General features: G+C 41.0%; 3 protein-coding genes across 4 annotated transcripts; 1 reads left to right on the forward strand and 2 right to left on the reverse strand.

Annotated features, from left to right (window-relative positions):
- Window positions 1-29818: 29818 nt before the first annotated feature.
- On the reverse strand, window positions 29819-40260 carry CUNH7orf25 (chromosome unknown C7orf25 homolog). 2 transcript variants are annotated; one of them, XM_045864935.3, is made up of 2 exons: window positions 40033-40260; window positions 29819-39091 (listed from the first exon to the last, which is right to left on the reverse strand). In XM_045864935.3, exon 2 carries the CDS (start codon window positions 39068-39070, stop codon window positions 37805-37807), a length of 1266 nt encoding a protein of 421 aa, XP_045720891.1. In that variant the 5' UTR covers window positions 39071-39091; window positions 40033-40260; the 3' UTR covers window positions 29819-37804. The 2 variants fall into 2 exon arrangements, with proteins under 2 accessions (XP_045720891.1, XP_045720890.1); XM_045864934.3 differs by lacking the exon at window positions 40033-40260 and adding an exon at window positions 39574-39888.
- Window positions 40261-45222: 4962 nt separating this feature from the next.
- PSMA2 (proteasome 20S subunit alpha 2) lies at window positions 45223-55383 on the reverse strand. The gene is made up of 8 exons (XM_045864937.2): window positions 55239-55383; window positions 51536-51612; window positions 50707-50839; window positions 49110-49232; window positions 48300-48381; window positions 46724-46797; window positions 45593-45650; window positions 45223-45504 (listed from the first exon to the last, which is right to left on the reverse strand). The coding sequence occupies exons 1-8, from the start codon at window positions 55277-55279 to the stop codon at window positions 45388-45390; spliced, it is 705 nt and encodes a 234-aa protein (XP_045720893.1). The 5' UTR covers window positions 55280-55383; the 3' UTR covers window positions 45223-45387.
- A 99-nt stretch (window positions 55384-55482) lies between these two features.
- On the forward strand, window positions 55483-60013 carry MRPL32 (mitochondrial ribosomal protein L32). Its single transcript, XM_045864938.2, has 3 exons — window positions 55483-55649; window positions 57034-57215; window positions 59459-60013. The coding sequence occupies exons 1-3, from the start codon at window positions 55520-55522 to the stop codon at window positions 59711-59713; spliced, it is 567 nt and encodes a 188-aa protein (XP_045720894.1). The 5' UTR covers window positions 55483-55519; the 3' UTR covers window positions 59714-60013.
- Window positions 60014-71812: the final 11799 nt, after the last annotated feature.

Consider the following 71812-nt stretch of genomic DNA (forward strand, 5'->3'; position numbering starts at 1 on the left):
TTTCCTAAATTCATCTGCTTTCCTGTTGGTTACCCTGCGAAACTTTGCTGGTTCTTCAATGACTTTGCATCTGAGGTTTTGCAGGGGGTTGCAGGGGGCGGAGGTATAATGTCTTCAAGGAGAGTGCCTGAGACAGAGAGGATTAATCAGAGGTTTATTTTGGTATTTAAAAATCAGTATTCAAGTTGTTAAAGTCACCAATTCAAAACATTTAGGTCTTCCTTAAAATACCAAGTTCAGGGGCGCCTGGGTCCTCAGTCGGTTAAGCATCTGCCTTCGGCTCAGGTCATGATCCCAGGGTCCTGGGATCGAGTCCTGCATGGGGCTTCCTGCTCAGCAGGGAGTCTGCCTCTCCCTCTGCCTCTCTCTCTCTCTCTCCCCCAAATAAATAAACAAAATCTTTAAAAAAAATTTTCAAGTTCAACCTATACATCTTATTCATTATGTAGGCCTAAAAAGTTTTAACAATCATCTGTTTTTTAAATTTTTGAAGTATAATTGACATAGAATGCTGTTAGTTTCAGGTGTACAACAATTGTTGAATTGATTCAACCATTCTATACGTTACTTAGTGCTCACCACCATAAGTATAATCACCATCTGTCACCACATGACACTATTACATTATTATTGACTTTATTCCAGATACTGTGCTCTTCATCTCTGTGACTTATTTTCTAAGAAGTTTGTAATCTTAAACCCTTTATCTGTTTCACCCATCCCCACCCACACACCTGCCTTGTGGCAACTCCCAGTATGTTCTCTGTATTTAAGAGTCTCTTTGGTTTTTTGTTTGTTTGTTCATTTGTTTTGTTTTTTAGATTCCAACCATATGGTATTTATCTTTCTCAGTCTCACTTATTTCACTTAACATAATACCCTCTATGTCCATCCACGTTTTACAAGATGGCAAGATCTCATTATTTTTTATGGCTGAGTAATATTCCACTGTGTGTGTGTGTGTGTGTGTGTGTTATCACATTTTCTTTACTCATTCATCTCCTGATGGACAGTTGGGTTGCTTCCATAGCTTGGTGATTATAAATGATGCTGCAATAAACATAGGAGTATATATACATTTTTAATTAATGTTCTCATTTTCTTTGGGTAAGTACCCAGTAGTGGAATTATTGGGTCATATGTTATTTATATTTTTAATTTTTTGAGGAGTCTCCACACTGTTTTCCATAGTGGTTGAACCACTTTACATTCCCACAAACAGCACATGAGTGTTCCCTTTTCTCCACATCCTTGCCAACACTTTAACAATCACTTTTAAGGGGTCTTTGATTCATATTTGGTTTTATTTACAAACTTAATTTTTTTAAACTTCATATATGTATATGGGCATTTGTGAATTTCAGACAAGTGATTCTCTTTTAAATCAATCATTTGATTGAACAACATTGTCCCTTTATATATATATATATGTACATATATATATATTATGTTCAATTAGCCAACATATAGTACATCATTAGTTTTTGATGTAGTGTTCAACGATTCATTAGTTGCATATAACACCTAGTGCTCATCACCACATGTGCCCTACCCATCACCCGGTTACCCCATCCCCCACTCCCCTCCCTTCTGTAACCCTGAGTTTGTTTCCTGGAGAGGAATATAGACCAGAAATTAACAGAGACAATCTATAGAAACAGGGACTTTATAGGCAATACTGTGGCACTAAATTCATATCTTTCAGTAGTCACTCTCAATGTGAATGGGCTGAATGCTCCCATCAAGACACACAGGGTTTCAGATTGGATACAAAGACAGGACCCATCCATATGCTGTCTACAAGAGACACATTTTGAACCCAAAGATACCTCCAGGGGTGCCTGGATGGCTCAGTCGTTAAGTGTCGGCCTTCGGCTCAGGTCATGATCCCAGGGTCCTAGGATCGAGCCCTGCATCGGGCTTTCTGCTCAGTGGGAAGCCTGCTTCTCCCTCTCCCACTCCCCCTGCTGTGTTCCCTCTCTCACTGTGTCTCTCTCTGTCAAATAAATAAATAAAATCTTTAAAATAAAATTAAATTAAATTAAAAAATAAAGACACCTCCAGATTGAAAGTGAGGGGATAGAGAACCATTTACCACGTCAATGGACCTCAAAAGAAAGCTGGAGTAGCAATCCTCATATCAGACAAACTAGATTTTAAACCAAAGACTATAGTAAGAGATCTAGAGGGATACTATGTCATACTTAAAGGATCTATCCAACAAGAAAATCGAACAATTGTAAATATCTATGCCCCCAACCTTTTCCTTAATATATAAATATTGGAATGTGTATTTAATAAATTAAACTTATAAACAGAAGCTTCAGGTTTTCTTAAATGATTTAATATCATTTACAACCTTAGAACATTTCAACCTAGAAATTAAGAGCCTAAATCAGTTAGTCAATCACACATTTTTAATTTATTAACAAGGCTGGCTACTATTCTAATAGACCAACTCTTATAAACATATTCAGATCCCTTAATATAAAAATATTAACTCAATCATCTTGATTCTGTTAATATTTTTAAGTTTAATCTCAATCTTTTTGAAGTTAAAATATGCTAACCAACTAAAATGTAATTACATCATTCTCCAAAATTTAGGGGATAACTAGCAGTTCTTAACAGCTAGAATTATCAGGCAAGAAGCTGACTAAATTTTAGTTAAGGACCCCAAAAGTCTCTCTTCCACCATACATACAGATTACAACAGGGGCTCCATAGCATGGTGAATGGGTTGGCATCACAGAGAGCCCACGTCTCTTAAGTTCAAGTTCGATCTAACTGAATTCTGTATGAAAATCTGCTACCCCCATTCATGCTGCCATATCACTTCACTGGATTTCCCGTTGATTTCCTTCATACAAATATTTAAATGTCTTTTCACAAGAGTAAAGACCTTGAACTTGACAGATTTACTTTTTTTTTTTTTTTTCATATTCTTCCTGTTAGGACCATATAACCTTTATAAATAATGAGATGATGTCCAACTGTATCCTACTTACTAAAAACAGACTTTGCAACCAGATTTCCATGATTTGGAGTTCCAGCCCTGCCATTGCATGGTTGGGTGACCTTGCGTAAGACAGTTCAGTTCTCAGGGCCTCAGTTTTCTTATCTGTAAAAGCTGTAATTTGGGGATTGTTTTAAGGTTTAGTTACGTTAATCTAGAAAAAGCTCTTAAAAGCTCCTGGCACATAAGAAGCATTCTATAAGCATTAGCAATGACCGTTAATCTTTCATGAGGAAGGTTATTTTATTGATGGAAAGTCTGCCCATTTTGTATTCATAAAGAATCAGCCATAAGATGGACCTGGTGAGAGATGCCTAATATAGGCCTTCTATATTTCTCTACTAATTCTAATCTTACTGAGCTGTAATTATTTTTGTAGAGAAGAAGAAAATAATCATGTTAAAGCTTTTCAGGAGAATTGCCCTACTGTTTATTTTTTACAATTTTTTTAAAGTATTTTATTTATTTATTTGAGAGAGAGAGACAGGGATAGCAACAGAGAGCACGTGTGGGGAGGAGAGGGAGAAGCAGACTCCCCATTGAGCAGGGACCCCGATATGGGACTCCATCCCAGGACCCTGGGATCATAACCTGAGCTAAAGGCAGACACTTAACCAAATGAGCCACACAGGCGCCCTAGCCCTGCTGTTTATGAAAAGCTTTAATGTGGCTTTTTGCTTAGCCAAAGTTCAGTTTCTCCAGGCTTAGTCACTGTTGGGAAGTCTGAGGCTCAGGAGATGGGTGGACCTGTGGACTGGCACACCCTACATCCATTCCAGATGCGTCTAGCAAGACTTCCTTCACTGCAGAGGGGAAATCTAACCCCCACATTACCCGAACACCCTTGTAACGAGGGTTCAGCAAGTGATTTGGGTTCCACCACCGAGATGCACATATGCGAAGTTTGGAACGATCCTGGATGCAGTAGCCCTTTCTCTGCAGTGGCTGAAGCAGAGCTCCCAGTGCCCAGTCCCTGACTTTGTTGGTGTTGAGAATTAGCAACCAAAAAACATTGCTTTCTTCCTTGCTCTACTCAAAAGTTTCTTCTGTTTGTTTCCCAAGCCATGCACAGCCTAGAGCAGTGGTTCTCAACCAGGGGTGATTCTCCATCCCCCAGGGGACAATTTTTATTACCTGGAGACATTTTTGATTGTCAGGAGCCAGTGTGTTGCTGGGAAGGTGGGGGTGCAGCTGGAATATTACTGCCATCTGCTGAGTAGAGGCCAGAGAGGCTCTTAACATCCTACAAGATGTTCTTCCACAGCAAAGATTATCCAGTCCAAAATGCCAGTGGGGCCAAGGTTGAGAAACCCCGGAACCACATAAGGTGCTCAATATCTGCTCATTATGTGGCTCTTTAACTCTGTGAGTTACTTGTATTCAACCTTGAGGTGAAGAGATAACAAGTACGAAGGGGATTGGGAGAAGAGCACGAGAGCATTATAAGGCGCACAAAGACTTCCTGGGATGTCGATATTTGGTTGGTTTATTGATTAGATTAATAAAAATAAAATAAAATAAATATAAATATTTATTTTATAAATATTTATTATATATATAATATATATATAAAATAAAAATAAAATAAAAATTAGATTCTAATTTTTGGATGCTATTCTCTGTATGCGGGAAAAAAAAAAGTGGTCCTCATTTGTTCTAAAAGAGGAAAGATGGAAGAAATTTTGACTCTCTTACTAATTTGTTGAAATGTTCCCTAGACCCTCACTACTTGAAGTGTAGTCCAGAAACCAACACCAATGGCAATACTGGGAGTTTGTTAGAAGTGAAAATGCCCTACTCCCACCCCAAAGACTTTGAATCAGAATATGCATTTTTAACAAGATCCCCAGGAGACCCGTGTGCCCAACGAAGATGCACTGCAGAGGCAAAACCAGCACATGTGTGCGGGTTGGAGAGACAACTTTTAATTGGTAACTCCTAGATATTGAATTGCCTGGTTTCGTTCCTTATCTTCCTGGCCAGTAAAAGGCAAAATTTCCAAATCAGATGCATAAATCAGTGTAACTTCAGATCTCTTTGTTTTTATATCTGATTGCTACTTAAACACCAGCGGCCCAGAACACATCAATTATTTCTTTCTCCCTCTATTAAGTATTTAATGATCTGCAAATAAGCTCCTGAGAAGATGCCACATAAAGAGACTCTATGGTCCTTTTATAATGTGAATCATTATACCCTTTATTCTGTCACTTGTGAGATAGATGCTTAGCTACCAGTGTTAGGTATACTGTTCAGTCGTGTAAAAGGCTATCCTATTAGAGAAAGTCATACCTTCTCAGCAGAAATATTCCCAGCACATGCCCCTGCACACACATCCACAGGTATTTTGTGGATGGTCCTTGGCCATCCACATAGCACTTTGCTCCCTCCCAGATCACATACAGGATGTGGCTCCACACATCACTATGATTACCTCTGCGGGGATTCAGCAGGGATATCTGCCAAGGGGATAAGACCACATTAGAGGCAAATACGTGGTTTGCAGACTGTTTCACAGAGGACTAGGGTTTTGTAGAGCAGTCCCATGGATTGAGGGAAAGTTGAGTCATAGGGCTCAAGGGACCCTCCATTTCTGCTCCAACCAGAGCACTTGTATTTGTGTCTGTTCTAGAAATTAGAGTGTGTAAAATTTCATTTGAAAATGCATACTACTGTTTATTCAAAAAATTGAAGAACACTGGAGCAGATGATTGCTAAGATCTAGCCAAGATCCATCATTCTACACATAATCTAAAGAAACACAAATAGTAACAAAACATGGAAAAATGCTTAACCTCAACAACAATCAAACACAATTTCATTTTTCTCATGATATTATTATAAAAAGCATTTTTTTAAAAAATACCCACATCTCACTAAGGTGTGATGAAAAAGATATTCACATATATGTGTGATAGGGTTATAAGATGATATAATGTTTTTTGGAGTAAGTGGATAATAGGTGTCACAATCCATAAAAATATTCATATCCTTTAATATAGATATGCCACATCTTTAACTTTCTCATAGAGAAATAATTTGAAATTCATTTAACAATTCTATGTACCAACATAATTATTACAGTGCTATTTATTGTATCAGAAAAATGGAAACAATCTGAATGTTCAAGATAGTGCAATTATTTAAATAAGATTATAATATTATATAATAACATAATGCTTATGACATCATGTTAGGTTAAGAAAAATATAATATAGAAAATGTGCAAACTAGGGGTGCCTGGGTGGCTCAGTTGGTTGGGCGTCTGACTCGATTTCGGTTCAGGTCATGATCTCAGGGTCATGAGATAGAGCCCCATATCAGGCTCTGCACTGGGCGTGGAGCCTGCTTGGGATTCTCTCTCTCCCTCTCCTCCTGCCCCTTCCCCCCTCTAAAAAATGTGCAAACTATACTTTCTAAAATGTCATTATGTAGAGAAAGACAGTGAAATGCTCACAATAGTTACATAGGTGATGAGATTATCATTTATCTTTTCTTGTCACTGTTTTCTAAATTTTGTACAATTTGAATGGTATTTTAAAATGAAAACAAGTCTTTTTGAAGGAATCTTAACAGACTTTAGTGGTCACCATTAAATAAGTATGTCTAAGCTTCTATGTAATAGCCACTACCCTAGGCACTTGACAGTAAAAGAAAAATTGTCTTTACCCTCAGTCAACTAGACAAAGAATACAGTGAGGTGAGTGATGTGTGCAGAATGTGTGTACATATACGGGGCACCCACAATTGAGGGGAGTATTCTGACAATTGTACCGGAATTGTAACATATAATAATGAGTCTTGGAATAGATGATCTGCATGTTGATGATGCAACACACAAGAATACCTCTACTTGCATTCATTTCTCTGATTTTTTTTTTACCCAAAAGGCATAAGAGAGCTGGTCACAGGCTTGATTTCACATAAACATATTGACTTGGGCAATGGTCTCAGACCAATTTCTGGGGATTTTTCTGAATGTGAGAAATAGGGTCAAAGAATAAGACTTTGGAAAGTAAGGAATTGCTGTCACTGGGCAGAGGTAAAGCAGGAGTGGAAGAAGGTGACTTCCCAGATCACCAAACAGGAACAAAGATGGTGCCATGTCAGAGACTAGGAGACCCGGTAGTCTCTGGTGCCCTTCCCTCCGGACATGACCTTCTTATTTATTTTTTTAAAAGATTTTTTATTTTATTTATTTGACAGAGAGAGAGAGACAACGAGAGAGGGAACACAAGCAGGGGGAGTCAGAGAGGGAGAAGCAGGCTTCCCGCAGAGCAGGGAGCCCAATGCGGGGCTCAATCCCAGGACCCTGGGATCATGACCTGAGCCAAAGGCAGACGCTTAACGACTGAGCCACCCAGGCACCCCCGGACATGGCCTTTTTAGCTTAATATTTATGCAATGGACTCCTGCCTGATTTCATAAATTGAAGGTGTATTATACATTTGCCACTCATTTGGGGGAAATGAGAAATGGGAAGGTACTTACCCTTAACAAATTTCTCTAAAGACAGAAAATGTTTTAGACCTTACTCTAATGGTTAACACCAGACCAGCCCATAGCTTTCCTGCTTCCTTGTTCCATATTTCTTCCTCATTATTTGTTTGCTTTCACAACCGCACTATGCTTGATTTAATTTGGAGTAGGGTACCTAATTACTATTTAGGGTTAAAAAATCATTCCCAAGTTACTATTTGGGGTGTGAGGTAATAGCCTATATTAATGTGTATCCAGTTTTCTGCTAGGCTCTTTACAGGTTAAATTCATTAAGCTAGAAAATATCATCTATTTTAATTCCCATAAAAAATGTATTAGGTAGATGCTATCAATTCCATTTTATCGATTAAGAGACTGAGGCCCAGAGAGCTTACATGATTTGGCCACAGCACAGAGCTAACGAGTGGCTGGCCATGATCTGGATTTACGTGTTAGTGAGCCCAGTGCTCCTCCCTCTTCCCACCATGTCAAGCTACCGTCTACAGTTGACTTGGTTTCCCCTTAGCTTCCAGGAAGAAACAAGTGCACCCAATGTCTTGGGCAGAGCTGACCAGCAGCAGCCCTCAGTCCCTTGCTGACTGCACCATCTTAGTGGCATTGGCTGGCTACACAAAGAAAGAAATGGAAGGACAGCACAAGGCACACTGCCGCTTGACCTTACCAGGAAGTCTGCGAGTGGTTGATGATGCCTGGTCCCCTTCTCCTTATGATGGTCAGGAGATGAAAAATAGCTTCTCTTCAAAAAATATGTGGCACACCCAGCTTGTGGTCTACAAATACCATCTCACCAAAGGAACCAGGAGTCTAAGATGAGCCCAGACATCTGGCCTCACCAAACAGCAACAAAGCTCTTGGTGACCACTAGGATCGTGACAAAGGGGCTCAGAAGTCAACACGAATAAACCCCCACCTGGCAAAGATCACACAATAACTGCAATGGATTGAAACACATCAAATGTGTTCGAATCTGTGAATTCATAATGATACAATAACAAAAACCTTACTGGTCACCTTTAGTGGATGTTAGGGAATCAACACACTGTTGAGAAAATTGGTAAATAAAAAGAGAGCCTCAACCATTCATCTTGTCTTTTTTATATAATTGGAACCTAAGCTCTCCATGTAGTTGATGAGGGGGAAAGTCTTGTTATTCCAACTAATAAACAGAAAAAGAAAGAGAGCATCTCTATTTCGCAACTTCTCAGTATTAATGAATCCAAGCAGCGATCGATTGGACAATCTGCTTCTAACCAAGCCTGTAACTCTAAACTTCCAATTTATAGGAATTATAGGGGATAGGAAAATATGTGAAACACCACCACCGAAAGTCAATAGCAAAATCAAAACTGTGGGAAATCCTCCAGGACGAAAGACCCAGTTTATTCAACAGCAAAAAGAACATAATGGATCATAAGAGACACAAAGGAAATATCGATATATCACAATGTATGGACTAGATTTTGGTTGTGATTAAACAAACTATTAAAAAATTAACAAGACAACCAGGAAACTGTGAACACAAACTGGATATTTGGCGATATTAAGGAATGAATGTTAATTACTTAGGTGGGATAATAGTATTTTGATTATTTTATTTTTAGAGGTGCATAATGAAATATTCAGACAAAAATAGAAGATTTGGTCTGGGTTTTAGTTCAAAATAATACTGAAGAGAGTGTAGTTCCAACAAGCTTACCCAGGCATTAATAATTATATTTGTGTATGATATGTATAAATATGTATAAATAAGCAATGATATATCAGGTTCACTATACTATTTTTATATATGTATATAAAAATATTTATACTTATGAATATTATATATTTTGAAATGAATATATTTTGAAATATATATTTCAAATATATGTATTAGAAATTTTCAATAAGAAAAAAGCCTTACAAGAGCTCAACAGACCCCTACAAATCTTTTCCCTCACCCAAACTTGGGGACAAATTATAGGTATTGATCTTGCAAAATAGAACATATGCAGTCTGGGGCTTATTTGCAAATTTCAATCTGTCCTTGGCTTCAAAGATGACGTGTTACACACAAGCCAAAATTTCCACAAGGGAATCTTGCAATGTCTGCATTGTCTTCCTACATAACTTTAAATTGACACTAATTTTTGGTGACAAGGCCACCTTGGACGAGCAGATTTGGTGGTCCTGCCAGAAGAGGGATTGATTATCCATTTGGTCTAAACGTGGTCATGGCTACGGTGCCCACCGATTAACATTAGGACGGCAGTGCTGTGCAGAGAAGGCCGAGAGCGCCCCTGTGTGGCCAGTTTGGGTTAAAACAAGCCAGAGCTGTCCTAAGAGGCTTCGCTTTGCCAGGCCTGATAACACTCCTGAATGTCAATCCAGCTCTCCCATCCTAATAGTAATAAAACAAATTTTCTAAAGAAATAAGTTTCCTTTGTCAGAGGACAACAATCAAAAACTCTTATATAACAGTCCTAAAAGGGTTAGATATTTTATGTGTTTATGGTCTTCTGTGTCAGTTTGTGCAAATGTTTTAGGAGATTTCCACTGAAGTCTGGCACGTAAGAGGGTGAGACACTTTGTTCTCCTTCCTAGCAGATTATTAATGTGTTCAAATGGAGAAAGAACAATCCTAAAAAGTGAGCCATGTGAAAAATCTGGCTTTCTCAAAAAAAAAAAAAAAAAAATCTGGCTTTCTCTGAGAGTGCTAACTTCCTATAATTCCCTGGGAATTAGAACAGGAAAGAGGGAGTGACCGCTCTGGACTCCGTCCTCAGGGCAGCTCTAGAGGGACCATGTTTCTGACTCCGTTATGCAGAGGGCCTGCCCCGCCCAGGAACACACAGCAGAGCAGACCCCCAAGGCCAGGCCTTCCTCACCCCAGGCGTGCTCTTCCCACAGCACGATCCCCTCGGGATGTTCCCTTTCTCCATGAGGCCTCAGGGAGGTCATGGCTGCCTTCAGCATCCACGTCCTTTCCTGCAAATTGAGGGCACTGGGCTAGACGGTCATCCTGTTCAAAAGCTAAGCCCTTATCATTTCTCTAATGCTTGTAGAGTCCAAGATTCTTTGCTTGACCAAACTTTAGTCAGGCTCCTGAGCTTTCTCGTAGGCCCACCTATGTACTTTAGCAAGAACCCCCCCACCCTTAACATCTGATCAGTCCTCACCCTCCACCATTCCCCATACATGGATCACCCCAGCCTACCCTCAGCGAAAACCCTGCTACGATCATTTAGCCAGAACCTCCCCCTACCTCTGATGTTTCCTCTTAGGAGTTTTCTATCCACTGACCCCCACCCATGTAATATTCAGAATCGAGCATGGTTTCGAACTGAGTTCTCCTTTCCTCTGTTGCTATAGTCCTGAATAAAATTTGTTTTTACTACTTTAACTACTGTCCAGCTCTGGCTTTTCTTTGATATGAGCCCCTTCCTCAAAATGCTCTGGGCCAGGGGAGCCTCCTTGCCCAGAGGGATACCCCTTACTTGGGAGCAACTCACACCCAATGATTCAAGGAGGGGTAGAGAGACCAGGGCCTGCTGCCCCAAATACGGGGCTGCCCCTGCTCCTGGGCTCCCTGTGCCTCTTTTGTGGCTTAATTTTTAACTAGTCCCTTTGCCCAATCTTAACTCCTTTACTCCTCACAGTGGGGAAGTCATAACCTGGGGTCAAGGATATACCCCAATCTCAGAAGGAGCTCATTAAAGACAGCACCAAGGGAATAAGAGTCAGGTCCTGGGGTCCCAGGAGCCTGGTGTATTAGTTGTATGCTTGAGACCTTGATCTCCTTGGGCAGGGGTCTGCATCTCCAGTGTGGGGGGATCCTCGGGGATAAGCCTATCATAAGAATTAAATAGGACTATATAGTACAGACAGTACAGACAGCTTGATAACATTTTTGTTCTAATACTATTATCATGGTGTTGGTGTTGACAGTGATGATGATGGGATGATGATGATGATGAATGAAAGTTAATGGCTTAATGTCCCACCCATTAGGGTAACTATTTCTGTTCTTTCAAACCTTGACCCAGCTTAGTGGTTCCCAAGCTCTGATGCAGAGCAGGTGAAGGTGGGTGGGTGTAGAGTGTCTTTTAGTGGCTCTAGGACAGCCCTGGGTGATACAGTGGTCCCTGGACAGCACTTAGAAAACTGACCCAAGTACATGGCTTCCTTCAGCTGAGGCCCCACCTACAGACTCAGCTGACTCCAGGGTCTAGTCTTGACCCTGATCTGAAGGGATTAAACTGGCATTTCCACACTGCCAGCCAAAAGACAACTTGAGCTCCATTCTAGAAAGGGGGTTTCCACATTATTCCAGAAGATCGCAAGATACGGTGAAGAGAAAATACGTTCGTTGAGAACATAGGTAGGTGTAACTAGGGAGTGTAAAGGGGAACAGTCACTCTGGAGTTTAAGTACGCTCCTTTCCCAGGACCCAGAAATCCCACTCCCTGGGATGTACCCCAAGGAACTCACACACACCAGGATTCTCATCCCAGAGTTCTCTGTAGTCATGAGAAGTTGGAGGCTGCGGAGAAGTCCACTGTAGGAGAACTGATAAATAAATATGACATATGACAGATGCGATTAGAAGCAATAACCTAAATGTGAATAAAGCAACATGAATAGTTGATCAAAAGAGTACTGAGTAGAAACATTAGGAACCAAAATGAGAGCTTTATAGCACAGTTTTATTCATATTTCCTAGAAATTCATACCCACACCAGAGCACAATAAAGTTCACAAGGACACATGAGACCATTAGAGTAGTTACACAGGAAGGACGTATTTTTATCAATAAGGAGCTGCAACATTAATATTTTCAAACATTTGCATTAAAAAAAAAAACAAAGCTTATGATTCTAGTCTGTTTCTCTCTTTCACATCCTGTAACATTGGTTCTCAAATTATCTAGTACATCAAAATTACCCAGAGAGCTGATGGGGAAAATGCAGGATGGGGAAAAATAAAGATATTAATTAATTAATTGAAATAAAACCAGAAAAGGGCCCCACATGGACCAAGGATGGGATTGAATTGAGGAGTATGGTTAACACAAGACTCTGTATGTGCAGTTGGAAGGAAGGGAAGAGAGGGAGGAGGGAAGCAAGGATAGGGGGATTAGACTCCAAAATGCTTGAATCCCACCTCTATGTGATGGCATTTCACTCAAGCTCTCTGATCTTGTCTCTCCAGCAAGAGTGGAGATATGTCCCTGAGCATCACTGTTGTGGATGTTCAGGGACTCAGCCTCTGAAAAACGTCTGGCACATGGTAGGGGTCTAGGGCTAGTTCCTTTGTCTCCTCTTCTGAGACCAAGTCCCCACCTCATGCTCCTCGCTCTGGTTCCAGCCTGGCTAACCTACCCAGGAAGACTAGGGATGAGCCCCAGCAAGTATGGTCTAGGGCCCAGAAGCGAGTGGGATTCAGTATGTATGGATGACGTCTACTGTCACTGAAATGGAGTGATCTCTGCAGCATGGCCCTTTGCTCCAGGCTTCCAGATTGCACCTCAAAGCAACAAATGGAAGAGATGCCTCTTTGACAGGGTCCAATTCAACCTGCCTCAGTGTCATCTGACGTATTTTTTAAATGCAGATTCCTGGGTGTGGAGCCAAGGAAAAAACACACTTAGCCAACTCTTGAGATAACTTTCATGTACTAGGTACTTTGGGAACCAATGCTATAGGATGAGAAAAAGAGAAACACATTGGAATTAAACACTTTGGGATTTTGTTCAGGTAACTGTTTGAAGATATTAATTTTGTAGCTCATTATTGATAAGAAATATGTCCAGGATTCAAATGGTACATAAACAGTAACTCTGGTCCACAGGCCCTTATCTGAAATTCTGAGACCCACAAAGCCCTTAAAGCTGCATAAAAACAATCTCAAGTGGCCACAAAACCTGGACTGGACTGAGGAGAAATGATTTATATTCTTTACATATCCCATTTAATGTGACTATATATATATGTGTATATATTTCACTGCTAAAATAGTAATGTGGTTTTTTAACAGAGTGCTGTCCCAGATGCTACCGGGGGGGGGTACATAATACATGTTATAATGCCTTTTCCTAAAACCCAAAATATTCTGAAAACCAAAATACATCTGACTGCACAGATTTGAGGTTTGGGATTGTGTGGACTATTCTAGCAAGATAATAGAGTATATTACTATATGATTTCTTTTCAACCATCAACTCTTCTTTTTTACAGCTCTACTAATCTCTGGGGCCCCCATCTATGGAAACATCCACCTGCAGCTGTGCCTTGAGGAGACCCCACAGCCCAGCTACCTTGGGTATGTGGATCCCCCGAATGTGGTTTGCAAGCCGGTCAGTGATCCCTGCTTGTTCACTTTTTCCTTCTGAGTCTCCAACAAAAAACTAGCATACTAGAGCTTGCCCTACATTTTCCCAGAGCTTCTCAACTTTCCTCAGCAGAAAGTTCTTTCTCCATAGCCAACAAAGAGCAGAGGATACGTTCTCTGTGATTGTGCTCCCTATTGTCAGTACCCAGTGTTTGTGACTCGGCAGGCCAAACCCCTTGATCACTAGTAAAATAATCCCAATCTGTTCAAAAGTGTCATCTGCACTTTTTAAAAAGTACAACACCTCCCAAGCAGAATCTGAAGAAGCCAGGCTAAGACACAAAAGAAATGACCAAACAGAAGAGAAAACAGATTCTTGCTACTCTGATGAAAGGCAGTATGAACTAAAGGGATGAAAGGTAGAAAAGCAAGTCAGGGCACCAGCACTGCCTCCTGCCTCCCTTGGGTTAACCAGGGTACCCTTGCTCCTGGGTCACTTGTAGGGGAGCGTGGGCCTCGTGGGCGTCGCCACCTCCCTGATACCATGTGACCAGCTGACAAGAGCATTCTGGCAGCTCGAGAGTCAGTCTTCCATAAAGACTGACTAACACATGAGCATGTCTGCCTGTCATCATTTTCCTGTGAGTTTTGTTTGGGCAATTCTGCCCTTGCTCTGGCCCCTGACACGGATGAGACCAAATTTCCAGACGTAAGAAGTTGAGACCCAAACCCAGTGGTTTGCTGTGGCCACTGTTCCCTGGGGCCGGGCTGTCCCTCCACTCCCATCAGGGACAGCCCATCTTTTCGGGCAGTTGCCAGGGCTTTCTCAAGGTCTCACTGTTTTAGACTTGACTTACTCACTCCCGTTTTCCAGCCAAGAACAAAATGGGCTTGCCTCAGAATTGAGAGTCGGTATAGACGCCAGGCCTTTTTTTCTTCCTAACACTGTGAAACCAACCAAATCATTTTAGAAAGATTTAGTTAGGACAATTTCTTCAGATTTTATATCATATCTTTGGAACCATATTAAACATCCTGTGGACACTTAATAAGGAGTTATTGACTGTTTATGCCTGATTTTGATTATTTTCACATTTTCTGTGTCTGTCCCAATTCAACTTTGCAAGTGAAACTCTTCCCCAAAAGTTCTGTAATTCTCCCTGCTCAGCCACATCATCACTTGTTCCCTGCCTTCCTTCTGCCCTCAGGATAATCTGGAAATAATATAACGTCTCATATAACTTTTCTTCCCCCAATTATACCACTATAATTTGTTTTCTAATGCTTGGTGACACAACTGAAGGGTTGACCACCTAAGCCCTCAGTGGTGTTGGAGAGTTAATCTGGATACATTTAATGACCTGGCGTCACCTGGCCAAACATGATAGGAAGCACCAATGAATAAGGAGATGACACACACCAGAATCTCTTAAAAGAAAATGGCATTCAGGTTGGAAGTCTACGAACCATTGAGAAAGAACCAATGTTAAAATTTCCCAAGTCAATGTGTATGGTCTGAGTCACTTTCTTCTAAATTGGTGAACATTCCAATTTGCTCTTGACTGTTTGAATATCTCAGTTCCCCCAACAGCATTTTTCACAGAAATAGAATAACACTAAAGTTTATATGGAACCACAATAGACCCCAAATAGCCAAAGCAATCTTGAAAAAAAAAAAAAAAGGAATAAAGCTGGAGGTCTCACAATCCCAGATTTCAAGATATTAGTACAAAAATATAATAATCAAAACAGTATGGTATTGGCACAAAAATAAACACATAGACCAATAGAACAGAACAGAGAGACCAGGAATTAATCCATACCTATATGGTCAACTAATCTATGACAAAGGAGGCAAGAATAGACAATGGGGGAAAGACAGTCTCCTCAGCAAATCATGCTGATAAAACTGGACAGCTACATGCAAAAGAATGGAACTAGGGGTGCCTGGGTGGCTCACTCAGTTAAGCATCCAACTCTTGGTTTCAGCTCAGGTCAAGACCTCAGGGTCATGAAATGGAGCCCAGTGTTGGGCTCCCTAATCAATGGGGAGTCTGCTTGAGATTCTCTCTCTCTCTCTCTCCCTCTGCCCCCCCACCCCCGCTCTCACTTTCTGTCTCTCTTTCAAATAAATAAATAAATAAATCTTAAAAAAAAAAAGAATGGAACTAGACCACTTTCTTACACCATACACAAAATAAACTAAAAAGTGGATTAAAGACCTAAATGTGAGACATGAAACCATAAAACTCCTAGAAGAAAACAAGCAAAAATTTCTTTGCATCAGCTGTTACAACATTTTTCTAGATCTGTCTCCTTAGGTAAGGGAAAGCAAAATAAAAATAAAGTGTTGGGACTACAGCAAAATAAAAAGCTTTTGCACAGTAAAGGAAACCATCAATGAAACAAAAATGCAACCTACTGAATGGGAGAAGATGTTTGCAAATATCATATTGGTAAGGAGTTAGTATCCAAAATATACAAAAAAACTTTAAAACTCAGCACCAAAAAAACAAATAATCCTATTAAAATGGGCAGAGGACCTAAATAGCCATTTCTCCAAAGAAGACATAGAGATGACCAATAGACACATGAAAAGATTCTCAACATCACTCATCATCAGGGAAATACAAATTAAAACCACAACGAGGTATCACCTTACACCTGTCAGAAAGGCTAGACTCAAAAAGACAAAAAAATAATAGGTGCTGGTGAGGATATGGAGAAAGGGGAACCCTCTTACACTGTTGGTGGGAATGCAAACTGGTGCGGCCTCTCTGGAAAACACTATGGAGTTTCCTCAAAAAGTTAAAAATAGAACTACCCTATGATCAAGTAATTCCACTACTGGGTATTTACCCAAAGAAAATGAAAACACTAATTTGAAAAGATATATGCACCCCTATATTTACTGAAGCATTATTTACAATAGCCAAGATATGGAAGCAACTCAGTGTTCAATAATAGATGAATGGATAAAGAAGCTACGGTACATATACACAATGGAATATTACTCAGCCATAAAAAAGAATGAGAGTGGCCCTTTTGTAACATCATGGATGGATCTAGAGGGTATAATGCTCAGTGAAATAAGTCAGTCATAAAAGGACAAATACCACATGATTTCACTCGTATGTGGAAGTTAAGAAACTAAACACATGAGCAAAGAAAAAAAGAAAAGAAATGCAAAAACAGACTCTTAGATACAGAGAACAAACTGGTGGTTACCAGAAGGGAGGTGGCTGGGGGGATGGGTGAAATAGGTGAAGGAGATTGAGAGTACACTTATCATGATGAGCACTGAGTAATGTGTAGAATTGCTGAATCATTATATTGTACACCTGAAACTAATCTAACACTGTATGTTAACTTTTCAATTTAACAAAAGAAAGAACATCTCATTTCCCTGCACTTCATAGAATTTAGCTTTTTTTTCTTTTCACCACCGAGACCTGGGTATATTTCTACTGACTGATGTGACCAGAATTTTAATCAAAGTGACCCAGTTGGATTGTCAGCCACAAATCACATATGCCCCTTACACATCAGTGGCTGTTTGCTGACCTGCATATATCTCTTCTCTCTCAGAAGCTAAGAGGGTCTCCTCTGTGTGCCCCACCCTGCTATCCCTGTACAAACTCAAGCCCACCTTCACCGTGCTTACTCCTCTTTGACCATTATCCTGGGTCTTGAGGCCCAGCCCTCCTAGTCTCCTGGAGGCAGATCTGGTAGAAGAAGAGAGAAGACAATGAAAGAAAGGGAAGGGAACCCCCCTCTATCTCCCTTCCCTGACCCCCTTTCACTTCAGGGCTGCCCTCTGTAGTGGCCTGGAGGAGATGGGGGAAGGGAGGAGGAAGGCAAAAGGAAAGAGAGAAGCAGCCACAGAGAAAACCCTCCGTGGAGCCCCATTCTATTCTTCCCCTCTGCCTGCTCCTTGCCTCCACCTGAGAGCCTGCCGAGCCCAGCCCAGTACCCTCAGCCAGAGGGTGGACATGGGAGGACCTGCCCTTCTGCAGGGCTGGTGTTCTCTGCCTCCCAGTTCCCATCCCCTAGCGCAATCTACAAATGACCTTTTGGAACACAGCGTTTTGTAAACAGATACTATAAATTTCACCATAAGTTCTGGTATGCACATATTGATACTTCATACTAAGAAAACTGTTTTCTACCATATATTCAATATAGCTGTTTTAGTCTTTCAGTGTAACTATTGAATCTGAAGACAAGCTCCATCATTTTAACCATATTCCTTATTTTAAAAACAAACTGTCTTTACTATCTATATTTTTATAATACCATTTGAATAATCTTTATTAGTGTTGCTACTACAAATGTACAAATTACCATATATATTTATATATACAGTGATGCTCATATGTATGAAATTTACATATAAGAAATTGCATATAATATATTACATACAGCACAGATTTTACACATGTATGATATTAAGCATCACCAAAAAAGACAAAAAGACTGGAAGAAAGTATTAAAATGCTAACTATGGGACTAGAATTATGGGATATTTTAAAATCCTTTCTACTTTCTATGGCTCCCAGATTTCTTCTTATAACACTTATTACTTTTATAATTGGAAAAATAAAAATAAGTGTAATTCTATACTAAAATATATGTTAATGCCTGTTATCTGTGAAAGCTGGCTAAAACAAGTAAAACAAGGGCACTTTTAGAGCCAAAGCTCCAAATTTGGATTTTCAAAAACAGGAATATCTATTATAATGCTTTAAAATATGACGGGGAATTTAGAAATTGTCAGAGTGGTAGAAGCCTATAATTAAGAGACTATAGAGAAGTTATCTTCCCAGGGATTATCTATGGTAGAAACAAACTCTAGCTCATTCTTAGAAAAACAAACCCTTGCATTCTATGTCAAGTCATAGAAAGTCACCTCAGTTGGTGAAGTGTTACATTCTTGGTGGATTTCCTGATCTAAAGACACATGTATATTTTCATCATTTCTGAAGCATAAATGTGTTTTTAACTCAAAATTCTCTGTACCACTCGTGTTCCCATCCTGCCTGGTTGTATCTGTTTCCAGCAGAGCTGTCTTTGTAGAAGGTGGGAACGGAAGTGGGCAGGAATTAGGAGAGCTGGTCCCCCGTCCCAGCAGCGTGATAAGGACCCCGTCGCTGTGGGTTTGTCACTCATCAGCCCAGAGACTCCACTTCCTCACCAAGACTGAGTTCCACAGCACTGAGCACCTCGGCACATGGACATGTGGCCCCCACGCCTGCTAACAGCACCATCCCTAACGTCTGGTGTGGCTGTCCTTCTCTGTCCCACTCGCTCAGAAGTGAACCAAGTCCAGGGGAAGGCACACAGCCCCCCGGGGAGCAGACACTACTCTCAAGGAGCTTTGGGAAGATGCTTCAGAGCCCCTAAAAGGAAGAGCCCTAAAGGGTAACAATGTCATGTGACAGAAGAGACCTGATGGATGCAGACAAGAGAACAGAGAAAGGAAAGATGCATCGGAGGAATATTTGTTCGTCTCCTTTCCCAAAGCAGTCCCCGTTAAGACCAGTGACGTGCTAGAGCAGGGCTATGGAGTTTGGGACAACGAGGACAGACAGTGGCCAGCAGGCTCCCTGGTGAAGTTCTTACCGAGGCCGCTCAGACATCTGGCCTGGCTCCTGTCCGTGACTCAGACGGGAGGGAGCCTGAGGGGCCAGGGGACACGGTGAGCATCTCGGGTTCACTAGTAGGTGAGCATCTGGGGCTGCTGTGTCTGATTCCTCAGACACCTTACTAAAATATTGTGATAAGAAAGCTGTTGGTAGGACGCTCCAGGATGTAGGTTGTGTGTATTTTCCCAGGTGCAAGATGGGCCTAGAAGAAAGAGAAATGTGAAACCTTTCGATGGAGCCAGCAGGCTGGTCAGAGCAGGGACATCTCCAATCAAAGGATTAAGAGGTTACTATTATGTCTACGGAGCAACAGAAACCCCCCAACAGTTGAGACCTTGTAGAGGGATCAGATGCACATTAGGGCTTGTTGAAGTCAACAATAATCTTTCAAAGGAAAAATAAAGTGCTCATAAACCAAATCCCCTCACTCACATTTCCTGAACATCTAACCCAGATGGCTAATTGGTGAGCCATTTCACATCCCCTGTCTTCAGGCCCTTTTGACTTCCCTTTTGTTTATTTAAAAACATCCTGAATAATCTCCATGAGGAGGAGGTTTCTCTGACAGAAAGTACATGATCAGTAACAATCTCACGGGCTGTGACAGAAACACTGAACGGAACAGATAACAAAAGTTTCAGCAAAGAGACCAGAAATTATTTTGGTAGGACAATGATTCTTTTCTCAATTTAGAATTCTCGTGATTTCTTTCATGTTCGTGACAAAGCAGAGAGTCTAGGATTTCAGCTCCTTGTCTAATGCCTATTTATTAATATTGTATATTTTATGGAAATGTATTGCTACTTAAAGACTGGGCCAGACTGTTTCTAAATCCTTAATGGCATCCTGAAATTTCAAGGAACGAAAACTAAAAAAACTTTCAGAAATGTGCAGCGCTGGTTCTAGGGGAGGTGGTAGGCTCTCTGTCCTTAGAAAGCCTCTTGCTTTATCCTTGCTCAGGCCTCTTTATCTTGGAGATAAAGGAGAGATACACAGGGCCTTCAGTTAGCACCACACAATGGTGAATTCCTCCAAAACTATTCTATTTACATAATGCAAAAACCTGATCTAGAAAGAGAAAAGGTACATTTCTACAGAAACAAAACAAAGCAAAACATTTTGTGTGTGTGTGTGTGAACAAATTGACCCTTTGCCCTGGGATGGCTGAAGACAGGTTTTTGGAACTGACATAATTAATGCCCAAGATACATGCACTTTAATTGGAGGTTGGGTTGAGATTCCTCAGCGATATCTGTAGTATTCCCTTCATTTATAACGATGACATAGCACATGACATGAACATATTGGGGTGGGTGTATAACCAAATGGTTGACAAAGACCTTTCAAGGTCTTATGTTACATATTTCTGTGAAGCTTTCATTTTTAAGCTTTTGTAATCAGAACAAAAAGTTGGCTTTACTTTGAGGTGCTCTATCCTATGGGTATGGGAAGTAGGTTATTTTGATAACCTCATTTCAAAGTCCAGATTTGCCCACACAAACGAAACTAGCAGAGAAAAGCTGCCCAATGACCATTTATGCTAGAAAAGGCTTGGCCCTGTGTGGGGTACAGAGGGGGCAAGATGGCGCACTCCATACCTCTGCTCCCCAGCCCTGCCCTGACCATAGTTCACCCAACAGGACAGCAGGACAGCCACAGGGTGAGGTCAGTGCCAAGCTAGGAAAGGAGCACAATGGCTTTGCCAACAGGCCTTTGTTAATGAATTCATTAGCCCCGGGGGGGCGTTCACAGTCTGCCCAACTCTTATCTGCCTCAGAGAGTCATGTGCTTGTCAGCCTCTTGTCCCCTAAGCCCTTATCCACACTGCACCCACTCTCACCAGACGCCCCTTGGCTAAGCCGAGAAGGTCTGCCACACAAGACCAGTTCCTGCAGAAGGCAGCAAGAAGAGGACGAGCACATAGAGAAAGAGGGTGGGACCGAGAAAGAATGCGGGGTGGGTGTGGAGAAATGGTGGAAGAGGAGGACGAGGGTGGTGCTTGAAAAATGAAAGAGCCTATCCTTTGGGGTTGTGGTAAAATGGGAAGGGTCCTAAGGAGATATTCCAAGTGCTTCCAGGGTTGAAACACTGAACCCCGTCAATGTCCTCGCTCACGACTTCTGCCCATTGGCCTGCGCTTCCTACAGCGCAGCATGCCTCTGAGCCTGGGCCGTCGGGCCACTCAGGTTACAAAGGCTACAAGTCCAACAAAGACCCAGGAAGGGCACAGGGGCGTGGCACACAGGAGAGTGAGCCCAGGTCCTGGAGAGGGCCCAGACCCCGGGTGGCCTCAGGAATGGTACTAAGGCAGGAGAAATTATTAACTAGATCTGAGAAAAAATATCCAATGTAGAGAAGCAGTGGGAATGGAGGGTGAGCTCAGAAGATACACCTCATCTATCTCCCTCATACCTCTGCCTTCTGGACACATCCTCCCAGGATGCATTTGGAGGTGGTTCCTCCATGCCCCACCAAGGAAACACGGAGAGAAAGGTGGACGACTAATCAAGGCCTGGGCTGACAGAAGTCACAGACATTGTGATCCAAATGCAGGGCTTATAATTATCAGCTGCTGGGCAAGGTCACCCCTCTCGCCTACATTTGGTGGCTTTAATGCCTCCAGCCTGGCATCTGAGGTTGCATCCTCCCAAATTTGAACTTGAATTTTTAATTTCCTTTAGGGAACCCTTTAGTGAGGCTCCTATTTTCAGAACAAATGAATTTATGTTGGAGTCCTTTAAAAAATGTAGTGCTTCTACCTTCTAGTTGACTTTGGGCTGCCAGACATCTTCGCTTTCTTTTGAGCATATTTTAAAATATTGCAAGGAGCACCTCCTGCGTTATCAAGTAGAGACCACCGTTAGAGAGACTGAAAACAGGTGGCTACCCTTAATTCTTAAAATATTAGCATTGGGCTTTGTACTTAGCCTGGGCTTCAGGCTCCACTGGGCAAGTGAGTTGCCTTTCTGAGCATCAGTTTTGCCATCTGTAAAAAAAATGGGTAAGTGTAACAATTCACAGAGCTTTTGTCAGGAGTAAATGAGACAGAAGAGGGTCTGGCACGGTGCCCGGAACATCCTGGTCGCTTTCTCCCGTTTCGCATTTTACTAGTTTGCTTTGGAAACCTATCCCCCATCAGCAGTGCAATAAACTGCATATGTGCATTTTAGAATTACAGGTGGGTATGTATTAATTAGACTTAGTTATTATAACCATTTACTGCAATCAATATTAAATTGCACGATAACAATTACTATCTCCTTTTCAATGCTCACATGTAAAATCAGATGCTCCTATTCAACAACTTGCTCTCAGTCCCTGGTGTGACCATAATTTCACTGATTGTCTGTTCTAGACCTGTAATAGCATAACATGTGATCTGCCACCCTGACCCCATACCTGCCTTTGGACTGTGTACGTAGACCACACCTTCCTGAGATGAGGAAGTGGTTTAGGGACTGGAGTGTTCTGTGCTTAGTCATCCACAGAACATTCCAGTCACCTAAACCACTGCTGAATAGATTTGAACCAGGAAAAGCAAGGGTGGTAGGGCAAATTATTTTGGGAATTAACTATGCTGGGTTAGGAAAGATTATTTCCCTTCCTAGGACACGTTCAAATACAAGTGCCGATTTTATGGACAGACAATGCCTTGATCTATCATATAAAATGCCTTACGAGGTACAAATGTGGTGAATTCATTACTTTCCATACCTGGTGATCACTTGGTATGGACCATTACATCACTTGGTATGGACCATTACATTAACTGGACCATTGTGATGCAGGCACGATTTTGAAGTGAAAGCAAACTTTTCCTGAAATACTTTGTCATTGTCCCCTTTCTATTATTTAATTGCCTTGATTTAAAAATAGGATAAACTTGGGGCGCCTGGGTGGCTTGGTCGTTAAGCATCTGCCTTGGGCTCAGGTCATGATCCCAGGGTCCAGGGATCAAGCCCTGCATCGGGCTCCCTGCCCTGCAGGAAGCCTTCTTCTCCCTCTCCCTCTCCCCCTGCTTGTGTTCCCTCTCTCGCTGTGTCTCTCTCTGTCAAATAAATAAATAAAATCTTTTAAAAAAAAATAGGATAACCTCAGCAGAATGGAGAAAACAATCGAACATAGAGCCACAGTTCATTCGTTGTCCTTATAGTTGTTATCATGGTTGTTATTTTTCGGTTATCTTAAACTTTGCCACCTAAGACCCTAAGTCCACTGCTTACAGAAGAAATGACTACTCCAGCTAGCCAAGGCTCCGTGGATGACTAGGCTGTGGTTACAGCACCAGTGGAAAACAAAGCAACCACAGAGGGGCCATCTGCCGTCTCTACTGAGGAAACCAGTCGAGTAGCAACCCAGGCACCAGGCGCCAGCAGGTGTTACCGAGTTGGGTGAAGCACCAACCACAGACCCACTTGAGGATTCCATTGCCTGTAACCAAATGCTGCTCCCTGACTGGACACAGAGACACTTGGTTGACTTCCCAGTTCGAATTTTGCTTTTGTTTCTATTAGCCTATTTTTGTTGGTTTTCCCTCTTCACTTGTGCACCATTTACTCCGCTTGGCTCCCATCCTATCACCCTTAATAAATGTGGAAATAAGAACAACCCGTCTGTGGTAGTCAAGCCATAGCCTGCCTCAGATCTCAGAAATTCAAAAAGGAATAGGATCTATTAGCATCTCCCATTTGATTTTCTTCCAGCAGGATTTTCTTCAGGATTGTAACCTTGTCCTACTGTCAATTTTTTTTTCTTTTGAACCAATGTTCTTTATTCTAAGAATTATGCAGGAAGAGTAAGTTCCCTTAGTTCAATACGCATTGTGCAAAATTGAAAGAGAAAGAGGCACAGCAGAGAAGGCACAGGTACCCTCTTAAGCAGGCAGAACTAAATTCACTTTCTGGTCCCAACTCACACGTTACCCATTTGTTTTGCTTTTATAGACTAAGATCACAAGAATCTTCAACAGAAGGAAGGCCAAGAGGGCTAGAATCTCACCAGATGGCGGTATTAATAATGGAGCAAATAGAACCGATGACAAAGTCAGAAAATGACACAAAGAATATAAATACGGTGAGGTGGCTCCCTCCATCCCAAATTAGCCTATTCGCCAAATATTTTCAATTCCTTTGTACTGTTCGTGGTAAAATATGGAACATGGAATCACACATCACATCTAAAAACGCTCGCTGACGACACTGTGTTATTCACTCTTTTTGTCATACGTGCCTTTGAATAATAAATTGATGGATATTAAAATCACAGAATATTTAGTAGGAGCTTATTTTACTTGTATCACCACTTTGATTCAAAAAAGGATTTCAGGCGGTTTATAAGTTGAGGACGAATGATAAAGACGAGAACTCTAAGCTCATCCTAACTAGATGCCACGGTAGCTCTGCATGCTTCCTCTGGGTGGCACAGCTGAGAAGGGGCGCATCCTCTTTCCCACCACGCCCACCAGAGGGTTCATGTGTGGTGGTGGGTAGAGGAAAATCCCAGAACTCGTTGAACAGCTAGCAAGCAGAACACGTGTAAATGAATGGTCTTGAATCTGGGGAACACCATCGAATTGTTTGCCACCAGCTTTGAAATTGCCCCCCCCATACAGTTTGCCTGCCCACAAAGGTCCCATGCTCCCCTCCACTCCACACCCCTGTGCCCCCAAATACACAGAGACACACAGAAAAGATCCCAGGCCAATGTGCTCTTCATCACAGAAAAGGACAATGGCCCTCATTAAAACTCATCAGGACCCTGTTTGGGGAGCTGTGTGGTCATGGAGTGCCAATCTCAAGCCTCACAAGATCTTCCACTGGCCATGTCTGAATTATCGCCAGAATCACTACCAGGAGTTAAGGAAAGGGGAGTACAGTTAGCCCTTGAACATCGCGGAGGTTAGGGGCGCCGACCACCTATAAGTAGCACAAAAATTAAGGGCAATTATATATAAAAGGTATAGGAAGTATGATCGTAAGAACTGATGGTTACTGTTTTAAATGCTGGGCATACAGTATCTTATTTCATTTAAATCCTCATAACAATCCTATAAAATAAGTACTCTTCTTACTTTACAGTTAAGGAAACTAAAGCTTGGTGAGGTTAAGTTCTTGGCCCAGGGCTCACGCAAGGTGCCAACTGAGGAATGAAATCCGGGCCCGTGCAGCTCCCAAGGTCTGAACCATTGCGTGGTGCTGCCCCCCAGTGGGAGGAGCTGGTAATTAGCAAACCGGAATTCCATCTCTCTTACTCATTTCTCTAGAACCCTGTTTTCACCTCAGTGGTGGGTTGGGCCAACATGATCTGCAAAGTCCTTTTTATTTCCAGCATTCTTACTTGCACCAGAGATAGGAAAACATTCACGTAGCAAACCGATTCTTAAGTATCCTGACTTTCTGACCAAACTGATGGCAATTCATTCAGCCTGGATTTATAAATTCCATATTAAGGCTAATCAGTGTATCTTGCATGTTAGTCCTGAGACTATAATTATCGGGATATACATAAAGCTCCATGCGGACCAGAACCAAGACAATCTCATTCACCTTTGCATTCCTGGCACGGAGAACAGTGTCTTTCACACCAGGGGGTCTCCCGAATGACTAGTGCATCCTCAGAGATTAATGTAAGATCATCAAATCTTAAACCACCTCTGTGCTTTTTTTTTTTTTTTTAAGAAAAAGAAAAACTGAAAATAATGGAGCTAGAACTGAAATTTAAAATAACTTATTTAGGGGCACCTGGGTGGCTCAGTCGTTAAGCATCTGCCTTCAGCTCAGGTCATGATCTCAGGGTCCTGGGATCGAGCCCCGCATCGGGCTCCCTGCTCAGCGGGAAGCCTGCTTCTCCCTCTCCCCCTGTTCATGCTCTCTCTCTCTCTGTGTCTCTGTGTCTCAAATGAATAAAAAAAAAAAATCTTTAAAGTAATTTATTTAGTTCACTCTGTGACTGAGTTAGGCTCGGAGAGGAGAGGATATTTTTGTTGTCATTGATATCGCTATTGTTAGTAATATTGTAGCTATTAGCACCATCTTCATCTTCTAAGGAAGCCCTACTGGCTGAGAATTCTTTTTTCATCCACTGCGAAATATCCCAGGAAAAGAAGCCTCCAAAGCTCTTTGCTTTGTCTTCTGAGCAAGAGATTTAGGAACCACAACCCTCTGCCCACCTTGACTGCTCCCTCCACGCACACACCACTCCAAAAGAATTCCACCCTTAATTCAGAAGTTATGGACAATTATTTTCTTTAGCAGAGATTCGTTGAAGAAACTTTTGTAGAAAAAAAATTTCATTTTGCTTTTTTATTTAAAGGGAGAACACTATGCAAAATATATACATACATAACACACACATACAGGTGTGTGTGTTGTGTTTGCACTAGAGTTCGCTGGCATATACAGTCGTCCACCAAAAAAAAATTTTTTTGAAATTAATTTTAGTTTGGATCTATAGTCATTTTGTATGACCCTTCTGTTTACATATCTTTAGTTGGAGGTACAAAAAAAGTCTTTCCTAAAATGAAATGTTTTGTGGTAAATGTTTGTCTCCTGAGGTAATCTTTTTTTTTTTTTAAAGATTTTATTTATTCATTTGAGACACAGAAATACAGAGAGAGAGAGAGAGAGAGAGCATGAGCAGTGGGAGAGGCAGAGGGAGAGGAAGAAGCAGACTCCCCGCTGAGTCAGGAGCCCGACTTGGGACTCGATCCCAGGACCCCGGGATCATGACCCGAGCCGAAGGCAGACGCTTAACCATCTGAGCCACCCAGGCGCCCCTCTCCTGAGGTAATCTTAACATCCAAGTTGAAAAATCTTTTATAGTGATATCTGTAATTGCTTTCTTCTTAAGATGACCCAAACAATCAGCCAAAACTCTGGGAAGAGAGAAAAGAACAGATCACATCCAAAGAATCTTTCAAAATACAATGAAGTGTGAAGGTAATACCCCGAAAAACTGAATGGAGTTCAGCAATGGAGAAAAAAATGGAAGCACAATTCAGTTATAGCCAGTGGAAATGCTCTTAAAATAGTTTTCAACAGTTTAGGGGCACCTGGGTGGCTCAGTCAGTTAAGTGTCTGCCTTCAGAGTCTGTCCTTGTCCTGGGATGGAGCCCTGTGTCAGGCTCCCTGCTCCGTGGAGAGCCTGCTTCTCCTTCTCCCTCTGCCCCCCACCCTACTCATGCTCTCACTCTCTTTCTCACTCTCGCTCTATCTCAAATAAATAAAATCTTTAAAAAAAATAGTTTTCAACAGTGTAGCAGAATACTTTAAACATCTATGAGTAGAGCTCATTTCTGAGGGCTGGTCCTCAAAATTATGTTGAGGTACATCTAAAATGCTATTAGTATAATGTGGAAGCACAAAATAGAATTTTGTTCATGGAGCAATAATATAATTGAATAAAAAGAGCTAAAAGATTGATACTCACTTTATTTTGGAAAATATTTTATAGGTTCTGACTTCATATGTAAGTTACATATATATCAAACATATGCACACTAAAATAAAACCAAACACCAGAAAGATGTATAGGGGAATTTTTAAAAAATAATTTTGGATGGAGAAGGCCTTTCTCAACATGACATAAAATCCAGAAGCCATAATGAAAAATAAAAAACCAACATATTTTATTACATAAAAATTTAACATATCTGTGTAACCAAAAAAAAAAAAAAAAAAAACCACCATTGAAAACACTGAAAGACCAAAAAAAAAAAAAAAATCAGGAAACGATATCTGCAATGTATTTAACGGGAAAAGGTTTGAATCCTCATGATGGATTTAAAATGCCCACAAATTTTATAAAAGGCTTTCCATCAAGTGCTGGGCCCTATTCACCTCCCACTGAAGTGAGCCACGGGTGCTGCTTTAACCACTAGAATAGGGAAGACGCTATACTGGTTTCTGGGCCTAGCTGGGCCTTAAGAGACCTTAGGTTTCACTTCCTGTCTCTTGGAACACTCTCGCTTGGATCCCTAAGTTGCACCATAAAAAGTTCAACTACCCCGCTGGAGAGACCACGTGAAGAGGGAGAGGGGCCGGCTGAGCATGGCCTTCCAGTCATCCCTGCCAAGGTGACAGCCTTGTGAGCAGAGCCGTTGTGGGTCCTCCAGCTAAGCACCTCTGAGTGACCCCAGGCAACGCCACTTGGAAGAGAAGAATCACAGAAGCAAGCCCTGCTTGAATTCCTAACCTATAAAATCATAAGATACAATAAAATGGTGATTATGTTAAGCCACCAAATTGTGGAATAGTTTGTTACATAACAATAGATAACTGGTATAATCCTTAATTTATATAAAGATTTTATAAATCAATGAAAAGATCAATAAAATCAATCAGTTGAGAGAGAGAAGCAATTAACAAGCAATTTATGGCAGAAACACAATGACCGTTAAACATATATAAAGAATCCCAGACTCACTGGTAATCAAATAAATGGGATTTCATTTTTTTTTAACAACTGAAAAAATTAAAGAGGCCTAATTCTGGTAAGGCTATAGGGAGTTAAGCACTGCCATATATTATTTATGGAAATGGAAACTGGCAATCCGACAATAGGACTTTCAGAAAGCCTTTTCAAGTCTGATGCAGAATCCAGGAAGGAAGAGAGACTAATAATTTGTATGAAATGTAAAACATCTCCAAGACAAAAAAAATACCATCTATTAAAGCAAAGGGTATATTCATTAGTGGATTATCAGTTTTTTTATTTCTTGCTCAAATCACCATACAATGGAGGTAAGCAGGTAGATGCTGCTCACCATTGTTAAAAAACAAAAATCCACCTGAGTAAATTTAAAGATCAAATTGGCTTTATTCAATGATTCATGAATTGTGAAGCATCCCATCTAGTAATAAGAAGGAGCTCTGCTGAGCTGCAGGAAAGGAAAGGTTTTTAAAGGTGGAAAGGGGCAGAGGCAGGCACCTGACTGGCTCAGCTGGTTAATCATGACCCCGGGTCCTGGGATAGAGCCCTGTGTCAGGCTCCCTGCTCAGCAGGGGAGTCTGCTTCTCACTCTCCCTCTATCCCTCACCCCACTCGTGCTCTCTCTCTCAAATTAATAAATATTTTTTTTTTTAAAGGTGGAAAGGGGCAGAAAAAGGAAGTTATTAGCAAAGAATGCATTGTTTCAGGCAAGGTCACCCTCCTCGGGGGAATAGAAAGGGTCTACTGGGTAGATGATCTCACTAGTGCGGAATGGGTAATTCCAGGCTCACTGGTTAGAGGTTACATCCTGAAAGAGGTTGAAGCTGCAGTTAGGTTAAGGGTATTAAATCTTGGTTTACTGATATGAGGCTTAGCACTAGTGACTCCATTTGGGGCCCGTTATTTCTTTTTCAACACCGTGGACATCATGAACCCAGTTTGTTTTATTTGGTACCTTCACCAACCCACAGACTCAGAATCCTCCACTAGTTTCTTTTATATCTGGCCAGAGATGAGAAAAAGAATGTGAAGAATTAGGCAAGAAGGTTGAAAGCCAAACGTGGCAGTGGCGTATTTCACTTCTACCCATGTCCTATGGCCCCATCTAACTTCAGAGGAGGCTGAAAAAATGTGGTTCAACTGTGTGCTCAGGAGCAAAAAGGCAATGGTGTTTGATAAACATAACAGCATTTTCTCAGTAACAACAACAACAACAAAAAAATGGCAAACCAGGAGATTTAGCAATACATAACACATAAAAAACTAATTTCCTTCTTATACAAAAAGCACCTATAAATCAATAAAGAAACAGAAATAGGAACGCTCAAAACATATTAAGCAATTCAGAGCAAGGGAAGTGTAAATGGCAAATAAACCTATCAGCAACCTGACTCACAATTAAATACACTTTCTTTTAGATAATGAAATCTTTTTTATCGTATTTATTAAAATTTTCTAAAGTTTGGTGAGGTTAAGTTCTTTGCCCAGCATACTCAGCATTAGTGAGAATGTAGGTTAAAGACACTTTTGCAAATAATTTCTGCAATTATAAATTGGTGACATTTATTGGAGTGCAATTTGGCAGTAAATTGCAAAATGTACAGGCACATAACATTCAATACTTTACTTCTATTGTTAGGAATTCATATGCTGTGCAAGGTAGAGTCCAATATGCCCAGGACAGCCAGGTTCAACAAGACAGTCCTGTTGTCTTAGCATCCTATTTGCAAATTTCTTGGTTTAGAAAACATATTACACAACAAGAGCCCTAGTGTTGGACATATTTTTTTCAGAACATATTTTTTTCAGTTGGACATGTTTATGATAGCGAAGTACTACAGACTTCCTAAAAGTCCCTCAATAGATTGTAAAGAAGTTCATAAAAATTATGATATATCTGTTCAGTGGAGGGCTATTAAGCAATTAGTGACAGCCTTGCTGTCATTTTCACTAAATGTTCTCCTCTAAACCATATGGAACAGAAAGGAGAGCAAATAAAACACTCACAACCTCTTCCTACAGCATAATTATAATACAGAGAAGAACATAAATATCACTTTAGAAACGAATGGGGGAAATACACATCTAAGACTAGCAGATCTGGTAGAAACTTCGTGGAAAAGCAGAGAGGTGAGAGGGTCCTGGGGGAAAGAGACCCAAGAGAAAAACAAAGGTTCCATTCCCAAAAGCAGAGGCAGCACTAGAACTGGGAGCTATGAAGAGCCAATCTGAGACCAGGAGGGTCTGAGGCCTGCAAATAGCAGAATCAAAAAGAAAAGACTTGGAAAGTCCTCCTTACCTGAAGCAGCAGTGCTGAGCAGGCACTGAGTTTGGGAGAGAGCAAGGCTGTGGAATCGCTTGGAGAGAGAATCTGATGATGAAGGGAGGAAGGGAGAAGCTATTGATAACGGCCCTAGTAAAATGTGCTAACCCTGAAGAATTAGAGGGATCCAGAACAAACATACACACATACGCACCGCCCCCCACAGACACACGTGGCAAATATATTAAAGAAACTGCATCTACCTATTCGACACCAGAAGAGATAACCCTTGAATTGTGAAACGAGAAATAAACAACCTAAAAAGAAGAACCAACTAAGCCCAAAGTTAGTAGAAAGAAGGAAGTAAGAAAGATCAGAGCAGAATCAACAGACCCTAAAAAGACAACAGAAAAGAATAATGAGACTAGGTGGGTTTTTGAAAAGTTAAGCAAAATATACATGCCTTTAGCTAGACTTGCCATGAAAAAAAAGAGAACTCAAATAAATGAATTAGAAATGAAAGAAGAGACATTACAACTGATACTACAGAAACACATACGATCATAAAGACTAACAATTATACACCAACAAATTGATCAGTCTAGAAAAAATGGGGAAAATTCCTAGAAACATATAACCTACCAAGACTGATGAATGAAGAAATAGAAAATTTGAACAGATCAGTTACTAATAAGGTGACTGAATAAGTAATCAAAAACCTCCTGACAAAGAAAAATCCAGGACCAGATGGCTTCATTGGTGACTTCTAGCAAATATTCAAAGAAGAATTAATACCAATCCCCACACTCTTCCAAAAAACTAAAGAGGAGGGAACACTTCCAAACACATCCTACGAAGCCAGCGTTATCCTGATACCAAAACATTGCAAGGAAAGAAAATTACAAGCCAAAATCTAAAAATCTTCAACAAAATATAGCAAACCAAATTCAACAATACCTTAAAAGGATTACACACCATGATTAAGTGGGGGATTCCAGGGATGCAAGGATAGTCTAACATCCACAAGTCAATCAATGTGATATGCCCCATTAACAAAATGAAGAATGAAAATCACATGATTACCTCAATAGATGCAGAACAAGCATCTGACAAATTTCAACATTCATTCATGATTAAAAACTCTCAGAAAACTGAGTGTGGAGGGACTGTACCTCAACATAATACAGGCCCTATATGTCAAGCCCACAGGCAACATCCTACTCAAAGGTGGAAAGCTACAGACTTTTCCCTCTAAGCTCAGGAATCAAACCACAGCGAGCCAACACCTCACACCTGTCAGAACGGCAACCATCAAGAAGACAAGAGATAACACGTGCTGGTGACGATGAGGAGAGAAGGGACCCGTGGTGCACTGCTGGTGGGAGGGCACACCTGCTGCAGCCACTGTGGAGAACAGTATGGAGCGTCCTCAAGAGATAAAAATAAAACGTAGAACTTCCATGTGTTCCAGCCATTTCACCTCTGGGTATTTATCAGAAAGAAATCAGCTTGCAAATATATCTGCACCCCCATGCTCATAGCAAGCAGCAGTTTTGACAATGGCCAAGACACAGAAACAACCTGAGTGTCCATCTAGGGATAAATGAATCAAGAAAATGTGGCACACTGACATACAATGGAAGATTATTTAGTCATAAAAAAGAAGGAAATCAGGGCACCGGGTGGCTCAGATGGTTAAGCGTCTGCCTTCAGCTCAGGTCATGATCCCAGAGTCCTGGGATCAAGCCCCACATCGGGCTCCTGGCTCAGCGGGGAGTCTGCTTCTCCCTCTCCCTCTGCTCCTCCCCCTGCTCATGCTCTCTCCCTCTCTCTCTCTGCTCTGTGTCTCAAATGAATAAATAAAATCGTTAAAAAAAAAAGAAGGAAATTCTGCCCGACCTTAACTTCAGTTGGAAATATTTCAACTACAGGTAACTGAAAAAGCCAAAGTGGATTCAACACATGGGGGTTTTATTTTTTCACACAGCAACAAATCTTGAAGAAAGCATATGCAGTCGGTACCAAAGTCTACAAGATTCCGTTGGCTTTTCTCTCGTCTCATAAAGTTATTTAATTTAGAACGGCAACATGGCGATTTCCCCAATTCTACCATCTCCTTTACGCTTATTAGCTATAATTTTCCTGCAAGCGAGCCTTGCCGTCACCCACACTGACCAGGAAGAAGGCATGAGGAGGAGGCGGACGAACAGGGGTCCACTTCTGTCTCCTTAGCAAGGAATTCGGGCACTTCTGGGTAAAGGCATGAACGGGGGAATGAGGGTTTCCATTCTCTACAGGACAGGCAGGTAGAGGAAGGGAGAACAGGGACCTGGCTCAGAGCGCCAGCCGTATCTGCTGTGACCCTTGCTGGACCTTTCTAGGTGTCCTCCGTGTCATCCTCTCATGTTTTCCATCATTTCACTTTTTTGCTGAATTCTGGGAAATTTACTAAGATCTATATTTCAGTTCAGAATCTTTGCTTTAGTTTTGTCTAATCAACTCTTAAAAAGTTTCTCAGCTTTTTTTTTTTTTTTTTACTGATAGTTTTCCTATTTCTAGAAGCCCTGTTTGCCTACGGCTCTCTTTAGCTTCTGTTCTGTAATCATTTTTTATTTACGTGGAGACAGAAATGCCTTTTTCCTAGTGTGATTTCCATGATGTGAGGGGGGGGAGTGGGGGCTCTCTCCCTCCCACACCAGTACACTTCTGTCCCTTTTCTGCTATGGGAATAAAGAGTCATTTTTGTGATCACCAAATTTGAGAGGACTGCCTGGGATGGATGGCTCATCTCGGTCCTTTTTCCTCTTGGGAACAAGCTTCCCATGGGTGAGGTGTTCTCTGCAGCTCTGCAGGGGACAAGCTCCCCTGTCACATGGCCAGCACTACCTGGGACTAGGTAGGTAGCGTCTACGGAACCCGGGGGTCCTGCTCTCTTTCTGCAGATTGAAATCACATTCTCCAACTTAGCTATATGCAATGTTTTGTTGCAAGTGGTATTTTAGCCTCCATCTGCCACTCTGAATTATTTTTTTTTTTCAGAACATACATTTTTTTTTCAGAAGATACATGTGGAACACATCGAAGACTCCAATACTGAGGAGCTGACTCGTGGCGGGTTTCTTCCTGTTTTTACCATGTCTCACTGAAAAGCTCTGCCAAGCAGTTTTTATCCCACTGGGCTCTGTGAGGCTTGGGAAACTGAAGTGTCCCCAAGTCCAGAATGATGCCCTGTATGTTTCTGTCAGGTGTCTGAAGGACAGTACTTGCCTGGGACAATTTTTATACTAATTTCACATAACTGAGTCTTCCCTCAAAAGCTATTAACAGAATTTGGACTCTAAACCCATGCAAAGCACAGGCTGGGCTTGATTTCTCTCATTTTCTTCCACTCAGAGTCACTACAGTCTAATCTCCTTGCTGTCTCCCTGGGCGATGTTTGCAAGATCTCCTTTCACGGGAGCCGCAGATTTTCAAAGGTTCTGGCTTCGTGCAGGGGTCTTGGGATTACCTCGTCTCAAGCAAGCCTTATGTCTCTGATTCTATCCCAGCATGGAGGCTAATCCCCAAATCCCCAGGATTAAGGTTGGGGACTCATCTCTGCCTTTCATCCTCTGGGAAACAAAATCCCCACAGGGTGAGGTATTCTCTGCCTGGGCTCTATTTGAACTGGGATGTTTGTGCATATATTCTTAACCTGAAATTTTATTGCAGCTTTCTTTTTAGGACACTATGTCAGGTTTTAGTATCAGAACTATGCTTATATTCCATAAAATGAATCTGAAAACATTCCCAGTACAGTAATGATCTGAGGTGACCAGGCTACTATTACATGAACGGGCTCCAGTCCTCCACTAAGGCTCTGTCCTCAAGCAGGAGCAGGCCAGAGTTCTCCTCTGAGGACAGGGGTGGGACTATAAAGAGAACACCCCAGCTACCATGTTCAATACTGTCCACCCTACTTATGGTGTCGCGCTCCATACTACTTTTTAGAGCAAAAGCATTATTTGATATGTAGAAGTAAGCAAAAACTTATCTAATGAAGCTAACTAGGCCTGGACATCTTTTTGGAGGTCATTATTGAATAGCTTCAACAATTTTTTTCAATGGTTATTGGTTATTTAGGCTATTTAATTCTAATCCCTATGTCATGGAGATTTCCAAATTTACCCAAACAGTATATACAGTATATTTCCCTGTAATAATTTATCTTCTCCCCAGCTATTTTATATCCTTTTTGGTCTTCTATGTCTCTTATTTTATGCTTTCTGGTTTTTATGCTTCCTTGTGAATTCCTTTGACTTGTCTTTCCCTATATGAACTGCATTTATTCTCCAAACTCACCCTTCACTTGAAAGCGAGTCAGCTTGGTTTAACTTGTACCATCAGTCACATTTCCTGTTTGACACCTCAAATTATATTGCGCTATTTTTCAATGGCAAAAATCACAGAGTTGCTGTTGACTCCCTTCTAAATAAGATGAGGATTTTTGACATGCTTTTTCTTTCACCCACCACTTCCAATTCTTGGTCTTAATCATAGCTTCTACATTACACATCTTCACGTTCGTAATCTTCCGGACATTCGCTTTGCTTTAAAACCGTGATTCCTTGGACTTGACAGTTTTTAACTGGTATTTAACAATTCTCTTAACTTTGCTAATTCTTTTTTTTTTTATTTTTTTAATTCTTATGTTAATCCCCATACATTACATCATTAGTTTTAGATGAAGTGTTCCATGATTCATTGTGCTAATTCTTTTATTATTTATATTTTACCTTTGTGTATATGCGCGTATATATATACATAAATTTTGGTCAGCTGTGGCGGGTCTAGGATACATGCAGGTCGTGTGTGTGTTTCTAGAGAAGGCACCACTCCTTACTTTATGTTCCAGGATCCAGTGCCCCACCACGTCTGTATCTACTGCTTGCACTGATTATATTGTTAGCAACTGCAATCACTGAATGTCTAGGAAAGGAAAATGATCATGAGAGAACCACAGCTATGGCCACTTCAGAAATCAGCCTCTTCTGAGACTGCTGTGGCTGTATGTATTCTGGTTGGCAAAGATTCAAGTTCTTCGGTATTAATTCATCGTGGAAAGGGATAGAAATCTACCTTTTTCCTGCTACTCCCTGAAAGCTCAGCCCTTCGTACTGTGCCTGGCACATGACAACACTCAATAAATTACACTTCAGTTGCTGTTCAACTCCATATCAGACTAAGAATTCCTTAGAGCAAAGACCAATTATTCATTTTTAGACCAAATTATTAAATGCTCAGTACGAAGCACCTTAGTATCTTAATAGGTGCTCAAAAAGGCCTAAGCCCAATTTTTAACACTATACAATTTCAGGTGCAACACAAGTTAAATCCACCTCTCTTTACTAAATTGGAATCCCAATCAGAGCCTTTTCCCCTAGGAACTGTGTTCTGAGTTAATAATGGAATCTCTCCCAAGAGAAACATCCCCAAGTTTACTTCTGCATTTCACTGCAGTGTTCATGGACATCCTACAACCAAATTCCACCCCCGCCCCCACCAACAAACACTGTGGCTGGAAACTGAGTTCCCTTCTCATAAAACAGTAAAGTTGGCACAAAAGAACGAGGTCAGGCTGTGGCAACGTATTCTAATACTGGCTCCTACACATTAATACTTAAGCGCTAAGACCTAGTGTCCCCAATTTTTAAAATACAGTCAATACATATCTCCTTTGCTAATCTGTTTTGCTTTGTTGCAAATAAAGCACCTAAGGCAACATGGACATAAAAATTTATTTTTCATTAAGATTTGTGTCATGCAACAGGCATGGAACCTCCTACCACCATTTCACAGAGTGAAGTAATGCAGTTGTCAAGTTGTTACCTGCCACTTGCAAAAGGAAGAGTAAAGGCAGTATTTGTAAGTCAAATCCCTGCCATATGGGAACTATTTGTACTTAAAAGTAAAATTTGAATTCCTTTCAAATGTTTTCTCTAATTCTTTTACAAGTTATTCAAATATTTTACATTAAACGTCCCAGGTGTATAGTAATGGGACTGCTCTTTCTTTTCACAAAGGCCTATACATAGGTTCATGGGACTCACGTGACCAGTATTCACTTTATTTTCTTCCATATTAACGTACTCTTCGTAAACGCACCCACCAGAGTATGCCTGACATACAGCAATCAAGCAAGTTTCTTTTCATTAATAACGGCCATAACTTTATAACCAAAAACTAATTATAAATTTCCCAGCCTCAACCCACATGAACAGATGAACCAATATAACGAAAAACAAGCTTCAGTTTTCTCCAGATATTTAATGCGAGACGCAGTATAGCCATACCCCATGAAATGCTGATTACCACTAGGGGGTTGCTGCCCTACTGAATCAAATAAAAGTACTGCAACACAGCTAAAAGCTTTATATAGATGTAGTTCTGTTCTTAATCGCTGTAATGTAGGCAGTTTGATAAATAAGCTTGTCTCTTGTGCTTTTTCTACTTTAGGTTATATATTTTATAGATGACACACACAATCAACTCTACTGGTTTAAGAGTTCTAAGTATTATTTTTACTATAGACCTTTTTTCCTCCTCCCCATTTAAGATGGGAGGACCCAGCCTTTGGTTTTCCACGACAATATTTAAAGGATACCATTAGTGTTCACTGTCAGTTGTGTAGTCTTTTGGTAAGGGGGTGGCTAGAGCCTCTTTGCTCTCAGTAAGTGCTCTGGGCTGATGGATAAACACACTAAACTTAACACCCTGGTTGTTGGCAGCTCTGACAAAACCACTATTGGCAGTCATGGTGATGGCTTTTAGAGTGTCTCCCGTCCCAAAAATTGTTAATGAGCGGCTATTGATTTTTGAACTGGCCACTAGTCTCAAGGCACGCTCAGAAGGCTGATCTGGCACCACATTAATTTGTTTAATTAGCATAGTGGCCCTCTCTCTCTCCCCAGGTCCTCCTAAGGTATCTAGAATAGACTGAAAGTCCTTGACAGCAGATTCACAAGCAAACAACTCCTTGTCCTTCATAAATGCCTCCAGCTGTGGTAAAACCTGCTCTTTCCTCTCTTGCTCTGCTTGTTCCGTAAGCACTTTCTCTTTGAAGATAAAGTGGCAGCCTCCATAGCTGAGGGCAGATACATATGTGATTAAAGTAGTAATGTCCAGATTTACTCTTTTGCACACATCGACCTTAATTTCCGTTGGAAACGCAACACTTGCGAGGATATTTTCTCGGTCCACTCTGGTCACCTGCAAAAGTTCAGGGCCCTCGTCATCCGACTCACTCTCACTCGGCTGGAGCTCTTCAGGGTGATCTAACAGAGAGTTAACTGCCACTATGTCTCCTCTCACAGAAATGCCCATTTCTTTGAGCTTCTCTGCCATGGGGCTGGAGACGCTGTTGTAAAACGCAAAGATGATGTGAGGGTTGCTATACTGCACAGGCTGCTGGTGACTGGCCTGGAGGAAGTCTTCAGCCTGTTCAATGATACTTTTGTCACCATACTGGCCCCTGCCCAGCCAAATGTTATGGAGAGCTTCAGCCTTTCGGCCAATGGCTTTCACCCAAGTATGACCACCATTTGCAACTACATCCACCACAAGGGTCTGCTTTTCTCCCAAGGTATCTGTGTAACCAAAGACATGAAGAACACTAACAACTTCCTCCAAGTTTTCTGCTGATTCCACAATGGCTCTTAGGTGTGTCAGATTAGTGCTCTGTAAATGGGATTCCTTAATAGCTACTTTCCCGGCTTCTACTTTCTGCAGGAATTTTAATTCTGCCTTCAATTTGCTGCACAGCTTTGCACCACCTTCTATGCCACCTTTTCTTGATCTAGAAAGTGATTCTGCTCTCTTGATCAGTTCCTTGGCTATGGCGATTCGTTCACAGAGCATGGAGTGTGCAGACATGCTGACAGCATTATTCCTTTCCTATGGGGAAAAAAAAAAGAAGGCAAATCGAAACAGTCCTCAAAAATCATGGCAATCAATTCTTCACTGAGGATTATTAAACTTCAATCTAGCAACACAGCTTATGAAGGCTCAATCTATGAACCTGGACTTCTGCATGGCTGATTTTGGAGTGACTCCCTCCTGTGACAACTAAGGAAAGGATGATCCCTGTATTTCTGAGCTCTTCTTTGGTATGTTGGATTCTGACACACTTTCTAGACCTTTATCTCTTCAGTTTGAAGGTCATGTCCAACACGTCCCGGGTCAGGATAAAATGCAGGAGTTCGGCAACCTACTACATAAGGAATCCCCTTATCAGCTGCTTTACTGTTTGGTTGTACAACAATTTTAATAAAAGGCTCGGAAAGTGGAGAGAACGTGATTAAACTAAAAATATCCGCACAGACTAGCTGGTCAGCAAACTGCCCAAACCAAGCCAAGGGTTAGAAAGCCTTTCTAACCCTTTCCTCCTTCGCGAGCGGGTCTCCTTCACCCGCCTGCCTCGCGCTGTCCCACGGGCACACGGTACACCCGCCACGGAATCGAGACGGCCTCGTCCCTGCGTTTGACGTCAACCCAGTACATGTTAAGAGACCGGAGGGGCCCACCAACTCGCACGAAGGAAAAGCCCGAAGGTGAACTAGAGCCCGCGAGGGCAGCCCGCGGCGACCCGGAGGTCGGCGGGGCCTTCCGGGTGGGCGTCGGGCCCTGCAGCCGTACCGGGTCCGCCCGCACAGCTGGGCCCGGCCACGCAGACTCGGGCGCAAACAGCCCCAGGGGCCGGCGCTGGCCGTGGAGGCCGGGACCGGGCGCGCGCGGCGGCCCGCAGCCGGCCCCCTCCCGGCCAGGCCGGCCGGCCCAGCCCCCCCGGCCTCGGAAGTGGCGTCCCGCTCCCTCCCTCCGCCTCCCCGGCTCCTCACCGGCAGCGCCAGGACCGCGAGCGCGAGCAGGCACGTGCGCGCGCGAGGCCGGGACCCGCCGGGAAACCTCGCCGGGCAGACCCCACCCCACTCTAGCCGCTGCTCAGCCCGCGCGAGCGCCGCCGCCTCGGGAGCCTCCTGCGTCACGTGGCCCCGCGCCGGGTGACGCCGAGTCCGCGAGTCCCGGGCGGCAGCGGGGCCTCCCGAGCGTGGCTGACGCTAACGCGGCCGCCATGTTTGTTGAGGGCACCCGGCTTCTGCCACTCTCGCAGCGGAAGAGACCGCGAATTCGCGGCCCCCGAGCCCGGGGGAAGCAGAGGTGGAGCTCTCGGGGCCGGGCGTCACTCCCAGTAGGGCGCCGGCCACTCGGTCCCGGGCAGGCTGACCCCGAGCCCTAGCCCTTAGGCTCGGTCTGGACTTCTCCTGGGGCGGAAGTCGTGCATTTTGGTGGAGAGTATCTCCCGGTTGCGCCCAACTACCTTATTTGTGCTGTCAAGCTCAAACCCCTACCGAGTGGCAGGCAGTGGTTGTCTTGGAAAAATTTTCAGCTCATTTTAATAGAAGAGGAAACAGGTAGAAAGCTTGTCAAAGGTTTCAGAGGTGTTATGTGCTAGAGGCGGGACTCCTGATTCCAAGCCAAAGCACTTTCTACTGCGCGATTCTGGGCTCTCCACAAAAGTGTAGTACCAGAGATGTGCTGCCTTTCTGGAGGACAAATGATCGAATGGCTTCTGAGGAAGAAACTATTAGCCTAGTAAGAGTGTCCAAAGTCAACCAAAAGATGAGGACTTTTGATAAAGTAAAGCTAATTTTTAAAAATTTTTAAAAAAAGACTTCAAATTAACAATCCCATGTACGTCTACTCCCAAACCTTACTTGAGCCTTAGGAAAGGAAAAGGAATAAACCCACAAAAGTAACAAGAACAAGAAATGACTGCATGAGATGTCAACACATTTTTGGAAGACAAAGAACAGTAACACTTCTTCAATGCTTATTTTATGGCAGGCATTATTCTAAGTGCTTTCACATATTAACTTATTTAATCCTCTTCACAAAGTAAAAGGTAGATATATTTTAAAGCTAAGTCCACCACAAAGAGGTTATTTAAATCAGGCAGCCTCTCTGTAAATGGAGGGGTTTGCACAGTGGAGAAAAGTGTCTGCAGCAAGTGACTCACAAAGCAGAACCCCAGAAAGGCTTTGGAACTGCAGGTACCTAGAAGGTAGAAGGGAGGGGCGCAGTGAGGCAGGACTGAAAATGGGCACTGCTTACAAGTCCGTAAGAACAAACACCCAAGTCCTCTCTCAGGTCCAGTGCAGCTGAGCAGTTAGCTATCCTTCCCCCGGCAAAAAACTATAGAGTTTACCATGCTGAAGGCAGGGAGTCAGAGGGGTTCCAGACACATTATGAAGAGTAACAGTTTTCCGTGGAATGTGAAATAACTATTATTAGCTCCTTCTCTGCCCCTCCCAGAATGCTGACACTTCTCTCCCCAAGCCCTATTTTTCTCTGGAGAAAGGGAGCAAATGAAAGACCACAGAGCAATGGTTTACAGCAACATCCCCCAGTAAGTAGATTTGGGACTCACAAACACAGCACTTCCAAACATTTTTCTGTTTGGAATTGAAGGAAACCAGAAAGCAGAACAAAATGGTTTTTAAAAGTATTCTATAACTAGCATCCTCAGATAAAAGGTATTTCTTTCATGAAACATGAGGATTTTAGAACTTCTTTAAGGGGAGCTGAGAGTATACAAAAGTTTTTCAAAATTAAAAATGACATCCCCAGTTTCAAAATATCAGTAAGAGTAGGAAAAGGTGGGTAAAACTGTACTAGAATGTACAATAAAGACAGGTAAAAAATACAGCAGAAACAAAAAGGAAGTTTCTCAAACACTAGGAAATTTACCAAAACTGAAAGATTTTAGTTTCTACAGTGAAAGGGCCTACTGAATGCTCAACACAATGTTAAGAAACCCACAGAAAAGGACACATCACTGTGAAATTTCAGGATGTTGCAAATAAAAGGTCCTAACTGCAGAGGGGGAAAAAAAGTTATAAAGAAAGGATTTGGCACACATACACAACAGCATTAGGTTTCTCATCAGCAACACAGGAATCTAGGAGTAATGCCTACAAAATGTGGAGACTGTTTCTAACCTAGAATTTTTAAAACCCAACCAACTGAGAATATAGTTTCAAACCTGCAACTAGCCTGGAGCAGAGCAGAAAGAGGGTTCCAAGAGAGAAACTTCTGGAGGTGTTTGGAGGGGAGGAAGGGTTAGGGATTAGGATTAGGGAGAGATTAGGGAGAGAACCGTGAAACTCACTTTACACGATATACTGAGGAAAACAGTATGCAAAAGGTTTTACAATCCTGTTGGAATCTGGGAAGAACTGGTGACAGCTACACAGAATACGAAGAAGTGAAGCAATTATCATCTTCAGGAAAATTATTTAAGAAATATAATAACAGTATACTTACAAAGCCATAATAAAAACTTTTAAACTGAACATTGTGATCTAATTAAACTGAGACAGAAAGTGAAGATGATACAAGAGTTCTAAATTCTCATCTTGCAGAATATAAAGTTTATATAGTGGCTATCCTTCAAGAATCCAGAGGTAACTGTATAAGCCTACTACTTAAAATATGGAGGAGAGTACCTGCTGGAATACCTAAAAAAGTTAAAAGTAATGAAACTCAGGGGCATGGCCTCAAATGAAGTGTTAAAATTATCTAATTTTTTTTTTTTTTAAGATTTTATTTATTTGACAGAGAGACACAGCGAGAACAGGAACACAAGCAGGGGGAGTGGGAGATGGAGAAGCAGGCTTCCCGCCGAGCAGGGAGCCTGATGCGGGGCTCGATCCCAGGACCCCGGGATCATGACCTGAGCTGAAGGCAGACGCTTAACGACTGAACCACCCAGGTGCCCCCAAATTATCCAATTTTTAAAATATGTTCATGCTTAGAAAGCTATTACTCACCTGGATATCTGATAAAGAGGTGAGATTAAGGATTGAGTTGGCGGTTTTTGTCCATGAACATCACTGAACAGATGAAAACTCCTTTGATCCTCCTTATCACCCAGAGCCCAGTGAACCAGCACTTGATAATTATAAAGATCAGTATTACTCCTTTTCCTTATTCCCCTTTTCCAACTCCTTCCTGCCTCCACGTGAATTTTAAAGATTTCCCTGTTTCATAACTAATAATTATTTTGCAAACTTAAATTCGTGGCTCATTGAGGAACTAGAAAAGAGAAAGGGCAGAACCAGTGGAAGCAAAGTTTTTAAGTGGGAAGATAAAAAGTGAACCATTATCAGAGAGGGGCTATGAACATTAGGAGCGCTGTGATGCTTAAGGAGGTTGAAAGCTCAACTCCACAAGCTAGAATGAGAGAAGAGTTGTGAGACATTCAGGGATGCAGTGGGTCGCAAGACCAAAGAACTGAGTTCCCCAAGAACTGGGACAAAGAGGAATGGCTTAATTTTAAGGTCAATGAAAAGAATCAACTGAGAACAAAGGTAAAAGCGTTCTAGGCAGCTTCAACTGAACGAGGCTTTGCATGAACGAGCAAGAGCCCGAGAACAGAATATGGACATAGAGCTGCTTCTGTGAATTTTTCCTCCCTTTATTCTGTGGGCTTCTTCTGTTAGCCCTTAGTAGGAATCTACACACACTCTTTTCTTTAATATGCCTGCCTTTACTTTTCCCTTCTTTGACTTGCAGAATTTTGGTATTCCTCTGGTTTTGAATATCGGACATTAGAGAGGGCTTAAACAAATCCAAAGGCAGCTAAACCTTACAGAATACTTGACCATGAACCCTGCAGACCTTTCATTTGCATCATCAAATTTTGTCCTTAGAAAGCGCTCTGAGCTAGTAAGTGGGAGAGTTAAGACCTGACCCAAAAACCATTCCTTTCTACTACTAGGTTCTCTTTCTAGTGTGCTGGAGTCTCAATAGACCAAGAGCCCATAGGAGAGATGATTAGATAAGGCCTTCAAGACAAACATCCTGATCTCAGAGGTCAAGCTGCCATCTCCCATCTCCCGTAATAAAGCCGCTGCCTCCTATCCTAAGATACAGAGCTATCATGATGGTGGGGAGACCTGGGACTCCTGACCAAAACACTTCAAGGTAAGACTCTTTTCTCCTACACTCAGGTAAATCTTAAAACCTTTTGCGCCACATTTGAATCATGGAACTGCCTACTATAGGTCTGTTAGTAAGAAATGATGATATTCATAAACTCTGTTCTGTGGGCCAGACTAATGATGATTTGTCTTATCCTAAAATGTCTTAAAACAAACAAAATTTGGGGTGCCTGGGTGGCTCAGTCGTTAAGTGTCTGCCTTTGGCTCAGGTCATGATCTCAGGGCCTTGGGTTCGAGCCCCATGTCGGGCTCTCTGCTCAGCGGGAAGCCTGCTTCTCCCTCTCCCACTCCCCTGCTTGTGTTCCCTCTCTCGCTGTCTCTGTCAAAATAAATAAGTAAAATCTTAAAAAAAAAAAATTAAGCTGTATGTCTTCACATATAATAAAAACAGAGTTCACATTATTTGCCTACTTGTACGAGCCTTAATTTGCCACAAAGGTTCTGATTACACTGAGCTTACATGAATGAGGGAGAGCCTTAAGCCATAGCTTTGATGTTTAAGTATTAGGATTTTATTTCCAGCACTTATGTTCATCCTTGAGTTTAAAAAGTCTAGTAGAATCTAAGGGACTCCTTTTAAATATGTTTACCTACTTGTGATGGAGAAACCAACAGGAATCAGTCCACCATTTATTTACTTGCATCACGGATTTCCTATAGGAGACTCTTGGGCCTAGCACGCTTCACAGCTCGAGTGCAACCTGTGTCCTAGGGTTTCACTGATGCACACCTAACGGTGCCAAAAAACACCTATGCTTCCTATTGTCTCATGAATCCACGAAAGCACGCAGATTCTCCCAGCTCTAAACGCAGTGATGTTTACCAAAATTAGCATTTGCTTTTTACCGACACAGAGACAACATCTGACAGTAAAGAGTGTAGCAAGATTTGACTGAACCAAAATTGCAAGAAGACTAACAAGTGATTTCACCATTCTGCTCTGCAATGTAGTTTCCGGAAGTCAACTGTGATAAAAAGCAGGAAATGACTATTTCAAAATTTTACTAACTCCTAAAAAGCTGGAAGTTGGATTTAACAGTTTATTATGATTTATAAGTGTCATTTTAAAAACTTCAGTCCATTAAACCATGTAGAAATAAGTATGCAAAAAGTCTGCAAAACAAAACATACTTTAAACATGTTTAAGTAGAGGGATTATCTGAAATTCCGGATTTTTCAGTCACTTAGTTATTATGCTATGGCCGCCAAGTAATCCTTAACTTCAGTCGGAGTGAGCCTCCTGAATCCGGCTTCATTGCAGATTCCAACCTCTATGTTGTCTTCTGTCATTTGCCCTTCAAAGCTTTCCTATTGAAGAGGGAGGGCAAAAGGTCAATTTTCCAAGCATTTACTTATAAAACTCATTATAAATCCCATTGTTAGAAATTGTGCTAACCTTTAGGGTTAATATGGCTGTATGAATGGCATCTTCAAGTTCCAGGTCTTCATTATATCTAAAGAATTTTTTGAAAAAACAATGATTTATGGCACAATTTACATTATTTATGATTATTTAAACCTGGTAACAGCAGCACTAAGAATTTTTAAAAATCTAAAACACTCCTAAAAATACTAAGCTACAGATTAATTCTTTTAGTCCACTCACTGCAATAGCTGTCCCCAAATAAGAATTATTTGGCATGCATTCCTAAATTCATGAAGCTTGAAACCCTAACAGGAATATAAATATTTTAATATAATCAGAATATCGTGGCAATGTTATATTTTTTTAAATAAAGAAATCAGGCCTTTGCTAAAATTTCTTATGTTTGTTCTTGTAAGTTTTAACTTCATGTGAAATGTTTGAAGACTCACTATTAATATGTAAAAGGAAAGTGCTTTATGAAAGATCTTAAATTATTTAAGTGTACCAATTAATCCCAGGTTTAAGATTTTTAGTAATCTTAACATTATGTGAAAAATGTACCGAGAAGGTTCATCTGTTGGTTCTAGTCAATTACAAACTTCTGCCATTCAAAATGGTGGACTAATGCTGAGTCCAGAATACAGCTGGAAATAAGAGCAGGTTGTTGTGCTACGGTAGTGACAGATTTTTACGTGGTACTCCACTTTTCATCAAGCATATATGTCATATATTTAATCTACCATTAATACCAGGTATTTGGCTTCACAATTTTTTTCTGTAATTGTCATAATGTAAACTATTATCACTTAACTCACTTAAACTTTCCTCCCAAATTTCTTACTCCAAATCCAACGATTTTTCATTTTGTTTTTTAGATTGTAGGAGAAGAAACAAAGTAAAAATTAGAAACAACATTTAGGAAACAACTATAAGAATGTAGAAAGAAAAGTTCTTAAATATCTAGTATTACCACTTAATATACTGAAGACTAGGAAGCCAGGGTGGAGAGAAGTTTTTGTTTATTTTATTTCTAACTAGGCTACACAAGTGAGTATTTGAATACAAAGTAATAAAACAAACATGTTTAGATTCATATTAATGATTTAAAGAGAGCTGAGAACCATGAAGTAAGCTGGCTAAATCTAGTTACCGTTAGCCTACCTTTTCTCGAGGAAAGTCTTCCCATTCACATAGTTCTTTCCCATTGCTGTAGCTTTCCAGGCAAAGTAAGCTCCCTAATCAGGAAAAGAGGATAAGCCATATTTTAGATCATTAATCTTACTAGAGCACCCTGCCATCTCTTCTTTAGTTCTATAGATTTGTCTCTGACTTCTAAGTTCACGGAATATTGGAATGCAATGGAATATATCACAAAATAGGCTATTTTTAGAAAAGGTAAGTAACAAAAAGGCATGAAGACACTTCTAGAGGTTATGGAGAGGTTCAGTATTTGGATTGTGGTGACAGCTTTCTCAGGTATTTACACCCACCAAAACTCATCAAATTGTGTATTTTGAATATGTGTAATTCATGGTATACAATTTATGTGAAAAAGTCGGTTAAAGGAAACAGGTTAACTTAAGGCAAATAAGCCAAAGTATTATTTCAGCTTACTAGGATTGAAGGGCTCTAAAAATCTATCATATATGTATGAAAAATGATGAGCAAGTCTTTATTACTGCTGAATAAATTAAAAAGAGACAGCATTTCATTAAAAATATTTCATAGTTCTGATATTTCATAACCTAACATTAAATGAAAGCAGCAATATATTGTGTATAACATGGCCTCATCTGTTGGAAAAAATATCTATGCACACACACAAGAAAAACACTTAAAGAAACATACTTTAAAACAACTGCCTTTTGGATAGAACAGGGAAGAAAAGGGCAAAAAATGAAACCTGGATGCCAGTGACGGTGGCTTCTGCTACCCCAATGGAAGGAAGGGAAGAGGGCTTGTCGTTTAGCTTCAGCAGCTCAGAGATGGGGTCATAGACACGGTTACCTCTCAAAATACTTAAGTTTTCTCATTTAAGTAACTACCAACCAAAATACTTCTCTTTTGCTTTCTTAGATTACAAGGTTAGAGTTTAAGATTGACACTGGGTGAACTTGTAATTATTTAATGATCCACACACTTGGAAAGATCCGTTCCTAATCATGAATTTTTTTTCCTCCGGTTTTCCTCACAGCAAATGAGATGGTTGTGAAGCAGTAGTAGCATCTACAAACAGCTTCAAACTCAGGTACCGATCTTCTGCTTTCCAGGAAACAAGCTCACCCACTTTGCAGAGCACTGGCTTCACAAGTTACATCTGTGTTTGTGCAGGAAGAGTCCCCCTTGAGCCAGCCCCAGGCTTAAATGGACAGCAAGGAGTACAGCACTGTCCTCTAGACACAAGTTTTTCATCACATTTGTCAAAGTAACACAATTCCACCTACTTGAAGAGATTTGATAACAACTATTTCAACAAATCGTTCAAGTATGTGAGGTTAATGAATAAGAGAAGGCAGAAAAACAGAGGGCAGAACTAATGTACCCTCTTTATCACAAGACTGTATTACCAACATTTTAAATGTGCAAATGAATATGCACTACTCCATACGTTCTAAAGCCCCAGTGGAAAAGAAAAAAGGACATACTGCTAAATTTTAAACTTTTCGTGGTTACTGTTTTTATTAGATGTTCAAAGAGTACTTTAACAAATCCCTCCAATATGTCTGACAATACTTACAGATGGATCAGACTGAAATAAATATGGTCGCCCCTCATTCCAACCACAAATTAGTAGGGAAACTCCAAATGGACGAACACCACTAAAAAAAAGAAAAATGAAATTACTTGGCATCTTCATGGTGTTAAAGTCAACCTAAGGTAAGGATTTATTAATACTCTTAAGTATTAATGAAGCATATCATCAGGTAAAATGAATTAGTCTTGTAAATTCCTTAAGAAGGATTTCCTACCCTTCTGAACAAATCAATTCAAAACAAATTCTCTTTATGGTACTAAGGAACACTAATCAAATCATCCTAGTAAATGGAGAGACACAAATATTGGGGTTAATCTGGAGTAACATCTTGTGTCTTAGCAAAATGACAACTTTCAAAAAATGCAGCTTTTCCACTAGCAACTACCTTTATACTACCTCATCCACATGCACACCCAGATTCGAGAATTAAAAGAATATGGATGTATCAAAGAGTTATTGCTTTCATCATGTGCTTATAATCATTTCTGGTTGGAAAGATAAGTTTGGAAGCAGCAGCAATCACTGTCTGCCCATAAAGAAGTGTTTTAATCACTGGCAAAAGAAAATTATCTAGAAACTGCTTTCTGCAATTATATCAAGAAACCACTCTAATTTTTTCCTTAAGAAAATGTTCTAGATCCAATTACGATCAGAAATATCCATCATAGTGATCTTCTCTACCTATTAAATAAATAGAGGAATAGTAAGTCCTCTTTTTAAATACATCCACTCTTCTAAAATGGTTTCTTTTTTCTAACTCATGACACATTTCAAACAATAAAATCAACTTACCCTGACTGAGTGTATTCTTGCATCACTGAAGCTACTCTCTGTACCAGCTGCGCTGTGGGAATGGGTTCTTGGTAAACGAGATAGTATTGCTGAGCTAGTTTTCGAGCTCTGTGCACGAGCACTCTAACAAACAAGGAAGAAGTAAGATTTAATTAAAATCTCAACACTCCGCTATGTAACGACTCTTCTCCTCCTATAGACATATACGTACAGCACAAGACTTACGTGTATCTGTGTAATAGCAGCAACCAGCTCAAAGCTAGTCTTGCTCTGACATCTGATTCCAGTTAACTTACAAGAAGACACCAGAGCAACACAGAGGAGCTGAGCCATAGGAGATGGGACAAGGATAAGACAAACGGAAGAAAATCAGGGACAAGGGGTACCAGTCAGCTCGGCAGGAATAGATTTAGTGTGCACAATGGGAGCTCTACCTCCCTCCAAGGCTTCTTCAAGATTGTGCCCCCTTTCCCGAGGGCAGTCATCTTGTCTTTCTATCTCAGTCAAGCCAAAACACATAAAAGCCCACATGACAGTACACGTATGTACGTACGTACACACACGTACACACACACACACACGTACACACACTTTTTTTTCACTCTGCTTCAATCCTTTCCACAGATTTCACTTCAAAGAGTACCCTTTAGAGATTAAGGAACAGCAAGAAACTATTCATAACTTAAAAAGTTTTTTTTAATTATTAAAAAATATTAAGAATACTGTATATGATAATCAAATACATTAGCAAGACAAACAGGATGTACCTTTACCCGCTCCTGTACTGCGGATCTGAACCATGCACATTACCCCTCGGCCTAAGAGTCAGTTTATCCTCAGCGGTCCTGTCCTGTCAGTGTATTTCACGAGTACACTGCGGCATCCCTTCCATCCAATGGTAACAGGATCTACTGTAGTGAAGCCTGACCACATCCCAGCAACACTGTTGCTTTTTCTGATTCATTAAAGTGAAACTTTGGTTCTACCTGTGTTGTTTCCCAAAAATCAGGAATGAAGTGATTAATACCCTTTTTACTTGTTAAATGACAAACAGAGAGAGCTGCCAATCTCTTTCAACTTGCTAGTACCCTGACATAACAAAGGCCCTAATGTTTCACTCCAGTGGCCTTTGAGAATTCTGTCCCTTTGCTAAGAACACAAATAAATATATTGGGGTTAACTCTGAGTGGTAATGCTTGCTTTCTTTTGCTGCCTGATCACTTTTTTTAAATACAGTTTATTGTAAGTTCTATTGCTTTTGTTTTTAAAATGCATTAGAGAACAGCCTCGTCCTTGAATAGTAGAAGAGGGGTTGTGATCAGAAGGGAAAGATCACTAAACAGAGGTTAAGAGAAGTACTGGCTCTCCTCTTTTGCAACGGAGTGGCACTGAGTTATCCCTAAAGCGACCCTTAGTGTAGTCCATGCAGGCAAGCGAAATTCTGCCGCCAATGATGCCGCCCGCGGGTGCGAAACAAAGTACAAAAATAAAGGGTTGGGAGATTAAAGGAAAAACATCCCTTCATTTTTCTCCTCAAGGTACAAATTACAAACAGTTTGCACAATGGTGAAAAAAACAACAAACAGTGTAAAAGTACCTGTAGTCTGGGCCCATGCCACTATACACCAGGCCTATATGCTTGGTAATTGGTTCCACTTTGTGTACACTTCGCTCGTCATACAGAATGGATTTCTGTTTCTTCTCAGTTGCTAATACCACGCCATTTGCAGCTTTAAAAAAAAAAAGTGCTCAATGTTTAGTCACTTGAAGACTACCTCAACAGTTTTCTAATTATGGATGCAATTCATCCAAGCTCCTTTATTTCCTCTTACTTATAAAACCTTCTCTATATTAAAATCACCTAAGAAACGGTAAATCCATTTTTCCCTCACTGGTCATCTATATTGTGCTAAGGAATCCCTATAGCTAAATGAATTACCCAACATCTCTTCAAGTATTCCAGGACACCTAAGGGTCCATACATTTTAAAATAACGGACTTCTGCCTACTTGGCTACTGTTCTTATAATTTGAAATGTAATCAATGATACAGGCTTTAAAAAAAAGGGGCGGAATCTTTAGATTAAGTTTTATCATTAACTTTTTCTAAATTATAGAAAGGGTAAAAACTGTATATAATTAGTGGAAAAACAAAAGAATATTCAGTTTTCTCAATGGGAAAGACTGTGGGTTATTACAACTAAGAGATAAAGGAGCTACATTTATTTTGGAAAAAAATTTTAACCATCTTCTTAGACTTACTGGCTTATTACTTTTTTTAAACTTCAAAATACTGTAAATCAACAGAAAGAACTGTTAAAAATTATGCTGCCCTAGCTATTTATTTGTATTAATTACTAAATAATTCCAAAAGAACTTTAGGATAACTATTAACAGGCATCTGAAATGAATGAAACATTTAATTACCTTTAATTCCCACTGAAGGGGCTCCTCCAGCTACAGCAGCCAAAGCATATTCAATCTGGACAAGTTTACCAGATGGGCTTAAAAAGAAACAAAGGTATTTGCTAAATTCACGTATCTTCAAATATGTATAATAGAAATATCTCAGAGAGAGGGCAGATATTTAGGTCAAATCCATTAACCAAATACCAACGAATAGCTGAGCTTTCACATTATAAAGCTGTACAGAAATTGAATTTACCAGGCAATGTGAACATATTCATAGTGAAGCCCTTATTTTTCCTTTCCACCCCGCCCCCCTTGTCTGCTTCTTAAAGCACCATCATCATTACTGTTGCCTTTTACCACTTCCCAGGCTTGTGACTTTGGGCTACTTAGCCCCACTGTGTCTCAGTTTTCACAGTGGGGATAATAGTACTGTACCTATTTCAAAAGATTGTTGTGAAGATTAAATAAAGTGATGCCTTTTGTTCCTGGCACAAAATTAGCAGTAAGTAAATACCAAACAGTAATGTTATTATGAACATGTATGTGTCTGTTAAATACCAAACAACAGCATATATTTCGTATGAGGGGAGTTACACATTTTGGAAAGTAGGCATGGCCTAAGATGTAAGACCTTGCTATCACCCATGACAAAATATTTTCTATGTAAGGCTATTTCTAGAAGCTGTGAGCTGGTGATACTTAACATATCTGATTCCATGGGTTTTGTAGCCAAATACTAGCCCTGAACTGGCTTTGAAGATCACACTTCGTTTCAATCCAGTTGTTAAGTTAAAACACCACGAATTCGCAGACTAACCTAATTTTACAGATAAAGAAAAAGTTCTTCAGTGAAAGTAATTTGTCTAGAATGACACAACTTGGTCCATATCTCCAGTCTACTAATGAAAATATAACCTTGAGTTTCAGAAGGTCATTTCTTTCATCTTCATAAAATTATGGATACTCTGTCACTCAATCCTCAGCTTTGTTCCAGACACACAGACCACTCTTAGAATTCAAAAACCCCTTTGATAAACTAACATCTGTCTGGAATGCATTTCACCTTCCTCTGGTGAACTCTCCTGGTCATCCCTCAATCTTTAGTAGAAATGTCATGTTCTTAGAGAAGCTGTCCTGACCATCCAGACTAGGTTGAATCCCATACGCTCATGCCTATGATGTCCCATACTTCCTCTCTGGCTAAGATTCATCATGCTTAAATTAGTCTTACAATGTTTGTCTTCCTCAACCAAGTGTGAGGAAGCTCTGTTCGGTCAGTATTCTAACATATAACCTAGTACCAGGAATCACAATCATTTGGCTGACAGAGACACAACCAGACCTATATATGGAATAAGCCTAGGTGTGGCAGTTTAAAGACTCTTAAATGACAAAATTAGTTACCTTGAGTGAAACAACATCAATAGGTATTTAAATTTTTAAAATTAGGCTGCACATGTTTTATTAGTCACTATTTCAATAATCCTATCATGATTCACTAGGTCCATTCAGCTTTCAATTATTGTTCAAAATCTAACTCAAATACTCCTGGGGAACATTTTAAAGGCTCAGGTAAACTTAAATATACCTTCTCTCTGTTCCCACAATCACCTGCATACACATCTACCATTGCAACTTCCTATAGGAAAGCTCACCAGTCTGTGAGCTCACTGAGCAATCAACAATCTTTGTAGTCAGTCATGCCACTAGCCCATTCCAAAGTACCAGCATCTCTACCTGGGATAACTGATACAGCCTTCTAACTAGTTTTCCTCTTTTCCACTCTTACTTCAATCCCCCTAGCCAGAGTTACCATTGCACCACATCACCTCTCACTTAAATCCTGTAATAACTTCCTGGTTCACTTAAAATACAAACTTCTTATTCTGGCCTACAGGGCTCTGCGAGAGTGGCCCTACCCACGCTAACTCGTTGCTCACTATACTCTAGCACACTGGCCTTATTATCAGTTCCCGTAGTTCAAGCTCTCTCCCAACTTCAGGACTTTCACATATCCTCTTTCCTCTGTCCACCAGTCTCTCTACCCCTAAATCTTCAAACAGTTGGCTTTTTTCACCTTCTGGTCTCACAATTCACCCCCAAGCACTGGTTTTTCCTGACTATCCAATCTACAGCTATGTTTCTTCTTTTACTCCCTTTTAATAAAAATGCCTGAGTAAGAGAAAAACTTTTTTCCAGAATGCATTAGTAGACACCAATTTGTTTACTCATACCCTCAAATGAATGTAATCCACAAGAACACTTTTTCATCCTATCATACAGCCTCATAACTTCCACCACTATAGTTTAATTCTGATTATAACAGGCTAGAAACAAAATTTTTAAATCAAAACAGAGTTGAACCATTATGTTAAAAAACAAGTTTATTTTAATAAATTATTACAGATGGATTCAGTCCCTGATGATGTTTTATGTTTCAGCTCCACTTATCCTAAAGAAAGAATTACACTTTCTTAAAGAACCAAGTTTGCTTTGTTCACAAATATGAAGTGATTCTTTAGCAAATATTGTTCTCTATCATTGTATGTTGTTACAGACAGACGTTTAAAAAATCCTCATTTATTACTGAAAACTGCCAAGTGTAAGGCAAGTATTTTAGTGTTTTAAAAAGACCCCATACAGTAACAGAAAGTGTATTAATTTTATCATCAGAAAGATCCCAGTTTGAATGTGAACTCAGCTACTCATCTATGACCCTGGACAAGTTTTAATGTGTTCGGCCTGTGGTTAGTTCATCTGTAAGATGTTGAAATAACATGTATCACACATGGTAGCAGAAAGAAGTAAGAGTAGGCTAAGTGCACCCACACAAGAAAGTACTCAACAAGTTGGATCCCGCTTGCCTTCAGCTGTCAGAGAGAACTGTATTTCAACTAAATGGGAGATTACTGATCCGTGAGAAAATGGTCAAACTAAATCATTACCGGGTCGATTTATTAAACCCTTCGCTGACGGTCTTCTTATATTTGGAACAACAGTTTATCTCAACTGTATTTTGAAAAAAACACTATTATTAATCCCTTGTTCTAAAACAGAAAAGCCTACAATCTTTTGTAAAGTAACATATCCTCCTCACCCCCCCAAAAAATGGCCAAAACGGAAATGTAACCTCGTAGTCTGGGGCCCACAAACACTAGCTGACAGAAAGATTAGCGCTTTCATTTTTAGTCCTTAAACTTCTAACGGGGCATGGAAGAAACCGAAAGCGGGAAGAGGTTTCGAAGTACCAAATGGAGACTGTGAGACTCAGACCTACTGTAACGATGCGGTTTTCCAAAGAGAAAAAAGAGACCCCAAAGACCTGACCAAGATTCCAAGGTCCAGAAGCTCCCCCATCAGGCCTACAGGTCAGGAAGGAAATCCTGAGTTCCGAACGGGACACCCGGAGGCAGCTAATCCCAAACTGCCTTATTCTCCAGTCCCCAAAGCGAAAGTAAATCCCTAGTTGAGGACCTTACCCTCCCGCAGCCCCAAGGTCGCCCTGGATGCCCAAACCCGAGTTCCCGCGGCTTCCCGGCACCGCTGCTCCCAGGCCGCGCGCGGGCCAAGAAAATGACTTTGCAAAGTCGCATTTCCATCTCTGCTTCCTACTGGGCCCCCCGGAAGCATCAAGCCAGAGACTAGGACGGGAAAAACGGGGCAGAGGGAACTCCTACAACCTCGGCTCCGCGGAGGACTTTGGGAGCCCCTTCCATACCTGAATGTAGTCAGCGAAAAGCTGTAACCGCGCTCCGCCATCTTTACCTGGAGTGCCAAAGCACATCCGCACACATGCGCACTGGGGCCGGTTGCTTTCCATTTCCCCTCACCACGCCTTCCTTTTTCTCTCTCTGATTGGAGGAGAGTCAGAGACGCTCCAGGGACTTGCTGGGCGATGTAGTTCCAGCAGCCAGGTTTGCCGGACGCTGCGTCTCTGCGCATGCTCGAGGCGGGGGCGGGACGCAGCAGCGAGGTGGGCGTGGTCTTCGGGCGAGGAAGATGGCGTCGGCCATGCTGGTGCTTGTCGTCCCACCGTGGCCGGCAGCCCGAGGACTCCTCCGGAGCTGTTGGGAACTACTACAGCGGAAACTTCAGCAGAGCGGACCAGGTTTTCCCAGTCTTCCGTGGGGTACGTAAGGAAGGCCGCCGTGGAGAAGAGATCGGATGAGGGGACTCCAGGCAGCTTGGTAGACACCGCTTATATTTCGCTCTCCTCCCCCGTTTTGATCCTCCGCGGCGCGTAGGGGACGTTGTCCGGGGTAATTCCTTACTTAGAAACTGGAAGCAGTTGCTTTTGCCTCCCCCAACCCCCAAAGACAGAAAAAGTCCTCTGATTGTCCCATTCATACACAGAATGTAACCCAGCTTGTTAGCTTAGGTCGGGTTCGCCACTATCTAGATCCTGTTTCCATGTTAGTGTTCCCACCCCCTGAAGCAGCTTGTCCTCCCTGTGTGGTGTTTGAGCTCTGCAGTTGAATCCTGCTGATCCCTGTGTTTTCCCCGGAAACTAATTTTAGTTAGAAGGATCTTAGATGTTAAAACTGTCGTTACTTTGACATTTACATTCTACGTTTATTTCCAAGGTGTCCCGAACATAATAATACCCAGGGAGCCTGAACGGAGAGCCCATGATAAGCCAAAGCCTACGTGGACTTCCTGGGAAAGCTCCACACCGACCCGTTAGGTAGCACCACTTTTCAGCTGAGGAAGCAGGCTCATGAAGGTCCCAAGGTCACACAGGCCGGCCAGAGCTTGTGCTGTTAACCACTGAGCTGTGCTTCGCGATACTTACAGATACATTGAAAAGGAATACCAGTTGCTAAATGTTAGACAGCTTTGTTTGTTTTTAAGAGTTCCTAAAACCAAAAGACATATTCTAGGTCTGAGGAAGAGCAGGGAAAGGATAAAGCAAAACTGAAACGTTGATAGTCCTATAAGTAAATATCATGCAGAGTGGTGAGCTAGTGCTTTTCTTTAGAGAACAGACAGTAATCAAGTATTACGAAGAACTAAGTGACTTAAAGGGCCTACCAGGCTATGTGACAGAGGAACTAACTCAGTTGGAATATAATAAGAAGGTGCCAAGAGGCAGTTATCTGAGTGCAGGTTGGAAATATATTTTGAGAATCTCAAGCTTAGATTTACTTGTAAAGTAAATAGGAACTGCCTACCAAGTAGAATGTGGACAGTTGGAGTGATTTATTCATGTTTACTACTAAACCCCTGAGTTCTGTATTTCAGAAGGTGAGAAACTTGGTGGTAGAATTTTACTGATTCATTTCAGCAGGTGCCTCTAAGAAAAACTTCTATTCATGTTGTTTAAAATTGCTTTATGTATGAGTTTTAGTGTATTTTAATAGCTAAGGCTTCTGTTTAATGTCTATTGAGTGTAATACTCTAAATTTTATATATGTCTATTGACGTATCACTGTTGATTGTTAAGGAGGATGATATGTAAAGAGTCATTTAGAAACTAGAAATCCATGGTGTATTTCCACGTTTTGTTTTTGTAGGACCAGCATTAGCAGTCCAAGGTCCAGCTATATTTACAGAACCAGCAAATGATACCAATGGAAGTAAGGAAATTTTCAGCCTTTCCGATAGTATCTTTTGGATGGCAGCTCCTAAGAACAGACGCAGCATTGAAGTTAACCGCTGTAGGAGAAGAAACCCTCAGAAGCTTATTAAAGTTAAGGTAATATGTTGATTTTTGTGGGTGTGCTTTCTCTCACATCCACCACTGCATCTCCTCTTGGTACTTATATAGCCTGTGGGTAAATCATTCTTAGAGCTTATACATGTACTTCCCTCTGGCCTAAATAAAATAATAGCATTCTCATTGTGTATGTTTATGTGTCTATAGTCCTGTAGCCTAAATATTAGGACCACAGTCAAGGAGAGAGTTTGGAGTCTGGATGGAGGACTAGGTTGTGAATAACCTATGTGAATTTTGTTAGGAGCTGGTGATTTGGAGTCATATGTGGGTAAACATCTTAATCATGGCAGAGTCTAAAATTAAAGTCAGAAGCAGTAGGTATATTAGATCTCAAGTTTTACTAACCCATACGTATTTATCCTATCTTTCCCTGTGACAAATAAAATAACGGTGAAAAAAAATCCTTAGGTAATAAAAATAGCTAACATCTATTAAGTGCCCCTGATGTGTCTAAGTGCTTGATGTGAATTATCTCACCAAATCCTCACAATAACCCTTCAAAGTAAATATAGCTTTGCTCATTTTTAGGATTGAAGAAACTGAGACAAAAAGAATTTGCCTGTAGTCACAAACAACTATTAAGTGGTAGAGGGAGGATGTGAGCCTAGGCACTCTGATTCTTGAACTCACACTCTTCTCTTGAAACTTTCTGGTGTGTTCCTGTCCTCAGACAATTCCAGATCTCCACTACCATTCCACCCCTTCTCCCTGCCCCCATGGAAATACTCTTCATTGATCTAGTAAACAAAAATTACAGTGTTTATTATTACCTTTGATTTGTTAACTTATGATTTTAACAGCCATGATCTGAGTTACTGTTTGCTCCATGACATTCCCCTGCAGATGAAACTCAAGAACAGAGAATTGACTTTTCATAAACTTCCAACATTCAGTATTAAACCAGGCCCTTAGAACTCAAGCCAAAAAGTATTACTGAGTCACATTTGGAACTGGACTTAAAGTCTGAAACTGGAAAGTATGTCATTAAAACACTATACAATTTGGTTGAGAGACTTTACAATTTTAGGAATGAGAGTAAGCTGTTCCATGAATTCCCTCATTGCGTTTATTCTAAGGGAGAAGAATAGCACCCTGTGGATTCATTTTCTTCACTGAATTGCTTCCAGCTACACATAGTATATTATGCTGGTGCTTTGATCAGGAAGAGAGCACCGACTGTATCGTTCCCATACCTTCAGTTAGACATGCAATCCAGTGTCCAGTGTAGCAAGGAAAATGAGAAGTTGGTGAGGCAAGTCACTTGCAAGGTTCTTTACTCCTTTCAGAAAATGTAATTCTTTTTTGTCATTGCCTCACAAACGTTTATATGTTAATCTTATGAAGTGTTTGGAATTTCTTTGCTGCTCCTACTTATAATTGTTCTTTTCTACTTCAAATCTACCTTTAGACCACAATGAAAAGATTTCTTCAGAGGTTATAATTGTCTTATTAAAGTTGGGTAGATGTGTGTAAAAACTCATTCTCAAATTGTAGCATGACACGGGAGTTTTACATTAAGGAATAATTAGTGTTCGTTCGTAAAAAGAAAAATTATACCATATACCAGCTATTACACCATATGCCATAGTACACCAGCAGCTTCATATAGGAATTTAAGTTACACTGATAAATCAGGGGAAGCTAGCTGTAAAGTTTGTCACCTTGTCTTCCCCAGGGGTAGATAGAAAAAAAAAAAGTGAGTTCCATTTCCCTTGGTCTCTTATTAAGATGCTGGCTCTATGGATCCCCCCATTGTGTTGAAGAACTCCTTATTAGATATTTAGTATTTGAAGGTGGGAGAATAGAGTATCATTTTACCTAATATGGCTGTTATGTTTAAGTAAAAATGTACCAGGTTCATAGTTGGTAGACCTGAGTTCTAGTCCCACTTTTTCTATTAATTCAAACTTGTTTGTCCTCAGTTTCCCTATTAAAGTGACAATGAGGGGCGCCTGGGTGGCTCAGTCGGTTGGGTGTCCAATTCTCAATCTCATCTCAGGTCTTGATCTCGGGGCCGTGAGTTCAAGCCCCACGTTGGGCTCTGCAATGGGCATGGAGCCTACTTTAAAAAAAAAATTAAAGTGAAGTTGAACTAGATGGTATATGACCTTATGCAACATGAACAGTCCAAGAAAGTTCAAGTGTAAGCATTATTCCTGTCCATGATTACATGTGCATTATTAGGCCTCTTGTTAAAATATGTTTCTGTTGTTTTTTTAAAGAACAATATTGACGTTTGTCCTGAATGTGGTCACCTGAAACTGAAACACGTCCTTTGTGGCTATTGCTATGAGAAGGTGTGCAAGGAGACTGCAGAAATCAGAAGACAGATAGGGAAACAAGAAGGGGGCCCTTTTAAGGTTCCTTCCGTGGAGACTGTGGTGTTGTACACAGGAGAGGTGCCGTCTGAACAAGATCGCGGTAAGAGAATCATTGAACGAGACAGGAAGCGACCATCCTGGTTCACCCAGAATTAAGACCAAAGGTGTTTGAAGAGGATAACTTCATATAAAACATTTGTCCTGAAAGAGAGGAAAATTCTTTGTTTTCATGTTGGTTTTGAGCTTGTTTTTAAATCATCAATCTAGTGTAAAATGTTCTCTCAAAGCAGTTAGTTTTGTGGGGTAATTTGAAGAAAATACCAGGAGTAAACTCTGAAAATATTTGTTTATACAGAGGCACAATGGGTTAATATGTCTGTTTCTGTTATACTGTAAGGTTTTAAGTAAACATAAAATTTCCAGTACAGAAAAATAAAACAAATGATTTAAAATTCATAGCAAGAATTACGTGTTTTGATTCTGATTTTGTTTGCCAGTGGTTTTTCTTACACAAAAATACACAGATACTTTCATTTAAGTAACACCTGGAAATGGGTTATTTGAATTTTGGGTATTGTTTTTTAAGATGGTGGTTGTGGCAGTAAAAGGAGGTTTGTTCTGTTCAGTTTTGTTTTGTTTTAGCAAATTAAAATTGCCTTTGGTGGAATTTGCTTTATATGGGATTGTATGATGTTAATTTCCTAAGAAATAGTTCTTCATATTTTATACTAAATCACAATGACATTCAGAATTCATTAGATGGCTCATGAGATTTGTATTTTATAGTTTGGGGAGAGATTTTTAAAAGGAGTTATGAGTAGATTCACTAGTATACAGAACATGTATTAAGAATGTAGTCTTCTGCATTTTTCTTCTAATATATCCTTTTAGTTTATTTTTCATTATATCATATGTATCTCTTTGTAGCAATGGTCTCTTTAACTTAACGTAATTCATTTCAAATTTCCCTCTCCCTGCCCCATTCTTGTATCTATCCTGAACCTGAAGTTTCCTATTTTATGTGTTTCCTGCCTCATTCAAAAAAAAGTGAGATAAGTTATTAAAACACACTGAGAGGGGCAGCTGGGTGGTACAGTCGGTTGAGTGTCCGACTCTTGGTTTCAGGGCAGGTCAGGATCTCAGGGTTCTGAGGTGGAGCCTGCATCAGAGTCTCTCCCTCTGCCCCTTCCCCCACTCGTGCACACCCACTCTCTCTCTAAAATAAATTAATCTTTTTAAAAAACACACACACTGAGATAAGTAAGGGAATTACAGTTAAATGGAAAATCAGTAGGTAAAATAATATAAAGCCTAGAGATAGATTTAAATAAAATGCATGCCATATTAGCCTAAATACTTATTGGCAACAGGCAGTGAATTCAACTCAAGTTTTCTTTTCCTTGAAAGAACCTATATGGATAAATCTTACAAGGTAAGACACATGTTCCAGAAACACACAACCATCTTGGTACTAAAACCTGAGGGCCGTCTCTCCTGTGGGACTTCATAATGACAACTCTGAGATGGAGTAATCCATGTTGGTATCCCTAGAAGGAAAATGAATCAATTTCATGAGGTACAGTATAGACCAATACTGTGTTGAAGTACAATTTAGTAAAAACAAATCCTTAAAACTTCCAAAGTATTAGAATCCCAGTAAATAATTTTTTAAGGTTTGGTTCTATCTAAGCATGAAATGGAGATTCTGGAGGAATTGGTTATGTGGGTATTCACACTAAGGCACTCCTCTGCAGATAATTATTTCTTAAACTCTTGACGAGCTTTAGAATTGCTGTGTGTCAAACTTAAGATAAATATACTTCAGGTAGAATCAGTGAGTCATGAAATCTGAGGCCATCTCCATACACCCCTGAATCGTACACTGCCTACTCAGCGTCTCAGCTGCCTGTTTAGCAGAGTGTTGAATTGTGTGCCCCTAGCTAACACATTGTCCTTTGATTTAGCAGCGCGCTCTACATGAGGGAGACCCAGGGAGCATATGTGGGCAGGGTCACTTCTTGTTTGGACAGCTAAATGTTACATAAAATACATCCCCAAATTAGATAGCAAAACCAGATGTCTAGTTTCTGGTAGGAAACAGTGTCCTGAAAGAGTGTTTATCTTTTTTTTTTTTTTTTTTTTAAGAGGTTGTCCCCTTAAAATCATCTTTGAATACATTTTATTACTTCATACTACCAGTTTTTGCTATCAGGAAAAAAAAAAAGCATGAGTTTGAATTAAATGACTCATGTAACTGATTTGTTAATTTTTCTGAACATTGGAAATGATCCCCCTCCCTGCCTGCCCCCTGCCCTCAAGACGTGGAGACATTTTCCCAGGCACTTTTGGAGAGTAAGTCTCCACGAGGGTTCACATTATGTTGTGGTTGGGAGAGGCTGGTGAGGTGCGTGTCACCTCTGAGCTTAATAGCACTCCACTCCAGCTTCCTGACTCTAACCAGGTCCTAGCAGATCATCAGGTTCTGAAAATCTAGTGTGACTTCATTCCATCTCCCTGCCGGCGTCCTTGTTCTAACCCCATCATCTCTCCTGAATTGTTGTTACTATGCACTTTCCAATTGTTAGTTTCCAGTCTTCTCATATTTCTAATTAATTTTCTTTAATAGCTTTTAAATTACAAAAGTGATACATGATTGTAGTTAATGAAACAATGCAAAGTATATAAGCGAAAGTTACAAAGCCTTTCTCTGCCACTACGCCTTGATCACACTACCTAGTATATATGCTTCCAAGTGTCACTGCCCCAAGGTAGTTTAAAGCACACTCGTGGTTGTACCACTCCCCTGGTCAAAACCAGGCTCCTCATTAAACCCTCTCAGGCCTTCACAGTCTGTCCAAGTCTTTGTGCCTGCCCCCTCCACGGTGCAGTGCACACCCCGTCTCTCAGATTGTTGGAATCAACCATCTGGAGCTGTTTGTTGACCACCACCTCGGCAGGCTTCACTCCCCTCCCCGTGCCTTCACTTGGCTTCACTGCCTTTCTCCTACTTGAGTGTCCTCTGGACTCCCTTACTGTTCCTCCTCTTCTCCCCAGCCTTTAGAGTGCCCAAGGCTCCATCCTTGGTGATCTCATCCAGACTTATGGCCTTAAATAACACTGTATGTTGACTCCTTCCAATCTGATATTTCTGGCATGGGCCTCTCCCCTGAACTCTAGACTCATGCTCAGTTGCCTACATGGCATCTCCAGTCGCATGTCTAGCAGATACCTTAAACTCAGGATCCCTGACTCGGAATTCCTTCTCTCCCAGTCCTGCTTCCCCTACTCCCTAGACCTTTCCGTCCCAGTTGATGGCAACTCCATTCTCCTAGTTGGCTCAGTTCCAAAACCTACCTCAGTCATCCTTGACTTTGCTCTCTCTCTGTCTCTTCCCCTCTCACATTCAGTCTGAGCACATCGGCAAATCCCACTGGTTCTATATTTAAGAATATACTTAGAATCTGACCACTCACCACTATCTGCACTGCTTTCACCCCAGTCAGAGCCCCCATTATCTTGTCTAGAATATCAAAGTCTCCCACTAACTGCTGTCCTTGCTGCCATCTTGATCTCCTATAGTCTGTCCCCTACACAGCAGGCAGAATCGTTTCAAAACAGGGCAAGCCTTGGCTCTCCTCTCTTCAAATGCCTTTATTCAAAACCTTAACTCCGATGAAACAGGCAGATACCTACGTGAGGACTTTTGCATTATGTAATATATATATTTTTTGTGGGTAAACTGAGTTTTGATAACCAGGTGTACTATGGATGACCCCCATTTAAAGAAATTGTGATAGATCTATTAAAAATATGAATCATTTTTTTTCATAATTTGTGAGGTATGACTTGTAAATTCAAGATTTCTTTTATGAAGTACAAAAATAGGGGACTTTCAGACATTCCTGGTGTGGGGGATCACTAACACTCCTTTCACAGAACTCTTCCATCCCAGCCCCCACCCTCCCATACGCAGTTGGTACGTTTCAGGGACAGGATTAGTCCGTCAGAATTTCTAAATCTGTGCTCAGGAACTCCACTATCTATGATGAGTGTTTCTTTCCCTGGCAAACACACAAAAATAGATGTTCTGCCTTTACTGCAGCTCAAGGAGCAGTGTCATCCCGTGGCCTATATTGCATTCTGTTTCAGCTCTTGCCTCTCGAATGGGAGTGGTGTCTCTTCCAGCCGCTGTCTTCACTCGTCTCTACAGCAGAGTGCAACACAGAGCGTGTCCTGGCGGCCCGGGGCTATTTATATCGGCTTGGAAACACGTCCTGCAGGGGCCATGCCCTTGTGTCACCCTCCTCCTCTCCTGTCGCGTTGACCTCCTTTGCCTTCCTGCTCTCCATGTTCGTGAAGTTGCGAGGGAGTGTTAGGGATGCAGTTTGGAGCCAGGTCAGGAGGAAAGCTAGGAGGCCAAAGCGATCTGGTCTCCTGGACCCTGTTACCGAAGCTCAGAAGCAGCTTGACAGTTTCAGCCTGGAAACCAAACCCTGCCAAGTGCCGCAATGTACCAGGCATCCTGAGCCGCCTCACTAGGGGGCAGCAGGTGAACTGCATTGCCTCTTAGAGAAATAACCGCCCACCAGGTCCTGCAAGGCTGGAGACGTTCGTCAGTTTCTACCAAAGCCATATATTTAAGGCATGGAGGTGAATGAGATTATCCAGGGCAGGTACTCAAGAGAGAGGAGAGAACCCTAAACTGAAGAGGAAATCAGGAGGTTGTCCAGCCACAGATCCCAAGAGAGGAGAGCATGTCAAGAAGAGGGAGTTCCCCTTCTGTCAAATGCGGCCGGAATGAGGATAGAAGAGGCCCCATGATCATGACAAATGTCTTTTTGTGACCTGACAAAACCCGTATCATTGAGTGTTGGTGGCAGAAGCCATACTGAAGTGGGCTGAAGAATAGGTAGACTGAGGAGGGAAGCAGTGTTCCTGGAGAGTTCTCTCCAAAAGCTTTCCTCTGCAAGGGAGTAGAGAAATGAGGTAAAAGCTAGAGGAGTGCTGCAAACCTAGAGCTCAAACATGTTTATGCTCATGAGAATTATACAGTAAAAGAGGAGACTGGTGATGAAATGATGGACAGACAGACAGAGGTCTAGTTCTGTATTCTTTGAGACTTTGCATGAGATGTTAACCATAAAACTTAGTGAATTTGGCACAGTCTTTCTACCTAGCGACATGGCATTTTTCTTTATGTATCCCAATCTTATTTCCTAGCCTTCATGAAGGTTCTTTGGTTTTCCTCCCTTAGTCCCACACATTCGTTGCAAGGGCCACCCCAGTGCCCTTGACTCAAACCATTGGCTGTGGACAGAGACTGTGTCCTGTTAGTTAGCCAGAATGGCTTTCACCTCCCTCGGACATGTTCTGTTTACTGAAGTAGCCCAGAAGCTGGAAGAAATCTGAGAAGCCTGGTTCATGTCCATACTTTTCTGGAATATGCCTAGAAGCCTGGGTCTCTGAATCTGTTCTCACCACAGCCTAATCTATACTTTTGCTTTTCCCATTTTCCTGCCGTTAGATTTAGGTAAAGCAAATAATTCCATTCAGTCCAGTGTATTGATGGTTTAATGGCCGGTGGTATAAGTCAGGTATCATTTGGGAGGCTTAATGGTTATTTTTGCTGATACTAGCTTCCAGAACACGAAGGCCGGGGACATCTAATGGTACACTTTGGAAATTAGCATAGGATGTGGTTTACAGGAGGTAAAAATGAGCAATAGGAGGAAAATTCTCAAAGCTTTTAAAGAATTATTATTTCCAGTTAACTTCCTGATTCAAAAACAATTTTAGTCTTTATATTAAGCTCAAAATCATTTTTCTTCAATATGAGTGATGTTTATTGAACATGTCAAGCATTTTGCATATGTTTTAAATACCCTTTAAAATAACGTTGTAGAGCAGATACTGATAATTACAGGTGAGTGTGTGCAATGCGTGAAGCACAGTGCTGAATGTTTTATATAGACTGCTAATTAAAATTTTACAGCATATATTGCTGTAAAAATTTAATGTTTTTTTCTGTGATACTTCCTGTATCTTTTGGTTTTTATCTGATTTGGGGAGCCAGAACATTTTATTTACTTTCTCAAGGAAGAAAAAGCAGAAAGAGAGGGAAAAAGACTTTTTCAAAATCTTGACCTTTAGGGGAGAAAGCAAAGAATTAAATCAGGGAAAATGATTGGGGAAGGCACATATTTATTTAGTAGGTTGGCTGCCCTGCCCCAGGGACCAGATGAAAAAGCCCTAGGCCAGAGAAGAGGAGGGCAGGAGGCTGAGACAGTGGGCAGGAGTCTGTGCCCTGCCCATCCCACCCAGCCCCCTGTCAAACTCTACCCCTGGAAGGAGGACTGGAGCCTCACAGTAGAAATTAAGCCACGCTGTGAGATAGACTTAGGCACACAAGCAAAGCCTGTCATAGTCAGACGAGCAAAAAGGCTAAGGTTTGAGATTAAACCGATTCTAAATCCTAAATCCTAGGGGCTTCCTCACTATGGTGACTGCCTTGGGATTTATAGATGGCAAACCCGACACAAACTCGCCCCCAGCCGGGAGCTTCTGGAGGGGAGCTGGTAGCTCAAGCCAGCCTGGGCTCTCCCATGTGCCTCATTGCCTCCTTGGTGTTGGCACGTGCTCATCTAAAAGCTGTACTTTTTAATTCTATAGAACAAATGTTGGCCAGCCTCCCAGATGGCACATGGATATTTATAGTAGAATAGGTTGTTAGAGCTTGAAAGAAAATGATATAGTCCAGTGGCTTCATTTTGGAGCTCAGGAAATTTAACCCTAGACCTAACAAAGATCACAAAGCTAGTGAATATTAGAGGTGGGTCTAGGACTATCTACTCGGACCATAATGCCAGCCATGCTTGACTTTTTAAAATGTTTATTCTTTTTTTTTAAGGTTTTATTTGTTTATTTGTCAGAGAGACAGAGAGAGAGAGCACAAGCAAGGGGAGCAGCAGGCAGAGGGAGAGGGAGAAGCAGGCTCCCCGCCGGGCAAGGAGCCCGATGCGGGGCTTGATCCCAGGACCCTGGGATCATGACCTGAGCCGAAGGCAGACGCTTAACCAACTGAGTCACCCAGGCTTCCCTTAAATGTTAATTCTTTAACAATATAAATACCAAGATTCATTGAAAATTGATATACACATTCTCATTGTAACTTCTGGAAGTAACAATGCTTTTCTCAGAGTTAGTACCAGTTTATACAAAGAGTAATAAGTGTAATTGACCTTGTGGGTTTCTCCTAATAGGATTGCCATACAATTTGTCATCTAAACCAAGTTGCTTTTCAAAGTGAAATGGAGGGATATATACATCATTATACTAGGGCAATGGGCATACACAGGGACTGTCCCAAGCCAACCCGACCTATCACCTTACCTTCCAAACATCTGTTGCACCCAAGACCCCATGATGGAGCAGCCATTCCATTCACATCCATGCCAGGGCTGGGCTTTGATTAGTTTAAGAACCTGAAGATTGCCTCCTCATCCTTACAGGTGAAATTGGTTCAGGAATACCTGTCAGGGGGCTCCTGGGTGGCTTAGCCATTAAGCGTCTGCCTTCAGCTCAGGTCATGATCCCAGGGTCAGCGGGAAGCCTGCTTCTCCCTCTCCCACTCCCCCTGCTTATGTTCCCTCTCTCGCTGTCTCTCTCTCTGTCAGATAAATAAAAAATCTTAAAAAAAAAAAAAAAAGGGAATGCCTGTCAGATCATGGCAATCTCCTGGTTACAGAGATTTTGCATGTCACCCAGTGAGGAGTAAGGATAGGTTTCCAGAAGACTTCTGGAAAGAAGTGCCAGTTCTTTGGGCTATCTTGCAAGGGAGATCTCTTTCCTCTCCTACCTTGTTTGCAGATGTGAGGCCTAGAATGCTATAGCTCATGCTTTTCCTCTGTGTATCTGTCACTCTGTGTCACCATGTCTTTCTCTGTCACCCGTCACCCTATGCCCATCTGTTTCTCAGATTCTATGTCTTTTTATTTATCTCTTTATTTATATCTATCACAAAAATTTTCACAATTTTCTTAGTGTCTAAGAAATAATTATAAACTCGTAAACTTGTATTCAATTCATAGTGACTGTCTAAAAATTATCACTAAAATAGACAAAACTACAAAAGTAAATTTTGTTTTTGAATAAAAATTGAAGAATTAAATCTTCTTGATAAAATATAAATCTTAACATTTTTACTTGAGAGAGGTGGACTTGGGAGAAAGAATGCAAAAACAAAAACAACACACACGGTGGTAGAAGCTATAATGTATAAAATTTGATAGAAACAAACAAATAAGGCCTAATGAATCAAACATTTCTAAAACACTAATGGAAAATAGTTCATCTCCGTGAAAATTATTTTAGCAAAATAAAAATAAATATCGAATAACTGGCAATGATTTGACTGTGTTGGTAGCTGCTATTGAATTGGTAGCAATGAGCCACATGGGTCTATTTACACCCAAATAAATAATGACTGCAAATAAAATTAGATTAACAGTTCACTTTTGCAGTTGCCATAGCCAAATTCCAAGTCCTCAGTAGCTGTGTGGGGCTAGAGGCTACCATATTAAGTCGTGCAGACGTAGAATACTTCCATCATCTAGAAAGTTCTATAGGTCGGCACTGGGGATAGAAATTGATCAAGGAATTAAGTGGACCTAATGGAGTTTATTCTGAACACTCCTCTATCAAGTATCTTCAGAATGTGCTTAGTGTCAAAATGTTGAGGTCCAAACATCTTGTACTCATTTCTCTAATACATAAGACGATAGTAGTTAAATGAATGATTAACTTAAAATTCCCCCGGTTTATATGTGAAACCATCTCATTGTTAACATCACCAACCCTGAGTATATTTTATAGATGTTTTTCTGTTTTATTACGTTTTCTTTAAAAGAAGCAACTTCTTGGGGCGCCTGGGCAGCTCAGTCGTTAAGCGTCTGCCTTCAGCTCAGGTCATGGTCCCAGGGTGCTGGGATCGAGCCCCGCATCGGGCTTCCTGCTCCTTGGGAGCCTGCTTCTTCCTCTTCCACTCCCCCTGCTTGTGTTCCCTCTCTCACTCTGTCTCTCTGTCAAATAAATAAACAAAATCTTTAAAAAATAAAAAGAAATTTTTTAAATGAAAGAAGCAACTTCTTTACTCACTTATAAAAGTAACCCGCTTTTGTTTGTCCAATTCGAATTTTGCCTTCATTATTTTGTAAATATCCATCCATCCAAAGGATAGTAAAATGAGTCAAATCTAAATATGTTTTTAATCTGTTGTCACAAATGATGAGTAATGTGTTAAAGCTTTCTGTGACAATTGAGTTTCAGAAGTTTTCTCCTTGTATTTTGAATATTTAAAAATTTCTTGTGATGCTGTTTTTCACCCGAATATCCAGAAGACTACTACTTTTATTTTGAAAAAGTTTTTCAAACATAAATAAAATTTTTTCAAAAGGAACATAACACTAACATAATAAAATAAAATTTTAAAAAAGGACTATAACAACTCCCCCATATGCCAACAAGTATCAAGATTTTGCTATACTTACTTCATTTTTCCTTTTTTGAATTAACTTTTAGTCTTTCAAGCAAATCCCAGACATTTTATCATTTTACCCTTACAAATATGGATATTTTTATTAATGGTTACAATGTTATCACACTTAACAAAACATACCAATTCCTTGTTATCCTCAAATACCCAATCCAAATGAAAATTTCTCTGCTTAAAGATATCGTTTTGGGGCGCCTGGGTGGCTCAGTCGGTTAAGTGTCCAACTCTTGATTTCAGCTCTGGTCTTGATCTCAGGGTCATGAGTTCAAGCCCCACACTGGGCTCCACACCTGGCTTAGAAAGAATAAATTAATTAATTAAAAATATCATTTTATAGGTAGGTTGTTTGAGTTAGGAAGCAAACAAACCCACACAGTACATTTGATCATTAGGTCTCTTACATACTGCTCATCTAGTGTGGTCCCCACCCCCATCTTTGTCATGCCTTGGTTTATTGTTCTGCAGAATATTTCACATTTTGAATTTTTATGTTTACTTCCTTATGTTATTTAGCTTCTTCCACTGTCCCCTTCCATGTAAACAGGAAGTTAACCTTAGTGATTGATTGGATGCAGATTCAATTGGATTTGACACAATTAATACATAGGTAGTTCTGTGTCCTTGATATATTACATCAGAAGGCACCTAATGCGTGTTTGACCCACTCTCAGTGATGTAAAGTCTGATCAGCGGATTCTGGTGCCAACAGTCTGGTTCTTCCACTGTCAAGTTCCCCATTAACTTTTCATCTAAGGGTTTCATCTATTAGTGGAGCTTTGCCTGAATCAATTAGTTCATTAGGACTTGCAAAATGATGGGTTTCTATCACCCACTCATTTTTAGTTGGAATTACCCTGTAAATAAACAAACTTTCCCTTATCAATGAGGATAAATATTGGTCATATAGGAAAAGCAGGGTAGATATGGAATTCCTTCCCTTTACTGGCCAATTTTTAGAACATGGAGTTGGTGTCCTTGTTATCAATAATGGTGACCGGTCTTAAGTCATTTTTTGAGTATCATCGTAACTACACAGGGTTTTATATATTTAATATGTGTTTCAATCAGTGTTTGGCTCTTGCATCCTTTCTTATTCAAGATTTTGTTTTGAGAATTTTTAAACATAAAGACAGTTTGGAAGAATTGTACAGTGAACATTGATATACTTGTCTACTAGATTTAGCCATTAACATTTCAGTATACTTGTTTTTTCACATGTATCCATCTATCCCTGCTGTATTGATCCATGAATCTTTGCTATTTTTCTAGTGAATTTCAAAGTAACTTATAGAAATCAGTACATTTTGGGGCACCTGGGTGGCTCAGTCGATTAAGCGGCTGCCTTCGGCTCAGGTAATGATCCCAGGGTCCTGGGATCAAGTCCCGCATCGGGCTCCCTGGTCAGCAGAGAGCCTGCTTCTCCCACTCCCTCTGCTACTCCCCCTGCTTGTGCTCTCTCTCTATCTCTCTGTCAAATAAATAAATAAAATCTTAAAAAAAAAAAAAGAAATCAGTACATTTCCCCTTAAATACTTCATTGAGGATATTATTAATTAGATTTCAATATATATTTATAGTTTTTTTCCTGATGTTCTTTAGACAGTAGTTCATAATATTTTAGACACTGGTGCTTAGGTCAGGTAGCTTCTGCTGCAAGTGTCCCAAAACCTAGTGGCTGAAACTAACCAATATTTTAGCTCATGATTCTGTGGGTTGTCTGAGACCGCTCATCTTGTCTCTGCCGAGCTCTCTCACACATCTGTCATAAACAATGTAGGTAACTAGATGATCTCAGATAGTCTTATTTGCATGCAGGGCCAGGTTTGTGACCGTTTCAGTCACACAGAGCCCATTGCTCTGAAGAGACTCACACTTGGCCCCAGGGCTCTGCTGTGGCTGGTTTTCTTGTTTCTTTCTTCCTTTCTTTTTTTTAATTTAAATTTTAGGTAGTTAACATACAGTGCAATATTGGTTTCTGGAGTAGGATTCAGGGATTCATCACTTACACACAACACCCAATGCTCATCATAACAAATGCTCTCCTTAATATGTTTTAAACAAAGGGCCCCACATTTTCATTTTGTACTATCCCTGAAATTTATGTACATGGTCTTGCTCACATGGCAAGTCTTTGGTGGGCAGTAGGCTAGGACACCAGGGGCAAATAGGCTATATTTCTTTAATCCAGTCAGTTTACGAGGGTTCTTCATATGTTGACGGTCACAAAGTCGCCAAGGGCAGCAAGAGGATAAATCTGAAGGAGAAAGTGCTTTCAAGTCTCTGCGTACATCACATTTGTTAATGTCCTATTGGCCAAAGCAAGTCACATGGCCAAGTCTAGACTCCAAGGGAAACACTCAAGCATATGAATACCAGGGGAATGGTTGAGACCATTATTGCAAGCAATCTATCACCAGAGTGAATAATATTTAGAGGTTCTGATCTGTTTGCTTGGGGTGCTGATTGCTCCCAGTTTGTCACTGCCTTCAGGATTTTTAAATGGAAAAAAACTGAGAAATATATATATATATTTTAAAGATTTTATTTATTTGACAGAGAGAGAGACAGCGAGAGAGGGAACACAAGCAGGGGGAGGGGGAGGGGGAGAAGCAGGCTTCCCGCCGAGCAGGGAGCCCGACGTGGGGCTCGATCCCAGGACCCTGGGATCATAACCTGAGCCGAAGGCAGACGCTTAACAACTGAGC

The sequence above is a fragment of the Mirounga angustirostris genome, unplaced genomic scaffold (assembly GCF_029215605.1).
Source record: "Mirounga angustirostris isolate CCGP_5_RB_7025 unplaced genomic scaffold, mMirAng1.0.hap1 SCAF_12, whole genome shotgun sequence".
Classification (NCBI taxonomy): domain Eukaryota; kingdom Metazoa; phylum Chordata; class Mammalia; order Carnivora; family Phocidae; genus Mirounga; species Mirounga angustirostris.

What these genes read in the sequence shown, in the direction of transcription:
- CUNH7orf25 (XM_045864935.3), bottom strand. Translation starts at nt 39,070, where the DNA reads ATGTCTGCACACTCCATGCTCTGTGAACGAATCGCCATAGCCAAGGAA.
- PSMA2 (XM_045864937.2), bottom strand. Translation starts at nt 55,279, where the DNA reads ATGGCGGAGCGCGGTTACAGCTTTTCGCTGACTACATTCAG. An exon ending in CAAGAATACACTCAGTCAGG is followed by an intron (nt 48,382 to 49,109) that starts GTAAGTTGATTT and finishes TCTTTTTTTTAG; the next exon opens with TGGTGTTCGTCCATTTGGAG. An exon ending in CAGCCATATTAACCCTAAAG is followed by an intron (nt 45,505 to 45,592) that starts GTTAGCACAATT and finishes CCTCTTCAATAG; the next exon opens with GAAAGCTTTGAAGGGCAAAT.
- MRPL32 (XM_045864938.2), top strand. Translation starts at nt 55,520, where the DNA reads ATGGCGTCGGCCATGCTGGTGCTTGTCGTCCCACCGTGGCCGGCAGCC. An exon ending in TTTTCCCAGTCTTCCGTGGG is followed by an intron (nt 55,650 to 57,033) that starts GTACGTAAGGAA and finishes TTGTTTTTGTAG; the next exon opens with GACCAGCATTAGCAGTCCAA. An exon ending in AGAAGCTTATTAAAGTTAAG is followed by an intron (nt 57,216 to 59,458) that starts GTAATATGTTGA and finishes GTTTTTTTAAAG; the next exon opens with AACAATATTGACGTTTGTCC.